The sequence below is a fragment of the Lactuca saligna genome, chromosome 9, assembly GCF_052625555.1.
Source record: "Lactuca saligna cultivar CGN05327 chromosome 9, ASM5262555v1, whole genome shotgun sequence".
Classification (NCBI taxonomy): domain Eukaryota; kingdom Viridiplantae; phylum Streptophyta; class Magnoliopsida; order Asterales; family Asteraceae; genus Lactuca; species Lactuca saligna.
The window spans coordinates 2678115-2750039 of NC_136425.1; the positions used below are offsets into that span (position 1 = coordinate 2678115).

Below are 71925 nucleotides of genomic sequence, written 5' to 3' on the forward strand. Positions count from 1 at the left end.
ACCCTCGCGAATGGCTCGCGAAACTTCCTCAACTATCCAATTATGCAATGGTTTCTCTTGGAAATAGAATGCCCCACACACCCCTGCCACCTGATAGCAGAAACTAGAAATGGGATCTCACTCCCTGATGGATCCCTGAACTCCATAAGATTCGGGACCTAGACGAGCCCCAATCTGTCCTGAAACTAACCCGGCCCTAAAGGCCTCAACATGACTGTCCATGAGCTCCACAATAGCCTCTCTAACTGAACCGAAAATCACTGGAGTCTGATCGGTGATGTTGCGCATAATCTCTGCGGAAATGAAATCCCTCATCTGATCATCAAGCTGCCCGGCTCTAAAGCCCGAGCCAGACCCCTCCCCTGCACCTGGACTGCCAACTGATATCTCGCGCAACGTCACCATGTTGAAAATATAACAATCCCTGATCAATTACATACTACTGCTGAGGGATCTCTCACATACTCTACTAGTTCCTTGGTTTCGCCTCGGCCCCTCTTGAATCGAGTACGGATCCTCTGCTTTCAGTAGTATGGGCCCCTACTACCTTCCACATCTATCCGTACTTTCCTCAATAGTTACCTCAACTCCACCAAGTCCCCTTTACTCTTCTACTGATCTCTACTACTCTCATCCTAGGCTTTCCCTAGGGAACCTCTGACTCTTCCCAAACAGTCCTTAGCTGCTGAAGGCCTCCTTGTAATGCCAATTAGTCACCACCTGAATACCATCACATGTGATGAGGCTCGGATAATCCTTCGAGTAAAAGTCTCGTCCCTACAACGGTTGGACTCAGACAAGAGCTGCGCAGTAGGGCCAAATCTAGCACTCTTAGATTATCCAACCCTAATCACATGTGATGTGACGTATTCACCTAATGGCTAACTCCCATCACTCAGAGTCCCACGAAGCACAAAGCAAGCAGCATTCGGATAAAGGAAACATACTTAGGCAAAACAATTCTCATACAAGAAACTGCACTAGCATACAATGCTAAGCTCGTGCTATCAGGCATAACCTACACAGGCTATCCTACTACTGTCTACTCAATACTAGCATGCAATTCTTATCAGCTGAAACACATAAAACAGGCACATAAGGCATCATCCTAGATCCTTAGTCTTATTCTAGCATGCTGTTCTACTGAAGCTGAAACTGAAACTGAAACTGATAATGATGATCATAACATAACTTGTATGGGTAAATTGGGAGTACTTACTTGAGCTCGGTTGATTGCATGCACCACACCCTTTTCTCGTTTTCAAAACTCTTTTCTTTCTAAGTTCTTTTTCCAAAACCCTTTTTCAAAAATGTTTTCCTTTTGAAAATCCTTTATCGTGTCCTTAGTTTGAGTTCAAATACACTCGAATGCATATCTGAATCCCTCAAACCAAGGCTCTGATACCAACTTGTAACGACCCAAAAATCACGACCAAAAATTTCTTTAAAAGCATTACTAGAATCATATTTATAAAAACTGTTTCATAAGTCATAACATAAATTCTCGAGTATTAATTCAAAACATAATATCATTATCAGAGTCGAACATTCCCAGGCTAACTGACTACGGTGTGTGCACTGCAATCTCCCCGAGCTCCTCTTTTGAAAACTGGGTACCTGAAACAAAAACTGAAAACCGTAAGCACGAAGCTTAGTGAGCTCCCCCAATCTAACACATACCATACAAAAACATATAAAGCACATATTGGGCCTTGCCCACTGCATCGGACCAATGTCCGGACTAACTGGGGCCTTGCCCCTACATCGGACCGAAGTCCGGAAACTGACTGGGACCTTGTCCCCTGCATCGGACCGAAGGTCCCATTATAGGGTTCGATCATACCAGCACTAATGCACCGGATCCCATCAGAACTCCGCAGTTAAGCGTGCTTGGGCGGGAGTAGTACCGGGATGGGTGATCCCCTGGGAAGTCCTCGTGCCGAGTGGCCCAAATCGGACAATATTGTGATACGTGCCAGAGGGGGGTGTTACAAATGGTATCAGAGCTAGGGCACGGGTCGATGTGTTCGACGGGGACGTCGAACCCTATAATGGGGGGTGAAAGTGGGTTAGATCTGATCCCACATCGGCTGGGAAGGAGAACTAAGCATTCCTTATAAAGGGTGTGGATACCTTCCCTATCACAACGCGTTTTAAAGCCGTGAGGGCAGCAGATCCCATAAGAACTCTGCAGTTAAGCGTGCTCGGGCGGGAGTAGTACCGGGATGGGTGACCCCCTGGGAAGTCCTCGTGCCGAGTGGCCCAAATCGGACAATATTGTGATACGTGCCAGAGGGGGTGTTACAGTGTGACAAAATCAAACCCAAACCGTCGGTTTCTATTACGGTTTCGGTTTTTCGGTTTCGATTTTATCGGTTTTTGTTGGTTTTTCGGTTTTCGAGTTCGGTTTTGCTCACCCCTATTAAAAACTATTAATTTTTAAATAAGCTTGATACAAAAATCTAAATTTGTTAAACATGATACTATTTTAGTATCAATATAATTGATAGCATAATATTTATAAAAAAAAAATGTATAAAATATAGACTATTATCATACAAATAGTGAAATAAAATAAATAATTTCAAAGTTGAAGCAACAGATTCTATTAGTGGAACTTCACTATATTTGATATTCAAAAAAGCGAGAATTCAGAAAATTATCAAAAACAATAGGTGGTTTGAAGAAAATAACTAAGAAAAAACGCAGTTCAGAAAATGATCAAAGGATCCGCAGAGCACCATCTGCGGATTTGCTACACCTCTGCGGAATGTAGTTTTTTTTTTTTTTTTTTTATAAATTTTTGAGCAAAGGATCCGCAGATCACCCTCTGCGGATCTATTAAGCCCTCTATGGATTTGCTACACCTCTGAGGAATGTAGTTTTTTAAATTTTTTTAATTTTTTTTTAATATTTTTGCGTTAATTTTAGTTTATTAATATTATTATTTATTTTAAATACATTAATACATTATGTTATTTTTATGTAAAAAATTTGACAAAAAAATGTTTTTTTTTTCTGTTTTTTTTTTTTTTGCGTTAATTTTAGTTTATTTATATTAATTTTTCTTTTAAATACCCTAATACAAACAAAATACATATAAATAACGTAATACAAACCGATGCATATAAATAACCTAATTAAAATTATACAAATATTCCATGTTTTTTATAAGTTAGAAAACATACCTTAAAAAATATAAACATACAACCCTCATAATAAACACAAACTTTAATGTATCCGCTGAGGGTGGATTCCCAAAAAGTTCTGCGGACTGATATCAAACATAAGTTTATTATTTTTAACCTTTTTTTGTCAAATTATTTACACAATCATATAAGGTATTAGTGTATTAAAAAAAATTAATATTAATAAACGAAAATGAACGCAAAAAAAAAAAAAAAAAAAAAAAAAAAAAAAAAAAAAAAAAAAAAAAAAAACGAAAAAACGAAAAATAAAATCAAAAAACAGCAATTCCGCAGAGCATTTAATGGTTCCTCAGAGGGTGTGCACTGATCTGTAGAGGTGTACACTGATCCGCTGATAACGGTTCTGTGGATTCCCAAACAGTTATGTGGACTGATATCGAACATAAGTTCATTATTTTTAACATTTTTTTTGTCAAATTATTTATATAATCACATAAGGTATTAGTGCATTTAAAAAAAAATATTAATAAACGAAAATGAACGAAAAAAAACAAAAAAAAAAACGAAAAATAATAAACATAAATATGTCACTAAAGACTTTTAGTGGCACTTTTTTATTGTGCCACTGCAGCCTAATTGAGTTTTAGTGGCACTTTTCGATTATGCCTCTAAAACACTTATAGGTTTTAGTGGCATTATTTTTATGCCACTATTTAACTGTAAAAATAAATATTATTATTTATGATTTTAGTGACATTTTTTAACACATAAAAACTATATTAATAAATTAGATCAAATTTTTTTTTTAAATGGTATATAAAATAATATTAGAACAATTAAGATAATAAACAAAAACAAAATATCATTACATCCATTCAAACTTGTCTAAAAACAATATTTTTAATATATTTAAAACACAGTTGTCTTCAAAAAAGTATAATATTTCTAAATTATGTACAAGTACTCTAAACATATACTATTAAACTAAATACTTGTTGGGGAAAAACATGAAACTTGATTGACTTCAAACTTTGTATAATTGCTACTCTCGCACATCCGATGTAAAAGTAAACATTTAGTGGTTCTTGACTCATTAAGATGCAAAGGATATCAGTCCAACATTTATTGTTTAGCAAATCACAAACATTTCTTGATCAACAAATTAGCAACGCTTGCATTATGAGCTGCACCATGTTGAACAAATGAGTACTCGATGTTTTTTGTTCATCAAACCAATGAATATGGTATATAAAGAGAGAAAATTCAAAAAATACTAGTCAACAAGGCATTATGTTGTCATATGTCATGTTCAGTGTGAAAAATAGGGCCTTAATATTCATGCATAATTACCTCAACTACCCATATAATGCCATTGAGTTATATCAATTTATCTGTCATAAGCATCAATTATAATGGGTAAAATATACAAGAAAATTTCTTCATGAAAAGAACCCAAAAAATATATATGAATAACATACCTCAAGAGGATAAAGTGGCCTAGAAAGAATAACATACCTCAAGAGAATAACAACTGGTGTTACTTTTTCAAGGGTCATAGATGGGTCTCATGAAACATTAACTGTACAAGAAATTTCATATAATAAGTACGATAAAAAAAATGATTTCTTAAAGAAAAATAGGATGGACATGGATTATTTGAACCTGATGAGTAACTTGAAAAGGGATAATATAATGGCATTAATAAACTTATCAGCCCTAATGATGAATCTTATCTAGATCTTTAAATTGACCAATTTGAATACCAATATATAATTAATTGTTTCACATTAACCAACTTGACCAATTTCAAATACCAACCAAATTGAACTAATAGATGCATAAAAGTGAATATCAATGTACATTTAAATATTAGAATTAGCCAAAATAAAGAATCTTATTTGCATATGAATAACAATAAGGATAAACAACAAAAAGTTAATCTAACGTATCAAGTAAGTGAAAAGTTGTTATAGAGCTAAATCTACCTTTGAATTAGTGTATAAAATCATAATTAGTTTATAAAATCTAAACCAAAACTATTTTAGAAAATCAGAAGGCCTATGGCTTAGCGGGTGTTTGGCTTAGCTTTTTAGGAGCCAAAAGTCCTTGGAAAAGTTGTAAAAAGTCAAGTTTTCCAGACTTTTCCAAAAAATTGATTTTCCTTCTATCAAAAATCCAAAAGTGGTTTTTAAAAGTTCTTTGTCAAACATTTTTTGCTTTATATCTTTTTCTAAAAGACCTTTTGACATCTCAAAAGCTAAGCCAAACACCCCCTTAAATAGTCAAGTCAGAGAATTTGATTTTGATATATACCGAAAGTATGAAGGGAAAAGACAAAGCGGAAATTGGGAAAGTTAAATCTACCTTTGAATTGCAATGAAATCTCCACCCCTTGAATATTTGACTGGGAAAGGGCTTGAAGAACAACGTGAATAAAGTGTAATCATGATTACTGGCGCACTCTCGTTGCCAAAAAACTAAAATTACGATGCCCATTCGTCTTCTCCTCCTTCATACACACTAAGATTTTTGTTTGTCACATTCAATCTCATGCTCCAGCTACATATGATGATAAAAATTGAACATATTGACCTGATATTTTACTTGTACCTATTAAACCTAGACTTACACTTGTTGGAACTTTGACTACAAAATTACAATGTGGGACTTATCCCACATTGGTGGAAGAGAAAACCTTCTTCCACGTTATATGTCTTGTCTCACTCATTTATTCAAATGGATGAAGTAATGGGTTGAGCAAATTGGGTTTTGGTTGTATTGGAGCCCTAGTCAAATTAGGCTTGGATTATTGAATATTAATGGTCAAAGATATAGGATCTTGGGCATTGGAGCTCTTCTTGACTAAATAATATTTTTTATATATATAATCCGAATTTAATTAGTAATTAATTAATTTTTATTTATTAACTATAAAATAAATTCTGTAAGATAAAAGATTAACTGTACTAATAGTATAATAATATATCGAGTGGTTCACCAAAATTCAAGTAACTATTTAGTTTTGGTTGAAATGGCTTTACATTATTTTATCATCTAAAATAGATTTTAATGTTAGGTTGGAGATGTCTAAGTTGGGTAGTTAGACTTGGGGATAATCATAAAATAGGTATTTTGGATTTGAGTGATGGATGATGTTATTTATTTATTTATTTTTCTCATATCAACTAAACACTTTTCAAAAATTATCTTTACCTTTTAAATCTAAAATGTTTATTTTCACTTTTTTTTTCTCAAAATAAATAGCACTGTTTGTGCATTTGCATTGTAATTTACTATGTTTTTTTTCTGTTACTTTTTGTTGGATTTTAATAAAACCAAACACTATCTCAAAATTACAGACTTATTTTTTGGATTTATGACGTGTTCTTGAAATTTCGAAGTGAAACGCTTAGTTCGAAATTCGATTTTTTTTTTTTTTTCCTTTTTTGTTAGAAAAAATATGTATGATGTAATAAATTCTAGTCTAAAATGGACTTATTTCAAAAATGATAATTATTGCTAATAGCTTAAAAGTTGGTTATAAAGATATAACATTTCGGATTTTGTAATTATTCCTTAAATAGCTAACATTTTTGCTAATAGCTTAAAAGTTTGTTATAAAGATATAATCTCACATTTCAGATTTGTAATTATTCCTTAAATAGTTAAATCTCAAATCATATCTCAGTCAATATCTCTTTGAAAGATTATAAAGCAAATGTATATAGAAGAGTACAATCACATATCATGCTAAAAAGTATTAAATGTGCTTATATAACCATGTTATATGTAAGTACATAATATAACACATTCAAAATGCATCTCTACATAAACTTTGACCAAAACCCTACTAGATCTCTTCCTCCCTACCAACCCCCAAAAAGATGACTAGGGACCAAAAATGTTAGGTAATGACCCTGATGAACAATAGCCTCCGCAAATTGACTAAATTGCCCTTTTCATTACATTGTTTTCATCTTAATATTATATTGCCACCTAACTCCTCCTCCCTCCCTCCTTCCTCTCTCGTACCGAACACACTGAAAAGTAAAAACATAGCAGACTTCAGACAAGAGAAGCCTTTGAAGTTTGAAGAATCCTTCAAAACAAAGCTTTCGTCATCTGCATCCTCAACGTCCCTCTTCATCGTTTTTCAGTCAATCGAAAATGGATCCTAAACTTCAAGATTCAGAGAACCCAGATGCACAAACACCGTCAGACCATCAATCTCACCTCCCCATTCTTCCTTTCACATCCATCACACTTTCTCTCCCTAAACTCCTTCCCACCCACTTCGTCTCTCCACCCAAAAATCTCAAAATCCCTGCCACCGTCAAAATTCCTACTCAAATCTCTTCCCTTTTCAACCTTTCTCTTACCTCTACTCCCCTCCCCCCTACCAAATCCATATTGAAATCAACCGTCTCTGCAAACCCTCTTCAAAACCCGTTAGCTTTAAACCCACGCCGCCCCTCTGACCCATCGAACGCCGCTGGTCTCTGCCGTGCCTCCATTGTCTGGTTCCGTAACGATCTCCGTGTTCATGATAATGAATCTTTGACTTCCGCCAACAATGAATCCATTTCCGTTCTACCAGTTTACTGTTTTGATCCTAGAGATTTCGGGAAATCCTCATCTGGGTTCGATAAAACCGGACCCCATCGTGCATCTTTCTTGATCGAATCAGTTTCTGATTTAAGAAAGAATCTTCAGGCAAGAGGGTCGGATCTTATAGTCCGAATTGGAAAGCCCGAAACTATTTTAGCGGAATTGGTGAAGGAAATTGGGGCAGAGGCAGTGTATGCCCATAGGGAAGTGTCTAATGATGACGTTAAAGGTGAATCAAAGATTGAGACTGCATTGAAAGATGAAGGGGTGGAGATTAAGTACTTTTGGGGAAGCACATTGTATCATATCGAAGATTTACCATTTAAATTGGAAGAAATGCCAACAAATTATGGTGGATTTAGGGATAAAGTGAAGGGTATAAAGGTAAGGAAGACCATTGAGGCTGTTGATCAACTGAAAGGATTGCCATCTGGTGGTGATGTGGAGGCTGGTGAGATTCCATCTCTGGTTGATTTGGGTATGAATCCTACCGCTACTATGAGTCAGGTATGAACAATTTAAAACTTGATACTGTATTTGTTAAAAATTGAAAAGATGTGATAATATGATCGACTGTTGTTGTTAGGTGAAACCTGTTGTAAATGCTCCTGTTGTTGGAGGTGAGACTGAAGCAATGAAGAGGCTTAAACAGTTTGCAGCGGAATGTGAAGCACAGCCTCCAAAAGAAACAAAAGATGGAAGTAATGATAGCAGCAGCAGCAGCATATATGGTGCAAATTTCTCCTGCAAAATCTCCCCATGGCTTGCAATGGGATGTGTTTCTCCTCGTTCCATGTTTGATGAGTTGAACAAGTCTGCCTCCAGTTCCAGGTATGTCACTATACTTTGCATCTTGTTGCTGTTTTTTAACCTGCATTACTAACAGAAAACAAGTTCAATTTACAAGGGTTTCTTCTGGCTCAAATGGTGATGGTGGGATGAATTGGTTGATGTATGAGCTCCTATGGAGGGACTTTTTCAGGTTTGTCAAATCAATTCTCGGGTTTGTTTGGCTTTCTAATTCTAGAGCTGGCAAAATGTTTTAAATGTCATATGATTCGTTGAATCAAATGTTTTAGAAGGATTTGAATACACTTACTTAGAACTCATATGATATGTTGGAGATGACATATATAATAAGTTAAGTATATAACCTAAATCGACCCGACCCGAACCGTTTAGGTTTATATACGTTTGTTGGTTTTTGTTTGGTCATATATAATAAGTTTGAGTAACGCTAACACACTTTTTTTTTTTTTTTGGTTTTTGTTGGAACTGCAGATTCATTACCAGGAAATACAGTTCGTCGAAACAACAGAAAATTGCTCCAGTGACAGTCACTGTGTAGCTTACATGGTGGAGGGTGTCATTACATGTACGATTTTTTTTTTTGTTTGGTCATTGAACTCCTAAAATTTTGGGTTATTTGATCAAAAGATAAACAGTCAGTAGTACATTTTATGTATCTTTAATATTTTTGGTTTTGCCTTGAAAATGAAAGGACGGTATATCACCAAACTATTCTGTTCCCCAAAACCATTGATTGAAAAATTATTATGTGTCCTCATATTCTCATTTGGTTGATTTGTATGCACCTATAGTTTTTTTTTTTAAACGTCTAGAGTCTAGAGTCTAGACACACTTTTATAATCTCCTTCTAAATTACAGCAATGTCCCTCAACCCAAGCACTTGGATTGAAGGAACACCTTGGGGCAATAAGTTTGATATAGGTGAAATCAGTAAGCTCGATTTGATCATTCTAAGAAATACTGCTAAATGATCAAAAAAAATTCGTCATGTCTTGTCAAACATAGGTAGAACTGATTAAATAACACCCAAGGTTTTTGTATATCCCTACTCCGGTTTCGGTTTTGATGTAAATGGTTAATAAAAAAATATAGATTGAAACTTTGGTAAAACAAATATACGAAAATGTGTTGTAAACCAAATGGGAGTTAATATGTTTAATAATCTATTTATGATACAATGGTTATAGAGGTCAACCAAATAGTAACCACCGTTTAATTTTTACTTCTCAACTTGCTTTTGCTAGTGCCCCTTTTCACTCATCAACAATTACAATTCTATGCTTCTTCATCCACCTAATGACGTAATGTAGATATCCAGACAGACATGCAAGCGACTAAAGTCTTTAGGCCTTTGGCAGCATTGCATGCATACCTAACAGATGTAATTGCATACATCATTTTTACCGAGAGTCTAAGTCTACCTCTGAAGGGGGATAGATTGTCTTCACTGGGGGATTTGTAATATGTCATCATTTTCTTCTTTAGAAGTCTCAGAGTGATCATTCTCCATTGGCCAACGACTTCTATAGAGCTTAAGAAAACTGGTGGTCATCAAACTAAAGTCATTCACTATATTAGCATTAATTAACACACTTGAGCGACTACTCATGTCCATGGATTAATGTTGAACCATTTGTGAATAAAGGTAATGTTGAACAATTTGTTCATAAAAGAACCACTTAAATTTTTTTTAAAAAGCTCAGTGACTTTCCACAGCTTAAAAAAAGTTTGGTGATTGAATATGGAAAAAAATATATATATATATATACAAAATCAAAATGTCATGATTGGCTTTTCAATAGTAGATTTGAGGGCGGATATATAGACTCTTTCTAGTCGAAAAACAATCAACACTGATAAAATAACACAAAATCAGATTAACACAGCAAGAGTAATTAGCAAAAGCACATTGAATGGAGCCACACTTGTCGTGCAAATTAATATTTCAAAATCCAAAGAAAATAGAAACTGAGATGATAATAATAAGTCTACGAAGCCAAAACCAAAATCCATAGCAATAAAAACAAAAAACAAAATAATCTCTCAGTCTTCCTCCTCACCCTCGTTCTCAGCAATGTTGAAGTATCTTAGCTCATATACGTTACGATCCTTGTTGGAGGCAATCACACGTAGCCAGTCCCTCACATTGTGCTTTTTCAAGTATTTCTTTGTCAAATATTTCAGGTACCTGAACATTCATAAAATAAAGCAACTTCATCACAAATCAAAAACTTTTATATTCTCAACTATGAAAGAAGAAGCATTTTCAACCAAAATTATAATCTTTAATTCTTAGCAATAATGTCATTATTGTCTTCTTTAGATCATTAACTTAACATGTAAAAGAGGAAATGGCCAATTCTAACAAACATCGGTTCATGGGATGAGGGAGAAATTATATTCATCCACAACATCATAGGTCCACTCAATATGGAATATATGTGTAGGTACTTAGTATCCTATTACAAATATCTCACATTTGATATGCTGTTATAGTTGCAACATCTGGTTTCATTAAAAGCAATAAATGATTACAAGAAAATACAACTAGCATGAGTGGTTATATAACATTCAATGAGGAAAACTGGAAAAGAGACTGCAGCAACAAGAAAAAACACATAACCAATTGAAATAATGAAATATGAGACTCGAATATTATTATAATCCTCTACAAAATTATGTTAGTAGGAGCAGCAAGAGAGACATTATCATGTGCCATCATAAAATTAGACAACTAAACACCAACAAGATTGTGATAACGTGGCTAGAAACTCAAATCAACCGAACAATGAGTAAACTATGGAAATAACTGAACCAGTTTAAGGAACGCTGAGTACCTTTTGGAGAAGTTGCTGTCTGATGTGACGGAGATCTTGTTCTTCTCACGAGAAATCGTAACGGAATCGCCGAGATTACCAGCTTTACCACCGACTTTGATTCTCTCTTGAAGAAACTTCTCGAGTGATGCTATCTCCATGATCTTATCCTCGACAGGCTTCCCACAATCAATCACAAAAGTCGCTGACTTCTTCTTTCCCCCCTTTGCTCCGGCACCTCCTGCTCGACTCATCTTCGCTTCTTTTTCTAAATCTCCCTCTACAAACAACAACAATAAAATCAACAAATCGCAAGCTTGAATAACAATTCAGATGTCTGAAAAGGATCACATACAGAGAAGGATAGAAGATTGGCTGTGCGTGCTTCGAAGACGGCGAGCTGCAACCTATGAATGTGAAGATTGGTGCTATAAGGCGACGGGAAGCTCTTTAGGGTTTTGGGTATTATGTGAGTTGGATCGTTCATGGGTTTTGTATTGGGCCGAACTTACTGAGAATACAGCCCGCTAGAAATAGACCACAAGCCAATTAGGAAATTGTTGAAAGAATACACAAGTGTATTCATGTGTATAAATATCTTAGTCCATTAATTCAAATATGTGATTTTAAGATATGAATATATCATTATGCCTAGGAATGTAATTAATAATATGGTAAGAAAACTAACATACGTATTAATAAATCGTTTTGAGTTGATCGCGTTTAAAATATAATCTTACATATAAAAAGGGGATAATTTCACTATAGCACAATAAACCTTTGTGATTTATCCGACTTGATCAATTATGTTTTTTTCTTGCTCATAAGGTCATCTAACTTTTACTGTACATGTCAATTAGGTCGTTATCGTTAGTTTTTAATCATTCCTCTATTAACTAGTTATCTAAATTACACGAATGGCCCATATGGTTTAAATTTCTTTCGTAATTTGTCGTTATCAGTCATGTTTTAAATCACACGACTAAAACTACCACAATCCTGAAACTTTAGGGACCAAAGTGTAACATTGTTATTATTCTCCCCATTAAATCTTGTTGAAACACAAAGCTTACTATTGGATTTCATAAGCACCAAACCAAATAATAGGTAAATTTTTCTTGGATGTTAGCTCATACCATTGGATTTCATAACCTAAAATCCTTTACTATTCATGTGACTTCGAAGCCCATATATTTCTTTAACTCATTTAATTTGATTTTCATATCAAGTCAAGCATCGGAGTTGATTTTGGCGATGTTTGGGTTAGGAATCGAAAGGTCACTACAGTTTCAATATGAAGTTGAGTCATTCGATCTGATTTTGACTAGCATTGTTTTTTACATCTTGATGCCATGGATCCGTTAATGGAAATCGAATTTGTTCTTAAAGTTCAATTAAGAGTCAAACATAGAAAGTCAAAATTGATGATTTTAAAAGTCTTTGATAATCGATGGTTGAAAGCGAACATGGAATATATATTTGGAGTTGAAATCGACTTCGAATGTCGATATGTTGATATCAATTTGATTTTGGATCCAATTGTTTTGATTTCGTGAGTGAACAACGTACAACGATTATTTTGACTTCGAAGGCTCGATTTGTGAAAAGCGAAAGCTTAGAGTCGATAGCTAAAGTTTGAAGTTGATTTTGATTTGTGAAATTTGAATCCTTGTGTTATGTATGTTATTTGATTGATTGGAGTTCGAATTGGTTTTCATTCCCAATATGGGTTTCGTTTTGGGATCACGGTCAAGCATCTTGGGGTTAGATAACCCGATTTATTGTGTTGTATTCGTTATATGGTGTTGAAAGTCAATTGTATTGTGTTCAAAGGATAATGGAAATCGAAGGATTGAAGATGATAGTTTATTTGATTATCGACTTGGTTGTATTTGAAAAGTCAACGAATTAAAGTCAAAATTAAAGCTTCGACTCTGAGAAGTGAACTGGGATCGAAATTGGATGAATGTAAATGTTTCAATTGATTAGATCGTGTGCTTGTAATATACTTTTGGAGTCGAAATCTACTTCAATTTTTGATGAATGATTGGCGAGTTCGACTGTTGTTGCTTACGAAATCCAATGGTAAGCTTCGTGTTTCAACCAGATTCAAAGGTAATGACAATGTTACACTTTGGTCCCTAGAGCTTCAGGATTGTGATAGATTTAGTCGAGTGATTTAAAAAATGGCTGATAACGACTAATTACGAAAGAAATTTAAAACATAGGGGCCATTTGTGTAATTTAGATAACTAGTTAACAGAGGAATGATTAAAAACTAACGATAATAACCTAATTGACATGTACACTAAAAATTAGATGGCCTTATGAGCAAGAAAAAAACATAATTGGTCAAGTTGGACAAATCACAAAAGTTCATTGTGCTACAGTGACATTATCCCTATAAAACCCAGGATTTTAAATTTACAAGAGTTTTAGCATATCTTTAAATCCAGGAAAAACCATTCACCAGACTAAACCAATAACCAAAGTTAAAAAAATCATACTAATAATCATCATAAGTTTTGACAAAACCAAGAATTTCATTCTCTTCTTCACAAGTGTAATTGGTTCCAACCACAAACAACAGATCCAAATCCACATTCCACAACATGTTTGTGCAACAACAGATGAATGTTTTATCAATGATTAAAACATATTTATATGAATATAAAAGATAATTCAAATACTCGATAATGAAGAAAGATATATGTGTCACTTGGGATTTCTTAGTACGATGATGACTGAATCCCCTCTAAGAAACATCTTTTCAAAAACACCTTATCAAAATACAAACTACACAACAACAACCTTGTTTGTTTTTTTATTATTTTACTTATTTAAAAAAACAATACAAAACATCAGTCCACATCTCTCTAACATTTTCTAGCACCATGTTACAACGTCGATCAAAGGCACTCATTTGTATATAACAAAATATCAATCTCACAAAACTATTATATATATATATATATATATATATATATATATATATATATATATATATATATATATATATATATGTATGTGTATATATATTAGTCGTTTACCCGTACAAAGCGACGAGTGCAAATAGTTTTTTCAGAAATTAAATTCTAAATGCGATTATGCAAATAGTTTACTTCACCAAATAAATTGTGTGTGTTAAGAACTCGATTCAAAACAATCTTAAAACTATAATACTCAACGCACCCTTGTAATGTGGCAGATAGTGGAACCGAAGAAGGGGGGGGGGGGGGGGGGGGAAGAAGGGGAATATAAAATAGCTACATTTCAACGATAAATTTCCTTGCATCATTTATTTGTATTTTAGAGGTATGTTCCTTTTATGATTAAGTTTTCTCATCTAACTCAAACTTAACATCTGATATATATATATATATATATATATATATATATATATATATATATATATATATATATATATATATATATATATATATATATATATGCTTAGATTATTTTATTCTAACTAATTATTATATGGATATCGTATGCTATGATAATTACCACAAGAACCCCCCAAGACTTCCATACAAGTGTCATAGTGACATATTATCCAATCAACTATCTATCCATATATATATATATATATATATATATATATATATATATATATATATATATATATATATATATATATCATAAAATGGGCCGAACTTGGTGCCTTGGACTCATTGGTATGGTGAGAAGACTCACCTCTCAAGAATGTCGTACTGATAAGATAGAATCAGATAAGTGCCAATGCGTAGCTCCAACTCAACTGCCTATACCCATCATGTAATTAACTTGTCAAAATCCCAAAATACCTATAATACCCTCCAAGTCAAACTTAGTCAACTCTGGTCAAAGTCCAAGTCAACAGTTAAGGTCAACAATCCATGTTGACCCTAACGCATCGAGTTCTGTGACAATTGTCAATCTTGAGTCAAGTCAAGTCATCAAGTCAAACCGGTCAACTCGATTAAACCTTGTGTATTAGGGTATGTGTTATGTACATACTGTATAACTTGCTATATTAACGGGAAAACATCACTTGGGAAAAGTCTTGTGTTAAAATTTCCTGAGCCTTAGTGCTAATCAATGAACTAAACTGATAAAAACCATGTTGCATACTCATCGGGAGTGTGTAGGGTCGTTAATCATGACTTAACGGGGCTCAAAAACCTTGCATTGTGGGGCTAAACACTCACAATTGTCACACATGGAACCTCTCTCAATCGTTTTCACTCTATCTCTCTCTATGACAAATCTCTCCAAGTATGTGAAATCTCTCCCAAATCTCTCTCTGTATGAGAAATCTCTCCAAAAATGTCAAATCTCTCCCAAATCTCTCCAAGTATGTGCAACCTCTCTCAAATATCTCTCTGTATGAGAAATCTCTCCAAGAATGTCAAATCTCTCCCAAATCTCTCCAAGTATGTGCAACCTCTCTCAAATATCTCTCTGTATGAGAAATCTCTCCAAGAATGTCAAATCTCTCCAAGTATGTGAAACCTCTCTCAAATATCTCTCTGTATGAGAAATCTCTCTCAAAAAGTTCCCGTAATTTTTTAGAATCATTCGGGTCATTCCAAACCTTAACCGGGTCAAAAACGGCTTAAAACGGGGTAAAAACGAGAAAAATGGACCTTAGGAACCGAAACCCTTCTCAAGGAGCCGAAGCTCCTTAAGGCCGAGACCTAGGAACCGAACCGAACCTATGTTGGCTGAACCCGGAGGACCGAACCCTGTAGCAGAGACCGAGTCTCGGTCTCTGTCGCCACCTCTCTGTCGCTTCTCTGCTTCTGTTCACCTTCCGCCTCTCTGCTCTCTCTTCTCTTCTCTCGGTCTCTGCTCCTTCTCTCCTCTCTGTCTCTTCGCGCCTCTCTGCTCTTTCTTCTCTTCTCTCGGTCTCTGCTCCTTCTCTCCTCTCTGTCTCTTCGCGCCTCTCTGTTCTCTTCTCCCCTCTTGGTTCCTGCCCTCTCTCTTCTTCCCTCTCAGTTCCTGCCCTCTCTCCTCTCGGTTTCAGCATCAGAAGGCCGAACCTCGGCCAAATTTCGGAAAATTTGTCACTTTTAGCCCCTTTTTTATATTTTTAACATTTTAAGCCCGTTTTTCGTGATTTTAAAGCGGGATTTTCTCCAGAAATTATATTTTAACATAATAAACCCTAAATATTCATAATTTAAACATATTTTGATAAAAATCATTATCTAAATAATAAAGATCTAATGGGGGATTTATTTAAGGTGGAGTGTTGACTTTGCCTTAACTTATGTCACAAGCAACCACCTCACACCCACTCTATGACTAGCCATACCTCCCCACCTTACCTAGGTCACTTCAATGTCCCTTACACTCAAATTACACTCATTCCCACGTTTTTAGAGCTAGAACAAACATCCTCTCTCCTCATTTTCTCTCATTTGCTCTCATTTCACTAAGTATCAAACACCACTTTTTCTCTCAAACTTTTTCTACACAAATTTCGAGATTCAAGGCTGATTTTCAAGTGTTCTTCCACTCTCAGTAAGTAAAATTCATCCTCTTTATGATTATTTCACTTCATTCTACTCAAATCATGGATTGCTTACACAAACTCCATAACTATGATGTTAGATTCTCGAAAATCTTCAAGGCATCTCCAAGTGTTCTTGAGTTAAACACTTCCATTCTTCAACAATCATCTACTGAAATCACTTAAGGTGAGTTCATACCCCTACATTTTCATGTTTTCTCAAGTTTTCAGGGGGGGGGGGGGGAATACAAGTTAAAACACCAAGAACATAACTAAAATTTTCTAACAGCCTTCATCAGAAAAGTTCAACTCCATTCACGGACTGTTTTGGGCATCTTAAACATTTTTGTTTTCAAAACTGTACAAGGTGAAAATATTTCAAGTTCTTAGCTTTAAAATGACTACTTTCACATCTCCATACGATTTTTATACAATTTATGGTGATTTTTACAAAACTGCCTATCATTTCAAACAACAATCCGGACCAGTCTGTGATTATGGACTTTTTCACCCAAGCTGGAGGTCATTAAAAATCGTGATAAAAATTATGAGTAAACTAGACACATTTTTTGAACTCTCAGAATTTATGGATCTAGTTTTCGACTTCGTATGATTTTTCTATGATTTTTCCAAAACAGTGCAGAATGGCTAAAGTTAGCCAACAGCATGTAAATATCATAACACTTTGTATTATGTTGAGCAAAGTGTATAATCATAAGTTCTAATTATTGAATGTGTTTCTTTGTTAGTTTATCATCATGAACTGATGTGACATACCCAAAATCTCGGCCCGAAAAGACCGATTTCATTTATGCTTTTTAAAATATTTTTCAGAGTAAATCCTTTTAATTTTAAAAGAGATGCGGAATTTGTTCCCAAAAACAAAACATGATAAAATATATATTTATCAAAACATTTCATAAAGAAATATGATTTCATTTCATAATCAAAAGTCGGGATGTCATGTTCCGATACAGATCATAAAGCATAAACGATAGCATTACAAGTCATTCAATAAATATATACATATACAGACTTGTAAACAAAACAACTTGATGTTCGCCCATCTTAAGCTCTTGCGCCACTTCCTGTAATAAAAATAAAACTGAGTGGGTCAGGCTTGGGAGCCTGGTGAGCATATAGGGTTTTCAACCCACAATAAATAATTAAATTAATTATTATCAACCAACAATAACCCAGTTACCCATTCCCGTTATTCTCACTTTATGTCCCTAAAATAACTAACACAAAGGACCTAGTCTAAGAATATTTCATCGGGGCGACTACACATGCTTTGGGGGTTCCTCAGCAATATAAGTCAAATAAGGCAACCATGGGGGGGATGGAATACAGCGAATGAACACCCAAGTTCATTAACACCTACAGGTTATGAGGCTGCTAGCGTTCCACTGGACTGTCTAGAAAAGTCCGTGGTCGTCATCTAAATTCCGCTAGATGACCGGATCAAAACAACATAAAGGCCTCTCATCTGTTTATTACACACCAACTATCTACCCATATTCTACCCAACATATTAGTAGATAAAATATACATTTTTATACGTAGTTTCAAAACCTGTATAGCATGCTCAATCAAAACATTTTTCACATAACAGATGAGGCACACACACATAACACGTATTTCATAGAGAAATAATCAGATCTATAAGATAGAAGAGAGTGAGTATACATTCACATATATAACAACAAAATATATACACATAGCACGTATTTTATATAAAATACTTCATAATATTGTGTTGGAATGAAAGTAACTACACACTCACTTGATCAGAAGATGATCGGGCAGCACTACGGCTTGCAGAAGAGGTCTTTCTCCGTAGATCTGGAAGATCTTCACAAAACCGGGCTCCTCGCGGGCAACGTTTCGACTCGGGAATAACGCTCTTCGGGATTCTCGGGGCTTCGGATCTTGCTTCAGGGCTCGGGAATATTATCGGGGCTTTGGGGTATAAACGGCACGCAAAACGAGGCAAAACTTAGAGAGAGAGAAGAGTTTGAACAAGAGAAAATGGCTGAATTCGAGTTCTATTTATAGGCTGCTGGGTCTGGGATTATGCGGGGCGTACTCGGGTTACACGGGGCGTACTTTGACGTCACTGCGTGCGTCGACTGGTGGCACTCGAGTATTGGTCAGACAAGTTGCATCCGACTGAGTACGCGGGGCGTAATTGACTTGTCAATTTTCTAAATTGCGTAACTTTCGCATACGAGCTCCGTTTTCGACGTTCTTTATATCCACGCGAAGGTCAGACCATATTCTACAACTTTCATTTAGACTCCGTCGGCTAATTTTGACTTTTATTTTTATTATTTATTTTTCGAAGACCGGGACAGAAAAACTTCGTTATAAATTCATAACTTCTTCGTCTGACGTCCGTTCTTGCCTAACTTGTCATCGTTTTTCTACTAACAACGAGATCTTCGATTCTCATTTAGATTGTTTCGGCTAAAAACCACTCGATCTCAAATCGAGTATTCGGGCTGCATACTGCCACGTCGAAACTTCAGAAAATCATAACTTCCTCATACGAAGTCAGATTTGGGCGTTCCTTTTATGCACGCTCTCAGTTTAACAAAATCTACGACTTTCGTTTAGATCGCTAAGGCTAAATATCGCTCTATCTTAAATTCATATTTTACGTTGCTCGACGTCGTACCGGTTCTGTCTCGAAACTTCGATAGGTCATAACTTCTTCATTATAACTCAGATTTTGGCATTCCTTATATCTCCGGAATCCTTGTTTCAACCACTACAACTTTATGCAAAGATGTCGGGCTTATCTCACACTTTAATTTTGACGCTTATTTTATTTTTAATTCATTAAATTATAATAATCAAGAAAATAAACACATAAATCACATAATTCACATAATTCACAAATAATAAATTTTTATTATTTCAAATTTAGTTACAAAGGTTAACCTAGACTATTACATTGCTAAAAATGGCAAGCCCAGAAACACGGGCGTTACAATTCTCTCCACCTTAGAATGATTCCGTCCCCGGAATCACACATCAACAAACAAATGCGGATAGCGACTCCTCATGTCACTCTCCGTCTCCCAGGTGAGATTTGGCCCATTCGTGTGTTTCCATCGGACAAGCACTAACTCCACCATCTTACGTCGCAATTTCTTAGTCTTTCGGTCAACAATTGCCTCTGGTTCTTCAATCAACCTTTTGGTCTCATCGATTCTCAACTCCGAAAGTGGAATCACGGGAACTTCCCCCGTGAACTTTCGTAAATAACACACATGAAAAGTGTTATGAAGTCCACTCAGTTCTTCTGGTAGTTCGAGCTTGTAAGCTTGGTTCCCAATCCTCTGAAGAACTTTAAACGGTCCAATAAACCTTGGACTCAATTTTCCCCTTTTTCCAAATCTTATAAGTCCCTTCCACGGCGAGACTTTAAGCAAAACCGAATCTCCAACTTCAAAAGTCATCGGTCTTCGCTTTTTGTCAGCATAGCTCTTTTGACGATCCTAAGCTGCCAACATTCTTTCCCTAATTATTTTCAACTTTTCAGCAGTCTGATGAACCATCTCCGGTCCCATAAACTGCTTTTCCCCAGCCTCAAGCCAACAAGACGGCGTACGACACTTTTGTCCATACAAAGCTTGGTAAGGTGCCATCTTAATGCTCGAGTGAAAACTATTGTTATAGGAAAATTCTACCAACGGTAAATGTTCATCCCAATTACCTAGGAATTTCAAGGTACATGCTCTCAGCATATCTTCAAGTGTTTGTATCGTTCGTTCGCTCTGACCATCAGTCTGCAGATGGTAGGTTGTACTTAAACACAACTTGGTACCCAATTCCTCTTGTAGACTTTTCCAAAATCTTGAGGTGAAACGACTATCACGATCCGACACAATTGTTAGCGGAACACTGTGAAGTCTCACAATTTCCTTCACGTAAGAATTCGCAAGCTTTTCCATAGACCATTTCTCATTGGCTGCTATGAAATGAGCACTCTTAGTGAATCGATCAACGACCACCCAAATCATGTCGTGACCATTCTTTGTTCTGGGCAGTTTAGTGACAAAATCCATAGTAATGTCTTCCCACTTACCCATACGCACATGCAATGGTTCTAAACTCCCATACGGTTTCTGATGTTGTGTCTTGACTCTCACACAAGTCACACACTCGGCCACATACTTTGTAACATCAAGCTTCATCGTCGGCCACCAGTAGTAGGGTTTCAGGTCCCTATACATTTTAGTGCTACCGGGATGAATCGAATACATGGTCTTGTGAGCTTTTTCCATCAGAAGATCTCTAATTCTTCCTGACTTAGGTACCCAAATACGATATTGGAATACCTTCAGTCCATGACCGTTTGTACCAAACACCAACGTTTTACCCAAACGTTCCTCCTTTCGGTCATTTTTCTCAGAAGCTTCCTCTTGAGCTTTCTTTATACTTTCCACAATGGTCGAGACAACTTCAATTCTCAACGCTCTTGGCCTTTTCCTTTCAAGATTGACTTTCCGACTGAGAGCATCAGCAACAACATTAGCCTTACCGGGGTGGTAAAGTATCTCGCAGTCGTAGTCCTTGAGTAATTCCAGCCAGCGTCGTTGCCTCATATTCAATTCCTTCTGATTAAAGAGATATTGGAGACTCTTATGATCAGTGAAAAGTTTGCACTTAGTGCCATAGAGGTAATGCCTCCATATCTTCAGAGCGAAAACTACCGCTGCCAACTCCAAATCATGAGTCGGGTAGTTCTTTTCATGATCTTTCAGTTGTCGAGACGCATATGCTATCACCTTTTCTCTTTGGGTTAAAACACAACCCAATCCAACCCCAGACGCATCGCTATAAACAGCGAAGTTTTCAACTCCATCGGGCAGAGAAAGTATCGGTGCCTCGCATAGTTTCTTCTTTAGCTTCTCGAATGCTTCTTTATGCTTCTCACTCCAAGCATAAGCAGCTCCTTTGTGGGTCAAAGCTGTCAATGGAGTAGCAATCAAAGAAAAGCCTTGGATAAACCTTCGGTAATATCCGGCTAATCCTAAAAAGCTTCGGATCTCCGTGGGACTTTTCGGTTGTTCCCACTTCATTACAGCTTCAATCTTTGCTGGATCAACCATTATTCCTTCCTGGTTGACCACGTGACCCAAGAATTGGACTTCACGAATCCAAAAATCACATTTGGAGAACTTAGCATACAACTTCTCCTTCTTCAAAACTTCTAACACTTCTCGCAAGTGTCTGCCATGCTCCTCCTGGCTTTTTGAGTAAATCAGAATGTCGTCTATGAACACTATCACGGATTTATCAAGGAACAGATTACAAACCCTATTCATTAAATCCATGAATGCTGTCGGAGCATTGGTTAGTCCAAACGACATAACCAAGAACTCGTAGTGTCCATATCTAGTTCTGAACGCAGTCTTCTCTATATCCTACTCTCTTACTTTCAACTGATGATATCCTGACCTAAGATCGATCTTCGAGAAATAGCTCGAACCTTGCAATTGATCAAATAGGTCATCAATCCTTGGCAACGGATATCTATTCTTTATTGTTGCCTTGTTCAGCTCTCTGTAATCAATGCACATTCTCATACTTCCATCTTTCTTCTTCACGAATTACACCGGAGCTCCCCAAGGCGATGAACTAGGTCTAATGAAACCTTTGTCCAACAACTCTTGAAGTTGCATCATCAGCTCCTTCATCTCCGTTGGTGCTAATCGATAAGGTGCTTTTGCTATTGGCGTGGTTCCTGGTAGCAAGTCTATTCTGAACTCTACTTGTCTATCAGGTGGTAATCCAGGAAGATCTTCGGGAAATACTTCCGGATAATCACACACCACAGGAATACTCTGCATCACCTTCTTCTCCTTCTTAGCATCAATTACGAATGCTAAATATGATGTACATCCCTTGGTCAAACACTTTTTGGCTTTCATTAGGGAAATGATTCCAGAATTCACTCGGCGTTTGTCCCCATACACCATAAACGATTCCTTCCCATGCGGGTTTACTTTAACAATCTTCTTCTTGCATAAAATTTCGGCATCATTGGCGCTGAGCCAATCCATTCCCAACACGATGTCGAAACCATTAAGTTCGATAGGCAATAATTCCTCGCAGAACTTATTCCCATTCAAGTCAATTAAGATGTTTTTCATACGATGGCTAACAGGTACAAACTTGCCACTAGCAACTTCGACTAATAAAGCATCATCTAGTCTATCAACAGGCAAAGCTAGTTTTCTACCAAATTCATGCGATATAAAGGAGTAGTTGGCTCCAGAATCAAATAAAATTTGGGCAGGAAAATTGTTAACGAGAAAAGTACCTGAAGCGACATCAGCTTCATCCTTAGTAGCTTACAGTGTCATCTGGAATGCTCTCGCCTTCGGCTTTGGTGGAATGTTGGGCTTAGCTGCCTCCTTCTTCTTCGGACAGTCTTTCAAAATGTGCCCCTCTTCATTACAACCAAAACACATCCTTTTGTTGTTCGGACATTCATTGGCAAAATGTCCAACCTTTCCACACTTGTAGCAAGTTACATCCTCGCTACATTTCCCGAAGTGCTTTTTCTTACACTTTTCACACCACTTCGCTTCTCCCCCTTTTCCTCCACCAAACTTTTTCGAATCAGATTTCGAAAATTTACTTTTCTTACCGGAACCAGATGTTCCCTCAAACTTCCTCTTCTCACCAACCTCAACCTTGTTGGTGGTTCTCCCCTTTATCATGTTCTCAACAGACTTGGCAGCCCAGATAGCTGCCTCTAAAGTATGTGCCTGACGTACTGGCACCTCATACTCCCATGGGAGTCCCTTCGCATACCGGTCCACCTTCGTCAGCTCGTCTGGAACGATACGCAAGGCAAACTCCATCTTATCAGTGAAGTTATTGGTGTATTCATCAACTGACATACTGCCCTTAGTCAATGTTAGGAACTTGTTCTCCAACTCCAACAGATTTTGAGCCGAGCAGAACTTGCGCTTAAACTGCACCAAGAACTCTGCCCATGACAATTGCAGTGGCTCATTAGGGCTCAAAGTCTTCCCTAGAGTGTTCCACCAACGAACGGCTCCACCTCGGAATTGACGCACGGCATAGATGGTTTGCAACTTACCTCTACAGCCACACGTCATGAAGGCTAGCTCCATTTCGGAGATCCAATCCATAACCCCAATCGGATCCTCCTTTCCATTGAAGGTCGATGGTTTGCAAGTCAAAAAGTCCTTGTACTTGCATCCCATTCCATCATTCCTTCCATCACGATTATCTTGCCTAACTATCGGTGGGTTGGCTTGACCAACTGATCTACTGAAGTTTCCACCTTCCGAGTGCCCTTCATTTAATTCAGGCTCTTCCACACGAATCGACATTTCTTCACGATTTTGTTGAAGCAACCGTCTAGTTTCCTCCATCTGACGATCCAACATCGTCTGAATCATCAATTGCACACCAGCCATGGTTATTGGCTCGGGTGCTGCTGCTACAACAGGTCTTTGTTCAATCACTGGTGGTTGATTCCTGTTTTCATCAGCATTTCCAACTCCACTTCTTGTTCTCACCATTTTTGATCTACACACCGAATAAGGTGAAATTAGATCCTTATTCACGATAGATATTCAAATCATCCTTATCACTCCGAAACGTTTACATGCTAGTTCTAATATTGTAGACGTACGCTTAGAATCCTACACACATAAAGTTTCTAGATTCGGTCGGCAACAGACCAGAGATCCGAACAAATAATATCATATATGGCAACACACAACATTTAGCACATAAAGCATTTTAGGCAACATTCCTAAAATAAACTAGTGCTCGTGTCTAAAACATAACAGACACACATCTCAAAATTCCACTTAGCATTCTAAGTTTAAGTCTAGAAATCCTAAAAATTCCTAGTTCGCTTAAACTAATGCTCTGATACCAACTGTGACATCCCCAAAATCTCGGCCCAAAAAGACCGATTTCATTTATGCTTTTTAAAATAATTTTCAGAGTAAATCCTTTTAATTTTAAAAGAGATGCGGAATTTGTTCCCAAAAACAAAACATGATAAAATAGATATTTATCAAAACATTTCATAAAGAAATATGATTTCATTTCATAATCAAAAGTCGGGATGTCATGTTCCGATACAGATCATAAAGCATAAACGATAGCATTACAAGTCATTCAATAAATATATACATATACAGACTTGTAAACAAAACAACTTGATGTTCGCCCATCTTAAGCTCTTGCGCCACTTCCTGTAATAAAAATAAAACTGAGTGGGTCTGGCTTGGGAGCCTGGTGAGCATATAGGGTTTTCAACCCACAATAAATAATTAAATTAATTATTATCAACCAACAATAACCCAGTTACCCATTCCCGTTATTCTCACTTTATGTCCCTAAAATAACTAACACAAGGGACCTAGTCTAAGAATATTTCATCGGGGCGACTACACATGCTTTGGGGGTTCCTCAGCAATATAAGTCAAATAAGGCAACCATGGGGGGATGGAATACAGCGAATGAACACCCAAGTTCATTAACACCTACAGGTTATGAGGTTGCTAGCGTTCCACTGGACTGTCTAGAAAAGTCTGTGGTCGTCATCTAAATTCCGCTAGATGACCGGATCAAAACAACATCGAGGCCTCTCATCTGTTTATTACACACCAACTATCTACCCATATTCTACCCAACATATTAGTAGATAAAATATACATTTTTATACGTAGTTTCAAAACCTGTATAGCATGCTCAATCAAAACATTTTTCACATAACAGATGAGGCACACACACATAACACGTATTTCATAGAGAAATAATCAGATCTATAAGATAGAAGAGAGTGAGTATACATTCACATATATAACAACAAAATATATACACATAGCACGTATTTTATATAAAATACTTCATAATATTGTGTTGGAATGAAAGTAACTACACACTCACTTGATCAGAAGATGATCGGGCAGCACTACGGCTTGCAGAAGAGGTCTTTCTCCGTAGATCTGGAAGATCTTCACAAAACCGGGCTCCTCGCGGGCAGCGTTTCGGCTCGGGAATAACGCTCTTCAGGATTCTCGGGGCTTCGGATCTTGCTTCGGGGTTCGGGAATATTACCGGGGCTTTGGGGTATAAAAGGCACGCAAAACGAGGCAAAACTTAGAGAGAGAGAAGAGTTTGAACAAGAGAAAATGGCTGAATTCGAGTTCTATTTATAGGCTGCTGGGTCTGGGATTACGCGGGGAGTAATCTCAAATTACGCGGGGCGTACTCGGGTTACGCGAGGCGTACTTTGATGTCACTGCGTGCGTCGACTGGTGGCACTCGAGTATTGGTCAGACAAGTTGCATCTGACTGAGTACGCGGGGCGTACTCAAATTACGCGGGGCGTAATTGACTTGTCAATTTTCTAAATTGCGTAACTTTCGCATACGAGCTCCGTTTTCGACGTTCTTTATATCCACGCGAAGGTCAGACCATATTCTACAACTTTCATTTAGACTCCGTCGGCTAATTTTGACTTTTATTTTTATTATTTATTTTTAGAAGGCCGGGACAGAAAAACTTCGTTATAAATTCATAACTTCTTCGTCTGACGTCCGTTCTTGCCTAACTTGTCATCGTTTTGCTACTAACAACGAGATCTTCGATTCTCATTTAGATTGTTTCGGCTAAAAACCACTCGATCTCAAATCGAGTATTCGGGCTGCATACTGCCACGTCGAAACTTCAGAAAATCATAACTTCCTCATACGAAGTCAGATTTGGGCGTTTCTTTTATGCACGCTCTCGGTTTAACGAAATCTACGACTTTCGTTTAGATCGCTAAGGCTAAATATCGCTCTATCTTAAATTCATATTTTACGTCGCTCGGCGTCGTACCGGTTCTGTCTCGAAACTTCGACAGGTCATAACTTCTTCGTTATAACTCGGATTTTGGCATTCCTTATATCTTCGGAATCCTTGTTTCAACCACTACAACTTTATGCAAACATATCGGGCTTATCTCACACTTTAATTTTGATGCTTATTTTATTTTTAATTCATTAAATTATAATAATCAAGAAAATAAACACATAAATCACATAATTCACATAATTCACAAATAATACATTTTTATTATTTCAAATTTAGTTACAAAGGTTAACCTAGACTATTACATTGCTAAAAATGGCAAGCCCAGAAACACGGACGTTACAACTGAAACTATGTCATTCATAATAAATATTATTCATTCATTTTAGAACACGTATATTAAACTTTAAAAAGTATAGTTTAATAAATTCATAACACTAATACATTTCCATAAAAGAGTTCTTACATATTACAAACGTTTTAGATAAACTATAATAGGTATAGTTTATGATATATTGTATAACACACTCGTAATAAAAGAGTACATTCATATAGAAAAGGTTTACACTTACACACATTATACGTAAACTTGTTACCCTAAATTGTGAGACATTCTCTCTTTCCGTACGTCCGAGTGCGGAATATAATTCCTGGTAGTTATAATCAGAGTCTCCCGGAAGGAGAACGTGATACTTGTATATAGATCTATGTTGGGTTTGACACCCCACACCTTGCTGCTAGCTACAGTGGGACCTGCAGGTCTACGGGTGACAAATGTCATTTCATTTTCGCGACGCCTGAGAAACGTCGTGGCAGGTTCACATAGTCATAGTATGATTATAGCGACTCACATAGGGAGATAACAATTCATAAAGTTTACGGGATTTCATAAAACCTAAGTAGGTTTTAGGTTGATTTAAATTCACTTTTCATATCAATTGAAACTCATGACATTTCTACTAAGTAACAATGATTTCTTATACACTTTGGTCTTTGGTCATAAGGCTACATTATACGGATTTTAAGGAAAATATCGGATTTTTCTTAAACAAACGCGACATTTACATGAGAAAGACTTCTACTAAGTTTTATAACAAAAACTTATGAACTCACCAACCTTTGTGTTGACACTTTTCAAACAACTTGTATTCTCAGGAAATCACTAAACAGGAAATCAAGTGCTTTTGAGGATGGGACGTTAAGGCGTCAAACTTTCCATATTTTGTCAACATATTGTAATTGATTTTGAAACATGTAATTCATACAAGTGATGTAACTTTTTCAATTATATATATGTTGGTTGTGTTTGCTTAAATTACTATTGAATTTGTGGTTATGATACTATACATGAAGTCCTCCACCCCCGGACGTTTCCGCCATCCTTGGTTTGGGGGTGTGACAAGTTCCTTAATGTCCAAAAGATCGAAACTCATGTAGACTGAAAACTCTAATCCTTCACCGAAATCACTCAGAATCTCGAAAACGGGTAAACCCTACCCGACTTGTCGAGTTGGCTAAGAAAATCGTCGAGTCCCTTCAGTCCTTCTTGTGTTCAAACGTTTTTAAGCTACCCCAAAGCTCCAAATTGCAGATCTAGCCTTCTAGGGCATGGTTTCCACGTAAAGTTGCAAACTTTACGTGCATGCGAGATCTTAAATGCTAAAACCAAGCTAAGGGAGAGGTTTAAGCCAAAGAGAAGGGCCAAAGTTTGATAAATTCAGTAACTTTATAACTCTAAGGACTTAGTGGAGTCCAGATCATGCCCAATACCCGAAATGATCCACAAATATACTAAAAATGGCCTTAAACCCAAGAATAAGGTGATCTAACACTAGAATGATCAATGTAATGACTTGTTACCTTCAAATGGAAGCCAAAATGATGTAGATATTGGATCTACAAGCTCCTTCCCGTTCCAAGCTTCTCAACCTTCAAACTTCTTCAACAGATGCACCAAAAACACTTTCTTAGCCTCATAATCACAAAGAGGTAGCAAACAACAGCTAGGGTTTCCTTCTCTGGGTAATGAGGTGATAAAGGAGGCTAAAGGATGAGGATTAAGTCCTTTATATATGGTGCACACCCAAAAAATTAAGGTTTTCCTTTACAACATCTACTCGTCGAGTTGAGGCCTTCCGACTCGTCGAGTTGGATCTAAATCCCGCGTCCTCAAAAATTATATCTACTCGACGAGTTGGAGCTCCCCAACTCGTCGAGTCCTAGCACAAAACCCTAAAACTTAGAGAATTAAATGATACCAGGAACATGCGTTACAGAACATAAATGCATATCTCCTAACATTCTATCATGCAATCCTTAGCATATCCTTAACCCTAATATAACATGTGATTCTCATATCATAACATAAAACATATAACATGTATCGGTATTTTCGGGAAGATTTACTTGAGCTTGGCTGATTGCATGCCTCACATCCCTTTTTTTTATTATTAAAATACCTTAATTAAAATATTTCGTTTTATGGAAAAATCTACCAAACGCGCGATTTGAGTTCAGGCACACCTAAGCCTTAAACCAATGCTCTAATACCAACTTGTAACATCCAAAAATTTCAGATAAAAATTTCACATTTAAATCATTTAAAACATCCAATATTCATATTAAAATAACCAAAAGTGTATCATAGTGAATAGTAATAATATCATAGTACAAAACCCAAAATCACATAGTGCTGAAAACATGGGTGGATGCGGTGTGATCAAGGTGGGCCCTTCCCTTTTCAACTAAAAGTGCCTGAAACATAAACTAAAAACTGTAAGCACAAGCCTTAGTGAGTCCCCCAAATACCCCATACCATACATACATAACAGTCAAACATATCTAGGTGTATTTCAACCCCTTCAGTCTCTTTCAACCGGTATTTGGTGTATTTTAACCCCTTCGGTCTCTTTCATCCGGTACTGGGTATTTTTCAACCCCTTTGGTCTCTTTCAACCGGTACTTGGTCTATTTCACCCCCTTCAGTCTCTTTCAACCGACACTGGTATATTTTGAACCCATTCGGTCTCTTTCAACCGATATTAGGTATATTTCAACCCTTTCGGTCTCTTTCAATCGGTATCGGGTCTATTTCATCCCTACAGCTAGCATGCAATCAATAAACTAAAAGTCACAAAGCCATCAAGCATATACAGGCATAATAGGTGATTGTCACAAAGACAAACATCATTCTACAAACATAATCTAGTGGGCTGACATTGGTATCTTCGACCCACTGATATAGTGGAGGAAACTCACATCTCGATCGATAATAAACTACTGTTTCTCTCATGGTCAGCTACACCGATGCTACACCACACCTAGATGATCATATAAGGAAAACATTTAATTTACCCTTCAAATCCTAGAGTTGACCAAAAGTCAACTCTAATCAAAATTCAATGCCTAAGGCCAACGGTCAACATTCCCTTCAGCTCACCCTCACGTCGTGCCCTGTTCTCTAGTTACATCGTGAGAATAAAGTCAACCCAGTCACACTCAGCGAGTCGACTCAGTCACAACTCATCCAGATTGGGACATTCTTATTTCTCAAGTTCTGAGATTCCCATATCTCACGTCGTGAGATCTATTCTGAACTTTGAGCATTAAGCTCTTAATCCTTTAAGACATTCTTTGAGACCTTCCAGAGGACCTTTCTTGACCATAAGGACTATAAAATCATAGCTTTTCAGTCATACATATCCAATGCATGACTTAGATACTAACTAGGTCAAAAGAAAGGTAATAAGATCAAAACTCATGCTTGGAGTCCAAAACCAACACCAAAACTCAGATCCAAGGCCTTATATACAAAAGACGTCTCAATGATCCATAAAGTTCCCAACTTTGTGGATCTCATGCATGTTACACAACCCAACAATGCAAATAAATGCTCCAAAACCTAGATCTAACATGCAAGAGGCAAAAAGGTAAGAGCTTTATGACTTATAGAGGTCCAAAAGCTCAGCAAACCAAAAGGTAGAATCTATACGTCTTAAATGAAGCACCAAAAGAGTTCTATTCCACTTCAATGGACCAAAATCACCAAATAAGCTCTTCAAGATCACCAACAATGGCCAAAAGTCTCAAGGATGTTGAATCTAGGGTTTTCAGGAGGCTAGGGAGTGAGAGAGGGTGAGGATGGGCAACCCTATCTCTCACATCCCATTAAATACTCGAAAATTAGGGTTTTGGGTCATCAAGTATGGCTCATGTCATGAGGCCTCATGCTCATACCGTGAGGTTCAAGAACGTGTGTCAAATGGTCAATCGTGTCGTGACCATTATTGCTCACGTCGTGAGCCTCCTCCAAAATGCAAGAATAAATTAAGTACCTCAAGGATTCAGATGCTACATTTATAGACATGTATGTTCAATGCATGTCTTAAACCCATATTAGGTCAAAATGAGGGTTTTATGACCTAATCTCATAAATGGATCAAAAACCCAACCAAACTCCAGATCCATGGCACATAATATACCAAATGTCCCAAAGATTCATAAACTTGCAAACTTTATGAGATCTTATCATCTCAATAAACAAGAACAAGAAGTTAATGGGACAAAACTCAAGTTGCAAACTTTATGAGATCTCATCGAGTCTTGGACACTTATAAAGGTCCAAAAGAGTGCTACGGTGAAGAATGGAGACTTGCTTGCTTGATCTTTGCTTTTTTCTTCTTCCTTCTTCCTTATTTAGCTTCGAGGAACACCAAAACTAGCTCAATAATGGAGGAAAGTGATTAGGGTTTTCTTTGGGGCTTGAGGGGACTAATGGCTAAGGATGAGCAAACCCTATCCTCCTCATTCCTTTAAATAGGGAGTAAACCCGGAAAAATAAGGTCTGCATGTCAGTCGCCACCACGTCATGGTGACTTGAATTAATGCAACCCTTCTCGCCTTGCCACGTTGTGGTGGTGCCTCCACCACGTCGTGGCAATCCCCAAAATGACAATTTAATTATGAACGATGTATCTCAAGATTCGAGCATTACAATGTGATTATATAGAAAACGCTAAAAATGTATTAAAAAGAAAACAAGAAGGCTTTGAAGTTTCTTGAAGTTTGAAATCTTGTGAAAGATAGCAAAAAAATGACAAAATAACAAAGCATCTAACGAACATATCGACAGTGGTCCAAAACATTCAAGAACATCATAATCCGACCACACTACATCCGTTGTTCGTGTTGGTTTCGACCTCAACAATGATGAACCCGTTCAAGTTTCACCACCTCCTTACCAATGGGAATGGGCAAAACAAAAAAGCAAAGGCAAAGGCAAATTTTCAAATTTGAATGAGCTGAAAGAAATGATGGCTAATATGAAGGGTATAAAAGATAAAATGAACAAAATTTTACAACTTGTTTTCGACAAAGAGCTTCGGAAACAAAGAGATAGTAACATGAAAATATTAACTTGTTTTTACAACTTGTTTTTAAGCAATGCAATGTTTTTTAATTTTTAAGTACTGAAATATTATGTTTTTATTAAGATTAAAGTTTGTATTTAAATTAAATTGTTAAAACAAACACCACTCCTTATACGTAGGAAGAAACCGCACTTTTATTGTAAAAAATGATATGATGCTATGTAGCCGTGAAGTGAAGGAAATACGGTTTTTGTGGTAGTGTAAGGAGTGCAGTTTCTATAGCACCACTCCACACCTCCGGGCTAAGAAAACACAATAAGAGATTTCATATCAAAGTTAAATTGTAAACAATACATTTTTATGTAAGAAAATATATCACATAATATAAATGAAGGTGTGATACAAGTCGAAGGTGTCCCTGTTCTCTACATGAAATATTAGTAAATGAAAAAACCATAACACAAAAATTAAAATACACTGAAATCTGAAGAATACAAATATTGGGCACTCACGAGAGCTCGTTCCTCACCTATCCTACTGTTGTGACTTGTGAGTGAACCAATTGAAGTTTGTCTCTCTTTCTCTCTCTGTCTATACCTTTACTTAAGCCTTAAGCCTTAAGCCTTAAGCAGTACCAGCATGATCGTCCTTATTATGGTCACCAAATATCCGCTGCCTAAAATCGGACACCATCATCGGCAACCCTTTCCGAAGTGCCACTTTTGGCTCCCATCCCAGAAGATCTTTCGCCTTGGTGATGTCTGGTTTCCTCTTGTGTGGGTCGTCCTCTGTGTTCGGCCTGAACTCTATTTTTGCTTCAGGGTCGATCGTCTCCTGGACCACCTGCCATGTCATCCCATATTTATCAACATCAACACCTAGCTCATCTGTTGGTTAGGACTTTACATTATCTAAATAAGAATGAACTCATTTTTATTTTTATTTTTATTTTTATTTTTATTTTTTCGGCGTATGTGTATTACCTGAGCAAGTTCAAGCATGGTGAATTCACCGGGATTTCCAAGATTAAAGGGGCCTACATGCTCACCTTCCATCAAACGCATTAGACCCTCCACCTAAAAACAATGAATTAATGAGACCCAGAATTAGAGAAAAAGATATCCGACACTAACTGGATCTGCAAGTACAATAATTCATTCACATATACGACTCCATGGCAATGGTACAAGGCCACCACACCTTGGACAACAGCCCACATGCCACCTTGCACTTGCAGACGCTTCAAAACATACGTACGTACAAAAACCAAAAGGTGATTTTTTTTAACTACTTGTCTTTTAACTGGTAGGGGGTCCAGCTACCGACACAAGGGGAAAAGGGTAATTTTACAGTAAATCTGTCTTTATTGGTGATCAAGCTTTTTATGTAATAATTTCATAAACATACTACTAACCAAATCGGAAACGAATTGGAAACTTCTTGTTTGCTTTCCATCGCCATAAACAGTCATCGGTTCTTTCCTAAGTGCCTGCGTCAAGTCAAGTGTTACTATGTATATAATATATAAATCAAATCAGGTCCGAATTATAAATGATAACTCACCTGAGCAACGAAGTTACTGACAACTCGGCCATCGTCAATGCACATTCGAGGACCATAAGTGTTGAATATTCTGGCAATCCTAACCTATATATATATATATGTAAATGCATAACATACTGATATAGATAGAGAGTTCTGCGAAGAAAAGAAATGAAATATAACCTAAATAAAATAAAAAAACAAACCTCCACGCCAGCACCTCTGTGATAATCCATGGTCAGTGTTTCGGCAGTACGCTTTCCCTCATCATAGCAGCTTCTGACACCTGTTAATGATTGTTACACACATGGTTAGATCTTAGTCCATTTTCGCCTAATATATATAATCCACTTTCGTCCAGATTTCCTCCTTCAATCTCCATAAAAATTCACCAAATTAAACACACACGCAACAATTTCAACCAACATTGATGAAGAGCCCCGTAAGTAATCCACGAATTACTCCGGAAAAACAGAGAAAGACTCACCGATTGGATTGACGTTGCCCCAGTAGGTTTCCACTTGAGGATGTTGCAGAGGATCGCCGTACACCTCACTGGTGCTCGTTAGCAAGAACCGTGCACCGACTCTCTTCGCCAGTCCAAGCATATTCAATGTTCCCACTACATTCGTCTTGTGAGAACCAAAATCAAAATCAAGGATTCACAAATACATAATCTGGATTTATATGCTCGAAATCAACAATAAAAATAGACCGATTAAAACTAGTTAAGGAAGGATATGATCGTTTTCACGGGATTGTATTTGTAATGAACAGGGGAAGCAGGGCAAGCAAGGTGATAGATCTGGTCGACTTCTAGTAGTAACGGCTCTACAACGTCGTGTCGGATGAGCTCAAACCTAGGGTTTCCAAAATGATGCATGACGTTCTCTTTATTTCCAGTGAAGAAATTATCAACGACTATTACACTATCTCCTCGTTCAATCAATCGGTCAACGAGATGACTTCCGACGAATCCTGCACCGCCAGTCACCACAATCCTTAACCCCTTCCGTTTCAAACCCAAAGGGATCTTCCCACCTGAATTAAACCGATAAGTTGGTCGAACAGGGTTCATTAACTGAGCGGATCCGGAAACTGCGTAGGAGGTGTAGGCGGAGATGGTGGGGGAAGAGAAGGTGGTGGATGACGGGATAAGGGCGAAGAAGAAGGTAGATATGGCAATGCCGATGAGCACGAAGACGAGACGTTGTTCACGAAGCATGTAACGAATCGGCGGAATCACGGCGGACCATGGTTTGTTAGGCTTTGGAGAGTATAGATCTGAAGTGGGTTGGGGTTCGTGGCCTCTGTAAATCAGTTCAGATCCCATTTTTCTTCTTGTGTTTGTGAAATTTAGATCGATGAAGGCTGTGATGGTGGGAGAGAAGTGGTGGAGTATATATAGACCAAAAGTGTCAGACGGTGGTGGCTTCAACTCTCCGGCACGTGGAATTTTTCTCACGCTCCTCTACGGTCTGCGGCGCGTGTTTTTGAAGGAAGTAGAGAGGTGTTTATATACTACGCTACCTTGTCAATTACGAGAATGTCCTTTCACAAGGTGGGTCAAAGGAAAAAAGTGGTTGGTTAAAAAGATATACCAATTTTCTATTTGTTTGCATAGCTTTTTGAAAAATTTCAAAGTAAAATGTAAATAGTTTATTATAGTTTGACTTTTAATAAAAGTATTTATAAGATGTTTAAAGGGTGTCAATTTAGCAATACCCCAAGTAAAAAACGGTAAATTTGCATCAATCTTATATTAAAAATAATTTTTAATACTATTATTATTTTGAAAGATTATAATTTGGAGTTGCGCTTATACAAATTAGGTAATTATATATATATATATATATATATATATATATATATATATATATATATATATATATATATATATATATATATATATGGTTAGGTTATTTTGTTTTTACTAACTATTGTGTGCCAGAATGCACAGATCTGGACCATTGGATGGAATATAATCAAAGGTCATGATCTGAGGGTCTATGATAGTAGAATAGGATAACATGTACCATATAATCACACAAATTTGAACATAAGGGCATTCTTGTCAATTAACCTATATTAAAAAAGGAAATTTTCGTATTTTTGGGGATAATTAATTCCTTTATTTTTAAAAATCTAAATATTTTAAATTAATTTAAAATTAAAAATCCGATTTTTATTCTGTCAGAATGATAGAATTTTAACCATAAAGTAGTAAACATATTTTTCTATTTTATTCTGTCAGAATGACAGAATGTCAACCATAAACTACTAAATATATTCTGAAAGAATACACAAAATCGATTCTTGAACTAATAATATACCAAATAATTACATTGTACGATTGTGATTCATTGAATTATAACAAACATTCTGAAAGAATAACAAGTATAATTCTTAAAAAATAACAACATTCTAGATGTCTTGTGTATGTTTGACCTTTAAGTCAATTCAAAATATGCTAGCATTCTATGAGATTGATATTTTGTGACATTGACATTCTGTCAGAATTGGATTGCATGAGAATGATTTTATACAAGGAGTCTTTCCCATCAGGTCTTCAAGCCATTCTTCCAAGCCATTTCGATCACAAATTCATTACCAAATACTTTGTAGTGATACACTTCTAACAACTGCACATTAAACATATAATTAATTAACTGCAAATTCTATCAGAATAAAGCAATAATATTCTTCTATAATAAACTATTCTTTCAGAATGGAAATATTATAAAATGGTAAACAAAGTCAAAGCTATGATCAGCCCATATGTCTGTTTGCTTCAACATCATAAACATAAGGAAAAGTCAGTTTACTTCAACATCAAATCTATGATCAGGATAGATATTTGCTTCAACATCATAAACATAGATTGAATCATCTATACTTCAAGCTACAAGTTCTTTGCCATCAAAGAATGGTGTCTCTAAATTTCTGAAAAAAATAAAAAATTACAAAAACCCAGCTCAAAAAACTTAATCAAATATCAATAAAGTTCATATAAACTTACCAGCATCTCCTCATTAACCGGTGTTCCATTACTAACCATGAATACAATCTGAGACTGTCATATTTCTCTTTGGCATTTCATCAAACACTTTAAGGACACTCCCTAAATCACCAAATTTTCTATGAATCATGAATGAAAAAAATACCAATTCAGAACCAGCAACATCAAATAAGTTACACAGGAGGGTATACCTCCTGTGTTCGGTTTCCATACGATTGAACAAAAAAAAAAGAAGCATAAATGGTTATGTGGCTTCGGTTTTGATTGAACTGATAATATTTGAGAAATATATTTACATACCTATGACTGGTGAGTATAAATCATTGTATTCTAGTATCGGTCCATGGATTTGGAACGAGAGAGATAAAGATAACGCCTGTAAAATAAGATCGAATAAAGCCCGAATCTTGTTGAAGGTCCTTGCAGGCGGTGGTGCAAATAGGTACATGGAAGAAGCAGGGTGCGAGACAAGAGGATACATCAATTGTAGAAGAAGAAGCATAATCGGCGATGGTGAGCCGATGATGAATGTGTTCATCCCCAAACATAACTAGGTCAAATATATTAACTTTATTTCCTTAATTGAATGAATTCAATTAAATCATTTCCTTAATTATAAGTACCAAAAGTCTAAAATACCCTTTAATGATTTAATTAATTCTTTATTATTTCTTGAATTGTCATTGGTGCATTTAGGCACACAATAGTTGCTAAAAACATTTGAACCTAACTCTCTCTCTCTCTCTCTCTCTCTCTATATATATATATATATATATATATATATATATATATATATATATATATATATATATATATATTATGTGTGAAACCCGTGTATTATACGGGTTGATTTAAAAAAAAAACATTAAATTAAAATATAAACAAAAAATATTTTTTAATATATAATTTTAAAATAAGAAATAAAAAGCATATTTATTGCAATTTTATATCACATATATGATATTTAATACTTTACATATATAAATATAACTTTAATTTTAAAAATTACAACAAATCAAAAACTGACAAATGGATAATATTTATTTCAAAAATACTATAAAATGATAAGTGTCAAAACTCATGAAAAATTGACATGTGTAAAAAAAACCTTCATTTATTAAGAAGGATATATATATATATATATATATATATATATATATATATATATATATATATATATATATATATCAAATAACAATTTCATACTATATTAAAATATGAGAAATTAAATATCCTTCTATATTTTATTCCTACTTATCTTCCTACCCTATCAAATGTTGACATGTGTTATATATTTAATGATATATTTAATGAAATTGATAATATTTTAGTCCACTTGTCACCATTTACCAAAGGGCTTCCAGCCCAGCGGTCGAGGGTTCAAGTCACGTCGTGGACATAGGTGGAATTAGGTGTTAGTTTAGGTGTAGATTATATATTTGTATTTGCCGGTTAAAAAAAAACATTTAATGTGGGTAGGAGGATAGTAGGAATAAAATATAGAAGGATATTTAATTTCTCTTAAAATATTTATCTTAAATACTATCATTATATAGAACATACTATAAAAAAGACATTTATAATGTTGAAACTCAAATTTTAATTAGTTGCAATATTGTAAAACTCAGTCAACTCTAGCTAAATACTCGACAAGTTACTCAGATCTGGCCTCCAATCGAGACAAGTTTGGCCAACTCGGCTAAAAGACTCAGACATTAATCAAACTCGATTTAAATCAGTCTAACTTATACTGATTCAACTCAATATACCGAACAACATAAGTGTTTTTACTAAAACCCATTTTAAACCAGAAAAAATATTACCCATAACAATTTTCGAAAAGCATAAACTTATATGGACACTGGACACTTGAGAACAAATACAATCTCATCAAAAAATATGCTTAGCATCCTACAAAGACCGGTAAAAGGAATTTATCATGACTTTGTGAATTTGAAAAGTATAAACTTATATATATATATATATATATATATATATATATATATATATATATATATATATATATATATATATATATATATATATATATATATAGAGAGAGAGAGAGAGAGAGAAAGAGAGAGAGAGATCATCTTGTTTTTTCTCACCATGGATGTGGGATGAAAAAAATTTAATCGAACTTCATTCTTGATTTTTTTTTCAATAATTCAATTGGTTTTAATATAACTATTAGGTAAATAAAAAAATAAATAAATGTTGTTCTAAAAAGTTATTATTCAATAATTCCATTTTTTTTAATAATCATGTCAAATCTCAAAATTATAAATCTAGTAAAGCTACGTAATTCAGTAAGTTCATTTATATGCTCTTTTTATGATTCAAAGATTCAAAAGTTTATTATAAAATGAATTCGTTTATAAAGTATTATCGAATATTTATTTATAAAGCATAAAGAGCGGTAACTTCATTATAATTTTTATATAAATAAAAGAAATAATAATATGTCTTGGGGAAGACGGTGATAACCTCTATGCTTAAAGATGGAAAACAGATTATTCTTTTAGGTTTTGCATAGCTTCCCTGGCACCCAACTTTTTTTGGGTTCCGAAAAAAACTTTTTAAGTTTGTTTTCGGTGTCTATAACAAATTATTTATTTATTGATGGGTGAATGAGGATGATTGAACATGTTAGAATTTCTTTGGGATAAACGAGTAGTTTAAACATTTCGTTTAAACATTTCTTGTAGTTCCTCATATGGAAAGTAGAAAGCCCATAATAGAAACCCATGAGGCAAGACAACCTAAAAGTATCATAAAAACCTAAAGAAAAGAGGTCTTAATTGTCACTCGACTAAAAAGTTGTAACTTGAAACTAGGCTTGAGCTTGATCGAAACCTTAAATGTAGTTGTAACTTGAAACTAGGCTTGAGCTCTATTGAAACCTTAAATGTAGTTGTAGCTTGAAACTAGGCTTGAGCTCTATCAAAACCTTAAATGTAGTTGTAACTTGAAACTAGGCTTGAGCTCGATCGAAACCTTAAATATAGTTGTAACTTAAAACTAGGTTTGAGCTCGATTGAAGCCTTAAATGTCATGCTCGAGCTTCAGCTCAATAAAATAATCTAGACTTTCAAGCTTAGCTTGACTCGACTCAAATAACTATTAAAAAATAAAATCACATTTAATTGCAATGAAATTCAAGTCACTCTATAACATGTAATATAAATAAAACAAAAAGTAAAAATGTAACTATAACCATGTTTGATTAAACTCACAAGTTTGCAAGACGGATATTCAAATATTCGAGCTCAACATGATAATATATACATGAATAACTCGAATTCAAGTTCTACTGAACTTGATTGGAGTCAATTTCGTTGGCTCGACTCACTTGTCATAGCTTTGATGCTTAAGATAAGAAAAATAGAAATAAGTAAATAACCCTACATGTTTTGAGTTATTTCATCGCCATCCCTTTCCTAAAAAGAGAACCAACAGATCTATAAGCAAAAAGGAAATTTGAACATTCACTTTCACTTTATTGACATTTCCCTACCTAACCCATTACTTTCTAGTTTCTATGGTCTAACACTAGCATGATTTTGCTCATTTCACAAAGCAACAGATCAAGACACTTTTGAACTTAAACCCATGACATGTGTTGGTTATTGTCGGGCCTTTTTTTTTTTTTTTTTTTTTTTTTTTTGAATTGTTTGTTGTCTTTGTGATTTATGCCTGTTATGAGTCATGGTGGTTGTATCATACAAAGATGTTATTACATATAAAAATATATACAGCAAAAGACACAAAATATTGATACCACGATATATAAAGGGAACAAAGCTGAAGGCATTTACACCATTGTTTCATTCATTTTACCATGACTTTGAAATCTTCTCCGTATATTTCAATCATGGTAATCGACAATTTATTTGCTTATGCTAAAGATGGTAAAGACAAGAGAAGGGTAAGTTTGGGTAAAGGGCATAATGGTGAAATAGGTGTTCTCTGTCGTAATTCCTATGGCCCAGTGGAAGCAAGTTTAGCAACAAGAGCAAGAGCATTACTAGTAAAATAAGTGACTCTTTTGACTCTACTTCCCAACAACTTAATTTGTTTCCCTTTTTGCCCTTCAAACCCATCTAAACAGGTTTCTTCATCAGTAAGTGCACTACTAACCCAAGTAGTGACATCCTCCATCTGTGTCTCAAATGTTACAGCACTTATTTGTCTAAGCACCCCTAATGATTTGTGAAGGTTATCCAATGTGTCTTGAAACACATCCACACAATCAAAAACCGCAACCCGATTTCTTCCCTTGAAGCGATTCTTCTTCTTTAGTCCTAATAAATACCGAGTCGTGTTCTTCGTTTCACCTATGGTGACCGAGACACCCGCCCGGGCCCACTTACTCGGGTCCCGTTTTGCAATGTTTGAATACGAAGCAAGAGAGTGGATACAAAGATCCTGATATGTTGTAACATTACAAGCATCTACAACATAACCACTATCTCCAGACGCCCATGAGTACCATGGGGCTATTAGCCATGATAGTAGTAGCAACATGGATGTTACTAAAATAGCCATTGAAGAGATTGAAAAAGCTTGGAACTATTTAAAGGTTTTAAAGGGTATTCCTATTCTTAGTTCAAAAGATGGAACAATGGAAACATAATATATATAAAAGAGAAAAAGGTTTTTTGGTGAGGTGGAAAGTAGTGTTAAGAAACTCCTTTTTTGTGTTTGTTAGCTATAAAAACAAGAAGAGGATGAGGGCAATAAAGAGTGGTAAGTTGAAAGAGATGGGGTTTAGGGAATCATGTGAAATGAGGTGGACATGTCATGAATTTTGAAAGAAGATGAAGTGTTAGGATTCTTCTATGATATTCCTTTCCCCTGTGATCAGTGAAGAACATAAAGTTAGCACTTAGCACACCATCAAAATCGATACAGTAGATCTTTTCACAAGAAAGCAGATATAAAGCATTAAATGAGGATCGAATCCAAAGAGTGCAGATTGGAAAAGTAGAGAGAAGGTAAGAAGTTTATACTTTATATGATGAGAAAATCTCATAATTATGATGAATTACATAATCAAGAATATATATGAGCTCTCAGTATAATTAGGGAAAATAGATCAACAATTAATCGCTAGCTTTTCTAGTTCTTCATCAGACAGAATTTTTAAGAATTTCTTCAGAAGGGACTTCGAGTGTTGCTCCTGCATGATCCTTGCTTGGCTTCACTTCTGCAGTTATAAATAAATAACGAAATTATTTATCAAGTCAAAGTGGATTAGTTGATACCCATAACTATAATAATCTCATACCAGGGGTTCCTCTAAGCTACTTAAATGCTAAAAAGAAGCTGAACTTGTAAATCTTGAATAATTTTTCAAGTCATATTTATAGGATGAAATTACTTTCAAGTAGCTAATATGCAACTTTTATAATCATCACACTTAATGCATGGTTTCATAACCATCGTCGTTGCAAAACTCATAAAAAGAACATTTCTTCAACAATAAAATTATATAATTTTCCCTTTCTTTTTCCAAAATTGATTTTGCAAATCACAGTTAATCCACATGATTACAAAAATAAACTGTAATAAATTAAGTAAAGGAACAACAATGGTTCCCAGGTACAGAAGGGCTGTCTCCAAAACAAAATTAAAAAGGGGAAGACACCAATCTACTTGCTCATTGCAGCAGAATCGGTATCACTAAAATCTTGAAACCCTAATTCAACTAAACCTGTATTACTGGTTTTGAATAGTGGCTTATGAACATGGACTAAGATGCTTAAAATTCTATAGCTTCCTTCTGTAATTGTTTTTACAGGAGTTGGTAGGGTAACACTTGAAGGATCCATTTCAAAGAAAATGAGATTCTATGCGGATATCACAGGTTAAACCTAGAAAACCAGAATTTTCGAATTGCAATTGGATCATGAACTCACTGCTTAATTAAATTATTCTTATCCATTTCACATAACTAATTATATGATGTACTATTATTTACGGCAAATATTATAATGTAGCAATCACGGAAATAATCAGGAAAACCTATCAGAAAGAGCTCTTAACATTGCAATCTAAGATCGTAATCATATCACGTCTACATCAATCATCGAGCTTCTAGTAAAGCGAACACATGAATAGCAACTAAAAGCATAAACTAGATAATGTGGAAAACGGTAATTCATTGTATATTCACACGGAAGAATGTGACGAAAAAAATAGTGTAATGATACCGTAGCCGCCTCGGGAATTGAGTTTGGCCTGAACAATCATGTTAGATATGAAATCAGAGGCTTCGCGTGCCTCGTCGAGGAGTTTCCGAATCTCCGGTTCGGCGGTCAAGTGACGGTTCTCCTCAAATTTCTTCCTCACCTCGGCCGCCGACCCCTCGAGCATCACGGTGTCTCCGGCGAATGATTTCCGAGTCGCTCTCAGCAGCCCTCTGTAAGCTGTCAAGGCTTCCGCTGTTAATCCCCTTGATGCCATTTTTGCTCTCTATTGAGTTGTTATTCTGCTGTAGATCACGACGCCGACCAGCGGACTCGAAGAATACATGAAGCGACGACGACGATTAGCTTTTGGCAATTATCTTACAAACCCTACCCTCGTATTCAATCATATTTACAATTCAGACCTTTTAGGTTCTCATAATTGAAACTGTCTCCTTAAAATAGGAAAATAATAAAGAGAAAACTAAGAAAAATCTAATATATTTTTATTAAATCTTTAAAAAAAAACATTATATTATTTTTTATACGTTAAAACATTTGTATTTTTTAAAATATAAGGTTTCAAGTTCGGTAATACTTAAATAGCCAAAAATACTAGGTAATTGATTCTCAAATGTTTGATGATAACAATCCAACATATTGAAAATTTTCAAAAAATATAATGCTTTTGATGAACTAAAAAAAATATTATAATGGTTTATTTAATGCTTAGATGAAAATAGATTGAGTTTATTTAAGATCCAAAAGACTTAAATAATTTTTTTTTTAAATATAAAGGTTTTAGTGGACTAAAAATTAATATAGTGATTTTTTTAAGAATTAGATGAAAATATATTGGGTTTTTATGAAGTTTTCCCAATAAATAAATAAAAACAGCGAGTTTTATATTTTTTTTTTACGAAAATCTCCAGAAAAGTCCTAAAATTTTAGTCCAATTTATGAAAAAATCCCAAACTAAATTTTATTTACAGAAAAGCACAGAATACCGGTTAAAACTTCGAAAAAACCCTTTTCGGTCGGTTTCGCTGATTTTGCTGGAATTATGTCATTTTTCGTTAGTTTACTCAAAATTTTGGGATTTTTCCAAAAATTACATAATAACCAAAATATTGAGACTTTTTTGAAAATTACCATGAAATTAATGGATATTATTATTAACAAATCATTTATAAATATAAAAAATATTTTTATTATAAAAAAGAAAATACATTTGTTGCTAATTTCTAGGAATAAATTGGTGGTCTAAGTACTCTATTGCTTCCTACGTTCTTTCTATGCATTGTTGTGGGTATGATGGTGAAATGAACTTAGTTAGCATTCCTCTAATGTTGGTGTTCCTCTTATGTTGTTTAACCTACCTAGAAACAAACGGTTATACCTTACATGTTAACAACCATCAGCTAATACACATCTATAAAATATGAAAAGTGAACCGTGAATGATAATTAATATGGAAACAACTGAAGGGTTGTTATCTATTTAAATAGTCATTCAAAGTTTACTTTTCACTCTCGATAGATGTGTGTAATTTTATAGTTGTTATCATATAATGTTTGGAGGTTAGGTGGTAGTTAGGTTAAAAAATATAATGAAAGATCTATATATTTGTGTAATGATATTTTCTAATAACATGTGATTATATAGCATCATGTCTAATAGAAAGTAAACACTTATTGATTGTGTATTAATAAATATTATCAACTCTTGTATTGGTCACACCTAGCAGAGTATTTCTCACTATGGCACCCACAACGATACATAGGAAGAACATCGAGACTTTGAAGTGGTCAACAAACAATCGAGAAGTACATAGTCAACCATTATATTCATAGAAATTAGCAACAAATGTATTTCCTTTGTTAAAAAAAAAAAAAAATGTTTATAAATGACTTGTTAATAATAATATTCATTAATTCAATAGTAATTTTCAAAAAAGTCTCAATATTTTGGTTATCGAGTAATTTTCAGAAAAGTCATAATATTTTGAGCAAACTAACGAAAAGAGATAGAATACCGGTTAAATCTACGAAACCGACCAGAAAGGGTTTTTCAAAGTTTTAACCGGTATTCTGTGTTTTTTTGTAAACAAAAATTAGTTCAGGTCTTTTTCATAAATTAAACTAAAATTTTAGGACTTTTTTGGATATTTCCTTTTTTTTTTTTTTACTTTTTTTACTTTTTTTTTTTTACTTTTTTTACTTGCATAGTTGATGCACAATATTTACAAATTACATGCTTATCTTTTTATCACTGACATCATATATCATTATTCTGGTTCACTATAAATTTAATGTGATAATAAGTTTTAAAAAAAAAAATTAAAACAAAAAAATTGCCAACATTCAACCAATGTTGTCATGATCGATTATGCAAGACATTTTCCACTTTGCAATATAATTTACAACATAGTGATCATGAGACTAACAAAACAAAATAGTTATGTTTAAAATATAAAAAGTCCGTCTACATCTATCTGCTCGCAGATTATAAAAAATTAAAATGACCGCTCGCAGAAAATAAAAAATTAAAATGACAAGATAGAAAACAACAGTAAATTAGACTTTAAAGTTTTTAGGAACCAAAATTTGCAGTGGCACCATGGCCTAAAGCAAAAACTATACGGTATTACATACTTCATAGTTTAAAGTGGATTAAGTAAAAACACACACACACACACAGCAATCAAGTGTAGGACTTACAATTGCAGAAAAACAAAAAGAAAAAGAAAAAACAAAAAAACAGCCGATTTCAAGATTAATGAACAAAGGTGCGAGGCCATATGGAGCTTCGTATGATCTGCAATGTTTGATTCCAAACTGAAGGGACAAATTTTTAAAGCTCGATTTCAAGGCACATGAACAAACATTTTAGGCTCTACGTTGGACTTTTGAACTGATATAAGGTCGATTTCCTAAGGTTCAAAAAGATGTTTAAAGTTTACACTTTTAGCCGCTTAAATACAAAATTAAAGAGAGGAGGTAAGAGGTGCGAGTATATTTATAATCTTATGATTCTACATGAGACACTATAATATACTTGTTTTAATTCACTTTATAGATATCTTTATTTACACGTGAATTAACCAATCATTTATTTGTAGTGACACGGTATAAGTAACATCCACATTCCACAGAATGAAAATCTAAAATTCTATAAATGAACGGGGCTCAAGTATTTTTACTCTCATAAAAACAACAAAATCATGAAATTAATTAGCTGAATATACAAGTAAATAGAAACAGAATCATAAAAAGTCCCTCCTTTACAAAATCACCAAGCTTAAGTTTTTATTCTCAATCTTCTTCTATTGTGTCATCAATAAGGTTACATTACATACACAAAAATGGACTAAAGTGGAAGATATCAGGAAATCCTTCCCCATCATAATAAGAGTTAAATTAGGCATCAATAATAATAGTCAGTCACCTGTTCCTGTTTTGTGGCGATTTATACTAATCCTCTTAATATAAAAGCTCGTGTCTTCAAGCAGCATCAACCATTCTAAGCTCATGTTTCTTGCGTCGACACCTGTGATGAGCTTTTTGCAATGTATTCTCACCAATTATCTCCATACTTTGTGCATCTGATGCAAAAAATATAAGACATTACAAGACCATCAGGAACTAGTGTCAAAAATATTTCTGCATTTGCAGCATAAAAAAAAAAAAAAAAAAAAAAAAGAGCAAATGTATGATTGATGATAGTGTCGAGTATCTTTATGATGTTAAAAAATATCAGCTTATGACACTTTCATTATATTTAAACAAATGAGTCACCAATAAAAAGGTATGCTGGCCTAATATGTTAAACATTATGGACTAAGCATGTGGTTTGTGACATTGAATAGGCCCCTGTTGATTTTCAAATGATATACAAGGAAAAAGATACCATATGCTACTGCTAATACGCTAAATCCGTTCACGAATGGTGAATGGTCATTCATGTGGATAAAGTTCATATCTTGAGAGTTAAATCTGCAGATGAAATAGAGATGGCCCTTTAAATTGTTGGTACTGGATAACCACGGCTGGCTGATGAGATGAGTCTATTCTTTTGTTTCTCATCATAATGACATGTTTTTGGTCTCAATAGGTTCACGCTGAATATTGAAACAAAGGTCAAGGACTCAGGATTGTATATAAGTAAACAAAGGACCTTAACATCACATGCATCCTGAACACGGATTGTGCTAACAACAACTGTAAAGATAGGAAATGAACAATGTACCTCCAAATCTATTGCCCCAGAACAACAACCTTGGATCATCCTCTTCTTCGTCCAACTCATCACCATATCCGAACTCAGCATCCCCTCTATAACCAGGTTCACTCCCGTACCCTGATTCATTACCCTGATTATCCAAATTCCCATGATGATGATGTAACCCCATATAACTGTTTGATATCTCTCTATCTCCACCACCACTACTCTCTCTGCGCAAATTCCTAGCAGTTGCCTCACTTGCATCCGAAGTCCAATTCACATCCCCTCCGCCTCCACCATTCACAAACAACTCCCCACTGGAATCCGTCCCGGCATTATTCGCCATCATAAAATCTGAACAGGTACCATACGCATTCGAAGCACCAACTGAACAACACCTCCGCCGTGTCCCACTCCTATCACTACTCCTACCAGAAACAGACCTTGATCCACGTCTTCGCCTCTTCTTAGCCATCCAATGGATCCTCTCGCGCTTCGATTTCACAGACGATCGGGAACCATCGTCATCAAATAATGACAACTTAGACATATCGAGGTTTTCAATAGCGAACGAGGTTGCCCGATCGGAGAGGCAAGGCCGCTTGTGAGGTTTAGCAGAAGATGTCGGGTTATTATTGTTGATGTTATCGGATTTTTCTAGGGTTTTGTTGAGTGTGGTGGGGAGATGAAAAGGTCTCCAGCTATGAAGCTGGAACGTGCAGGTATCTATGGCATGACGCGAACTTCCTATAGTTCTTGGTGACATTGACGTAGACGACAATGGTTGTAGATCAAAATTAGGGTTTGGGAATCGGGGAATTCAACGGTGAAATGGTGAGAGGAACACAAGTAGGATTTCTCTCACCTTCCGGATAAAATGAGCAAGCCCCTCAACCAGACGCACACATAATGTGAGTCGATAAACAAGCCCCTCAACTTTGAAACACTGTGTTGAAATGCTCCAAAAGTTTACAACAATGAGCTAAAAAGGCTTTTATTTGCAAGAATAAAAGGGTTGTTTACTTTTTAGGTAACCTTAATGAATGTCTTTAAATGAAAACATCATGTTTACGAATGGTTGTTATTTACCTTGAATGAATATGTTTTTAAACAAAAAACATGTTGTTTGATCAGGTCTATGAATGATTGTGATATCACATGAAATTTGAAATTCTAAACTATTTTATAATGAATGAAATGATCATATTTGTTAAAATATCTTAACAAAATTGTGTATAAGAATTACAAATATTCATATAAATTTTACATTAAACATAAATCCTTTAAAATCCATGGAAATTTCTACTAAATTTTTGCAAGAAACATAGAAATATTAGTATCGACTGAGATAATCTTATCATCACAACAAAAATATCTTTCATAGTATATTAGCTAGAGAAGATATTGTACATATTCTATACCGAAAATGTAACACTCCAAATCAAGTAATTACTGTTAGTACCCTTGAAATAAAAAAAATGCATAATGGTCCATTAGTACGCGTACGCGGAGCGTACACGACAGAAGAGCAAAACCCTTGGAAAAAAAAAAAAAAAAAAAAAAAAAAAAAAAAACAACATAAGGATGAATGATCGCGGAGGGTGGTCGCGTACGCGACAGGAGATAAAACTCTAATTCTCGGACTTAAGACTTATTTAAAACATCCTTAAGCCTCTTGGACCAAATCCTAACCAACCTGTAGAGTCTCATTTCGTCCATTTACCTCTATTTCCCTATGAGAGTGTGATTTTTGAGCATAGAAGTGTGTCGGTGGCCATTTCGGAGCTTATTCAAGAAGAAGTTAGTAAGCAAGCTTGGGGTGGCATTGGGCTTCAAGATCATGCAGCTAGTTCACCTTGAGGAGCTTCTGGATGTATAAAGTCTTAATATTGCCATCTTATTCATTAGATTTAGTAGGGTTTGCTTTATTGTCCCATTTATGTTCATGGATCATCTCTTGGGAGTTTGAGCAACTCCAAAGCTTAGGAAGAGTAGATCTGAGGTCCCTTAGTTCATTCATACCATAAAAATTGTAACGTCCGTAGATCATGGTTAGTCAAATAGAGACGATAAACATCAAAAATAACTTTTTGATGGAAGATTATTTATAAGGATCAATCTTAACTAAGTTGTAGTATATGTCACAAGGTTTTCGTGCATATAAAGAACGTCGAAATCCGAGTTATATCGAAGAAGTTATGACATGTCGAAGTTTCGCGACAGAACCGACACGACACAGCGCGACGTAAATAGTGAATTTACGTTAGAGTGATATTTGGCCTTATAAATCTAAATGAAAGTCTTAGAATACGTTAAACCGACAGCGTGCATAAAAAGAACGCCCAAATTTGACTTCGTATGAGGAATTTATGATTTTTCTAAGTTTCAACTTAGCGGTATGCAGCCCGAATACTCGATTTGAGATCGAGAGTTTTTAGCCGAAACAATCTAAATGAGAATCGAAGATCTCGTCAATGGTAGTGCAACGATAAAAAGATAGACGAAAACGGAGTTCAGATGAAGGAGTTATGAATTTTGAACGGAGTTTTCGTGTCCTGGCCTACTAAAAATAATATATTAAAATGAAAGTCAAAATTAGCCGATGAAGTCTAAATGAAAGTTGTAGATCTTGTTTTTACCTACACGTGGATACAAAGAACGTCGAAAACGAAGCTCGTATGCGAATGATATGAATTTCTGAAGTTCGGGGCACGAATTTCCACCCATGTCAGAGCTCACGAGGTGAGCAGATGATGGACGTCTTCCAGGGCAAGTGGCCATGACGAACGCAATGACGTATCGAGCTCACGAGGTGAATATTAGAAACTCACGAGGTGAGCAAGCTCACGATGTGAGAATTAAAAACTCACGAGGTGAGTTTAGCATTTTTTCACTATAAATAGAATTCAAGGGTCAGCCGATTTAGGTTGCTCATCTCTTACTCTCCCACTCTCGATACTCTCTCTAAGCCCTATTTTAACCCCCCGTAGCCCCGGTATCATTCCCGAGACCCGAAGCTAGTCCCGAAGCCCGAAGATCCCGAGAAGAAAGATTCCCGAGCCGAAGCTCTGCCCGCGTGAAGCCCGGTTTTGGAGGAAACATCCCGGTTTCATCGCAAAAGATTATTTTAAGAGACGAGGCGTTGCCTAATCATCTTCTGATCAAGTGAGTGTGTGGTTAATTTCTTCTAACTCATAAATATGAAGTATTTGTTATAAAATACGTTTTATGTGTTTATATATTATTGTTTATTTTAGATGAATGTGGAATTGATGTTTTATATAGTTTTTAAATGAGTTAAACTATATATATTTTATATCTACAAATATGTTGGGTAGAACATGGGTAGATAAGATAGTTGGTGTGTGATAAAAGGATGAGTTGGATAATGAAATCAAGAGGTTAGTTTTAGATCCATGAGTATGGATCAGATCAAGAGGCTAGTTTTAGATCCGTGAGTATGGATTAGACCAAGAGGTTAGTTTTAGATCCGGAAGTATGGATCAGATAAAGAGATAAAACTTGTTATTAGTCCGAGAGTACGGATTAAGACTAAGTTAATTGTACCTAGTCCGGGAGTATGGATTGGGCACATTTATTGATCCGGGGGTATGGATCAGATCAGGATTAAGGTATAGTTAATTGTCCCTATTCTGAGAGTATGGATTGTGTACAATTATTGATCCGGGAGTATGGATAAGATCAGGAGGTTAGTTAGAGATTCGTGAGTATGGATCAAGTAGTTTTAGATCCGTGAGTATGGATCAGGGGAAAAGGTTAGTTTTAGATCCGTGAGTATGGATCAGGTGAAAAGGTTAGTTTTAGATCTGTAAGTATGGATCAGGTGAAGAGGATAGTTTTAGATCCGTGAGTAGGGATCGGGTAAAGATGAAAATTTTAGATACGAGAGTTTAGATCGTGTCGTTGTCGATGGGGTGGGATAAGAGTTGCCTTTATATGGTGAAATTGTACAAGTTTGAATGTTCTATATTTATAAATATATGATATAACATTGTGGGATGAAAACCTTATATGCTCACCAAGATCCCAAGCCTGACCCACTCAGTTTCCTTTGTATCACAGGTATCGATACGAAGATATATTTCACGGAGAGATTAAAGGAGATGTAAAATCTTTAGTGTAAATAATGTAAGTTTTGTTTATGCTTATGTGTCTGTATCGGAACATGACATCCCGAGATTTTGTTATATAATGAAAATACATTTCTTTAAAGAAATGCCTTGATAAATCTTTAACATATTTTGGGAACAAATTCCACAACCGTTTTCTTTAAAAGATTACTCTGATTTTATAAACAAGCATAAACAAATCGGTCTTTTCTGGCCAAGAAATCGGGGATGTCAAAAAAATGCAGTCTTGATGAGTGTTTTGACCTCATGCATGAGTTAATACCCTTGGAAAGGTCTTAATGTGTTATAAGGGGTTGTTGGGAACATATGGAGCATGCAAGGGCATAAAGTTGCCAACCTTATGCCTTACAACGTCTTAATGAACTCATATCTGCTTGACGTTAATATCTCAGCATTAAGAGCTTAATGGTCATTTATGCATGTCTGACTTGTACGTCGCGCGTAGCAACATGTATGCAACGCGTACTGATTAAGGCAATAATACGTTGAGCATACTAGAGTGGTACGTTGGGCATACGCACCCCAGTTGGTTTTGGGCTTCGTGTAGACTTGTAAGCCCTTTGGGCCTTAATCAGTTTTGGGCCTGGTCATATTTTCGGGTTAATGGCCCGATTAATCTGTTTTGGGCCATGTTTGTTTTGGTTGGGCCTTATTGGGCTATGTGGCCCATTAATAGCTTTGGACATGGACTTTGAGCCCATTAGCAAAGGAAAGATTATTGGGCCATTATGAAAGGACTTGGGCTTAGGTAGTTGGTCTCTTTAATTAGATTGTATTTAATCCTAATTTTGGGTTAATGGCATTATTGTTCAGCACGGGTGGTTTCGAACCGTTAAGCGAGCAACTTTCTAGTTCAGCTGACTAAGGTGAGTCTCCTCACAATACCAATGGGTCAAATATACCAAGGACGGCCCATTATTTGTTAGGTGGTATGCTAGTTGATTATGTGGTATGTGGTATGCTAGTTGTATTTGTGATACTTGCATGAAAGACCTCGGGGTGGGGGGTTCCTGAGGCACTTAAGTGTAAGACCTTGGAGGGTTTCCATGTCATCCTAAGTAAAGACCTCGGGAACCCCCCCCCCCCACCCTACGAGGCACTTGGGTGTAAGACCTTTGAGGGTTTCCATGTCATCCTAATTAAAGACCTCGGGGGTTCCCAAGGCACTAGGGTGTAAGACTTTGGAGGGTTTCCATGACATCCTTAGTTGAGACCTCAGGGGGTTCCCGGGGCATTAGGCTAAGACTATACGGGGGTTCCTATGGCACCATGAGTAAGACACTGGAGGGTTTCCATGGCATCCTTATATGTTTGTATGCATGGCCTATGTAGCTTATATGGCCGATATGTTTTATGTGATTATGTAGATTGTGAGGGGTATGTTATGGGGAACTCACTAAGCGTTAGCTTATAGTTTGTTGGTTGTTTCAGGTACTTCAGAATCTAAGGGAAAGAGCCCGGCATGATGGCGTGAGATGCACTCTTTGGCGTTTTGTTAGGGGACACTCTGATTTTATGAATAATTTATCTAATGTTATGGATTTTAAAAACAATTATGATTGGAGTTTTATAATTTATGGAAATGAATTCGTTATTTAAAAATGAAAAATTTTATTGAAAATTTGGGTTGTTACAAGTTGGTATTAGATCCTTGGTTTGAAGGATACGGGCATACTCTCGGGTGTGTCAGAACTCAAAGAGAGTAAATGGTAAAATTATTTTTCAAAATCAAAGTTAAAAACTTCTTAAACCTGATTTCTTGTAAGGAAAAGAGAGAGTGTAATGTGTGTACTCGGCCAAGCTCAACTAAGTGTTTTCCCCAATATATTAGCCATGCTATATTGATATTTGGAATGTGATAATTGTATGGATCTGTCTATATTTGAAATGAATTCGTTATTTAAAAAATGAAAATTTTCATGTTCCTTGTTTGGTTGTGGTCCTAGGGTAGAGTCTTTTATTCGACAATCTATTTGATCATGTTCTGTGTATAATTTGCATGCATAAGGCAGCCTGTTATGATTGATTTGAGTTCTGGTTTGATGGGATTGAGCATATCTTATGATAGCCTAGGATTTTAGTTATGCGGTAGTCTGTGAGATATGTTTTGTTCCGGGACGAGTTAGAGTTATTGGGTAGAGCCTTGGGGAAGGTACTGGTAGGTGTGGAAGGTAGTACTGGGCCCGTACTACTGGAAGCACAGGACTTGTACCCGAACTAATGTTAGATCTGGAAGCTCTAAGGAGACCGGCATGGAAGGATCCCCTTTTGAATATCTTGATCATTATGTCTTATGGTATTTCAAATCATAATGGTGGTGATGCGACATGGAGAAGGGGGATCAGAATCAGGATCCGGATCCGGATCTGGGTCGGGTTATGCTATGGAGCCCATTGACGAGAGGCTCCGCGAGCTTATCGCAGTTGAGGTTACATTCTTGACGCTACCCCAGTGATTTTCGAGACCGTCAAGGAGGGGATGATGGAGATCATGGAGGATCGGCTCAGGTATTTCCGAGCTGAGATTGTTACGGGCCAAATCACGGCCCGAACTCCCTTATTCCTGGAGTTTAAGGCATGCGGGGCGCCTGAGTTATTTGGGGTCAGGGACCCCATCGTCAGTTGACATTGGTTGGCAGACATGGAGAACACCCAACACACGAGCTATTACCCCGAAGCGGAAAAAGTGGGGTTTGCTTCATGTATTTTGAGGGACCGAGACAGGGACTGGTGGGAGGAGGTGACCCACCATGTGGAATCAGTTGGAGTGGTTGAGATATCATGGGAGGAGTTTGTCAGACGTTTTAACTTGCAGTTTGCACCATCCATTGAGGTGCAATGGGTAGTGAGGGAGTTTCAGGAACTATAGTAGACCACCGAAACCGTGGCCGAGATCACCGCCAAGTTTCGGGAACGAGCACTATTTGATCATGTTCTGTGTATAATTTGCTTGCATAAGGCAACCTGTTATGATTGATTTGAGTTACAGTTTGATGGGATTGATCAAATCTTAGGATAGCCTGGGATTTTAGTTATGTGGTAGTCTGTGAGATATGTTTTGTTATGGGACGAGTTAGAGTTATTAGGTAAAGCCTTGGGGAAGGTACATGTAGATGTGGAAGGTAGTATTAGACCCGTACTACAGAAATCACAAGACCTGTATCCAAACTAATGTTGGATCTGGAAGCTCTAAGGAGACCGACATGGAAGGATCCCCTTTTGAGTATCTTGATCATTATGTATTATGGTATTTCAGATTAGAATGGTGGTGACCGACATGGAGAAGGGGGATCAGGACCAGGATCCGGATCGGGTTATGCTATGGAGCCCATTGACGAGAGGTTGCGCGAGCTTATCGCAGCCGAAGTTACAAGGGGAATTCTTGACGCTAACCCAGTGATTTTCGGGACCGTCAAGGAAGGGATGATGGAGATCATGGAGGATCCGCTCAAGTCTTTCTGATCTGAGATTGTTACAGGCCAAATCAGGGTCGAAACTCCGTCGTTACTGGAGTTCAAGGTGTGCGGGACGCCTGAGTTCTTTGGGTTCAGGGACCCCATCGTCAGTTGACGCTGGGTGGAAGACATGGAGAATAACCAGCGCACGAGCTCTTACCCCGAGGCGACAAAAGTGGGGTTTGCTTCATGTATTTTGAGGGACCAAGCCAAGGACTAGTGGGAGGAGGTGACCCACCAGTTGGGATTAGCTGGAGTGGCTGAGATGTCATAGGAGGAGTTTGTCAGGCGTTTTAACTTGGAGTTTGCACCATCCATTGAGGTGCAATGGGTAGTGAGGGAGTTTCAGGAGCTACAGTAGACCACCGAGACTGTGGCAGAGATCACCGCAAAGTTTCGGGAACGAGCACTATTGATGCCGCATATGTTGTGGATGAGGATATAAGGAGGACGAGGTATCATTCCATGCTGAGGGATGATATCCGGGAATTCGTGAGCTTCTCATGGTGCAAAACCTTAAATGAGATGGTGGAGAAGGCCCGAGTGTAACGACCCGTTCCCGGTATGTTGATTTATTGGTAATTATAGTGAGTTTTCTAGAGGGACTCGGCGAGTTCTAGCCTGACTTGCCGAGTCGGGTCGCGTCTGAGGGCACGCGTGAGCCGGGGACTCGACGAGTCCATATCCCTGACTCGGCGAGTCCATCTGTCTGGGTGAAACCCTAAAATCCCCGGGTTGCCCACTATTTATACCACCTTATAGCCCCCATTCTCGCCTCCCTCACCCTGTGAACGCAGTGATAGAGCCCCAAACCTCCATTTAAGAGCTTATATGTGTTTTGGTGCCATTTTGTGAAGGTGTGAAGAAGGAGAAGAAGGAAGAAGCAAGGAGAAGGGTTGTAGTGCAAAGATCCAAGGCCAAATCAGAGTTTATTGAGGTATTTGCGGAGTTCCATCTCATATTATGCTTTAAACTTCCATTAGGGCTCTCCTAAGAGATAGTTGGTGCTTGTTTCAAGCCTTTCACTTGCATGAACGTCTTATTAAGTCGATATATCTATGGATCTGATTGTTGGGGTGTTGTAGAGCCCAGATCTACTGTCTTTTTGGAGTTATATTGCATGATAACCATAGATCTATCCATTTTATGCATCTTTTAGCCTTATTTCCCTTATTCATGAGGTTGTGCACGTAAAGTTGGAAACTTTACGTGGTAAAACAGCTTATTGGACTCAGATCTATCAATTGTATGCATTGGATTCAAACAAAATCAAGTAAAAATCAGTTGCATGGCGGCGACTCGGCGAGTCGGAAGAACGACTCGACGAGTCGGGTTGCGAGTCCCGAGTCCTTAAGTTTTATCAGTGTCGAGTGGACGAGGTGAGTCAGGAAGTGGACTCAGCGAGTTGAGAGTGGACTCAGTGATGGAGGGACTCGACGAGTTTGTTCATACAACTCGGCGAGTCCAGGGCAATCTTCTTGGGATCAAGAACAACTCGTCGAGTCTGTTCATACGACTCGGCGAGTCGGATGAAGATTGTCTGAGTTCTTGGATCAAGAGGGTACTCGTCGAGTCGATGCCAGACTCGACGAGTAGCAGTGAGTAGAAGTGAAAAGTGAGAGTAGGACTCGGCGAGTTGGGTGGCCAACTCGGCGAGTCAGCCCAAAAGAGAGTTGACTTTGACCAAGGGTAAAAGAGTCATTTTACCCCAAGCGCAGTGTTTAGTATTTGATTGAGTGTGTTTATGGACTTGTAGCCGAGGAGATTCAGGAGCAGCCGCCGTTAGCTTTCCGAGCCACACACTTAGCAGCCAGCTTACGAGGTGAGTTTCCTTCCAGTAGGAACGGGTCTAAGGCCACAATGCCGGCCCGTTCAGTTAGCAGTAGTTTCCGGATTTAGGTCCGATGCAGCAGTTAGTATGTTCGATGCCTTCGTGGTTCGAACAGGATTTGTGTGCTATGTTTTATGTGTTAAGTATTATGTGTTCCGGGCCACGGGCCGATGTAGCATGTCGTATATGTGTTATGCTAGTTGATGTGTTATGCTATGCCATGTTCAGTCAGTTCCGGACTTCGGTCTGATGCAGTTAGTTCCGGACTTCGGTCCGATGCAGGGGACAAGGTCCCAGTCAGTTCCGGACTTCGGTCCGATGCAGTTCGTTCCGGACTTCGGTCCGATGCAGGGGACAAGGTCCCAGTCAGTTCCGGACTTCGGTCCGATGCAGTTAGTTCCGGACTTCGGTCCGATGCAGGGGACAAGGTCCCAGCCAGTTCCGGACTTCGGTCCGATGCAGTTTCCGGGCTTCGGCCCGATGCAGTGGGCAAGGCCCAATATGTGTTTATATGTTATTGTATGGTATGTGGTAGTTTGGGGGAGCTCACTAAGCTTCGTGCTTACAGTTTCAGTTTTGGTTTCAGGTACTTCCGCAAGCAAAGGGAAGAGCTCGGGGTGACAGCATCGCACACACCGCAGCATAACTTTTATCCTGGGGATGTCTCTTGATGTTTTGGATTGATGTAGTATGATACAGTTTTCCGCACAATATTTTATTATGTTCTGGGGATACATCGCATGTGTTTATGTTATGATACTTATATTATGGTTTTGATTATATGGAAAAACGAAAATTTTTGGGTCGTGTTTTTGGGTCGTTTCACCGAGAGTGGGAGATGGAGTTAGAGTTCCACACTAAGCGGAAGCCAGAGCAGGCTCAAACAACGGTAGGTTAGGCGAAAAAGCCTAAGACCTCAGATTATTCTGGTAGGGGTCAGCAGGGTCGTGGCCGGTGTGCCAAATGTAAGAGGTCATACATCGGAGTTTGTCGAGTGACGGGAACGGTACGTTATACCTGTGGTCAGCCAGGCCACGTGATCAGTGACTGCCCCAAGAAGGGTTTGATTTGTTTCCACTACAACCAGGCCGATCATAAAAGGGTCGATTGTCCGAGTTTTTCAGGGAGGAGGAGGAGTGGTGGCGGCGCTTGAGCCCTCCACAATGAGGATCACTGATGGCTGCTTTATCAAGGCGGATGGTCTTACGGTGAAAAGCCGTGCATTCCATCTGACTATCGAGGAGGGTTGGACAGCACTAGACGGCGTGGCTGGTACGTAATCTATCTTTCTTGTTGATATTTATTTGTTTTGCTTATATATATGTACGCTTGTATAGGGACCTTTTTGGTTAACGGTTTGTCGGCTCATGTTCTTTTCGATTCAAGAGCTACCTGATCATTCGTATCTCTTGCGCTTAGTAGGAAGTTTGGGGATGCTCCAGGGACTTTGGATTCGCTTCTGGAGGTTGAAATTGCAGATGATCGTATCGTGAGTGTTGCGAGGGTATAATGGGACTGTGTCTTGAATGTGTTTGGGGAGAGGTTCTATGCTTATTTGGTTCCAATACCATTGCGAGGGTTGAATGTGATCGTCGGGATGGACTGGTTAAGGACCAATGGAGCCATGATAGACTGCGAGCGTCAGATGGTAAGAGTTCCAACTCTAAGCGGGGGAGAAATAGTTATTTAGGGAGAGAGGGCCTCGTAGGGGCCAACTCTCTGTTCGGCTGAAAGAGCTAGGAGTCTTCTCCATCAGTGTTGTTCGGGATTTTTGGCATACATCATAGATACGAGGGTTGAGTTGTAACGCCCGTAGATCCGAGCTAGTCAATTTAGAGATGATAAGCATCAAAAATGACTTTTTGGTGGAAGATTATTTAGAAGGATTAATCTTAACTAAGTTATAGTATATGCTACTAGGATTTCGTACATATAAAGAACGCCAAAATCCGAGTTATAACGAATAAGTTATGACTTGTTGAAGTTTCGCGACAGAACCGACACGACACAACGCGATGTAAATAGTGAATTTACGTTCGAGTGATATTTGGTCTTAGCGATCTAAATGAAAGTCGTAGAATACGTTGAACCGAGAGTGTGCATAAAAAGAACGTCTAAATCTGACTTCGTATGAGAAAGTTATGATTTTTCGAAGTTTCAGCATTAACAGTATGCAGCCCGAAGTTCGAATATGAGATCGAGTGATTTCTAGTCGAAATGATCTAAATGAGAATCGAAGATCTCACCGATAGTAGTCCAACGGTAAAAAGACAGACGAAAATGGACGTCAGACGAAGGAGTTATGAATTTCTAACAGAGTTTTCCTATCCCGTCTACTAAAAATAATATAATAAAAATAAAGTCAAAATTAGCCGACAGAGTCTAAACAAGAGTTGTAGAGCATAATCTCACCTACGCGTGGATATAAAGAATGTCGAAATGGATTTCATATGCGAAAGTTATGAATTTCTGAAGTTCGGAGTGCGAAACCCCAAAACTGTCAGAGTTCACGAAGTGAATATAGTGTTCACGCCGTGAACTCAGTATTTATGACTTTTGGAGCCTGCCAGACACAAGTTGCGAGGACGCACCTGATGACTATTGAACTCACGACGTGAATATTTGAGATTCACGATGTGAATCCAGAAAAATGGCCCTGTAAATAGAATTTGAAGGGCAGCCGACTTTAGTTGCTAATTCCTTCACTCTCTCACTCCCGATACCCTCTCTAGCCCTTTTGAAGCACCCCCCCGAAGCCCTAATATCATCCCGAGACCCGAAGCAAGTCCTGAAGCCCGAAGATCCCGAGAAGAAAATAGTTTCCGAGCCGAACCTCTGCCGACGAGAAGCCCGGTGTGCAAAGTGATCCCGGTTTCACCGAAGAAGTACTACTCTTAGAGTTGTAGTGTTGCCCGATCATCTTCTGATCAAGTGAGTGTATAGTCACTTTCATCTTACACATAGATATGAAATATTTTATAAAATACGTGCTATGTGTATATATATTGTTTTTTATATGTGTGAGTGTGTGGTTATTTTCTTCTAACACATAGATATGAAGTATTTGCTATGAAATACATGTTATGTGTTTATATATTGTTGTTTACTTGAGATGGGTGTTGAATGAATGTTTTATACGAGTTTTTAAATAGTTTTAAACTGTATATGTAATTTATATCTACAAATATGTTGGGTAGAACATGGGTAGATGAAATAGTTGGTGTGTGATGAAATAGTGTGATATGAGATAGGTGAGGATATAATGGTTATGATAATTAGGTGATGATAGATAGGTAGTGAATTACGAGTCCAGGCGATGTTGTGGCTGCATATTTATGCGATGATAGTCTAATACTTATTATGAATTACGAGTCCAGGCGATGTTGTGGCTGCGTATTCATGCGATGATAATTACGAGCCCAGGCGATGTTGTGGCCGCGTATTCATGCGATGATAGTCTAACCCTTATTATGAATTACGAGTCCAAGCGATGTTGTGGCTGCGTATTCATGTGATGATAGTTTAACCCTTATTATGAATTACGAGTCTAGGCGATGTTGTGGCTGCGTATTCATGCGATGATAGTCTAACCCTTATTATAAATTACGAGTCCAGGCGATGTTGTGGCTGTGTATTCATGCAATGATAGTCTAACCATTATTATGATTTACGAGTCTAGGTGATGTTGTGGCTGCGTATTCATGCACTGATAGTCTAACTCTTATTATGATTTACGAGTCCAAGCGATGTTGTGGTTGCGTATTCATGCGATGATAGTCTAACCCTTATTATGATTTACGAGTCCAGGCGATGCTGTGGTTGCGTAATCATGCGATGATACCCTAACCCTTACTAGACACATATTGAGGGAGTGATCCCCGAATTAGTATTGTCTATGCGATGTAGGCGATGATCCTTAGAAAAAAACATATAAGGAAATAAGATGTTGTGGCTGCGTATTCATGCGATGATAGTCTAACCCTTATTATGATTTACGAGTTCAGGCGATGTTGTGGTTGCGTAATCATGCGATGATACCCTAACCCTTACTAGACACATATTGAGGGAGTGATCCCCGAATTAGTATTGTCTATGCGATGTAGGCGATGATCCTTAGAAAAAAACATATAAGGAAATAAGATGTAAGGAGATGAGAGGTAAATATGATATATGAGATGACCCATAGGATAATATCTTTAGGGAAGATTAAACGAAGATAATGGGGATGGGTAATTGGGTTGATTGTTTGATGATTAAATATAATAATTATATTATTGTGGGTTGAAAACCCTATATGCTCATCAGGCTCCCAAGCCTGACCCACTCAGTTTTATTTGCATTACATGTAATGGCACAAAGGTATAAGTTGGTGGACTTGATGAGAGACTTTGGATTATAGATCAGTAGTTATAAATAACTGTTGTAATGTCTATTTTATATTGTTTATGCTTTTGGTCTGTATCGGAACATGACATCCCGAGATTTTGTTATATAATGAAACCATATTCTCTTTGAGAAACGTTTTCATAAATTCTTATCATATTTTGTTTTGGGAACAAATACCGCAACAATTTTATTTAAACGATTACTTTGATTATAAAAACAAAGCATAAACAAATCGGTCTTTTCTGGCCATGAAATTGGGGATGTCACATGAGTCTACGATAGATTTGGGCAGTGTACCGATTGTATGAGATTTTTGGGATGTATTTCCAGAGGAGTTGCTAGGGGTGCCTCTGGAGAGGCAGGTAGAATTTTGTATTCACTTGGTGTTAGGTGTTGCTTCGATAACTAAGGCATCGTACCGGATAGCTCCGCCTGAGATGCAGGAGCTGTCTACGCAGCTTCAGGAGCTGCTAGACCGAGGGTTTATCCATTCAAGCATCTCTCTGTGGGGAGCACCAATCCTATTTGTAAATAAGAAGGATAGGTCACACAGGATGTGCATCGATTATCGGGAGTTGAACAAGATAACGGTGTAAGACCGTTATCCGCTTCTGAGGATCGATGATTTGTTCGATCAGCTTCAGGGTGCATCTTGGTTTTCTAGTATTGATATTTAGTCAGGGTTCCATCAGGTGAGGATTAGGGATGAGGATATACCGAAGACAAATTTCAGGACTCAGTATGGTTACTATGAGTTTGTGGTGATGTCATTCGGGCTCACAATGCCCCAGAAGCGTTCATGGACCTCATAAACCGGGTGTGTAGGCCAATGTTGGATCGGTCTGTGATCGTTTTTATTGATGATATCTTGGTCTATTCTAAGACCAAGGAGCAGCACAAGCAGCATTTGAGGGACATATTGGAGACACTGAGGATGGAAAAGCTTTATGCCAAGTTCTCAAAGTGTGATTTATGGTTTCGTGAGGTGCATTTTTTGGGGCACAACATCAACCAAGAAGCTATATTGTTTGATCCAGCCAAGATTGAGGTAGTGATGCAATGGGAAATACTGAAGAATGAATATGAGATCTGTAGCTTATTGGGCCTAGCGGGGTATTACCGAAGATTTATTTAAGATTTCTCCATGACTGTAGTACCCTTGAATCGCTTGACTAAGAAGATTGTGACATTTCGGTGGGGCCCGGATCAGCATTTTACTTTTGAGACCTTGAGATGGAGACTATATGAGGCCCCGATTTTAGCACCACTCGAGGGGCTGGATGATTTGGTGGTGTATTATTATGATGCATCTATCATAGGGTTAGGGGCTGTTTTGATGCAGAGGGGGCATGTGATCGCATACGCCTCGAGGTAGTTGAATCCTGATGAGGCGAACTACCCCACTCACGAACTAGAATTTGGGGCGGTGGTGTTTGCCCTCAAAATATGGAGGCATTACTTGTACGGAGTTCGGTGCACGATTTTTACTAAACAATAGTTTGAAGTATCTAATGGATTAGCATAACCTCAACATGCGGTAGAGGAGGTGGTTGGATATACTGCAGGACTACGATTGCGAGATTTTGTACCACCCCGGGAAGGTTAATATAGTGGCTGATGCTCTTAGCCGTAAGGTGACAAGTGTTGCGATCAGAGATGTTTGTCTGAGGATGACGGAGATTTTGTACCACATTCCTTGAAGTCCTTGAAGGAGAGTGTGCATGTCCCTAACTAGCCAGATGCCATGTCGCTCCTGAACGCCCTGAGGCGATCCTCCATCAGCTCGATAATCCCTTCTTTGATCGACCCAAATATCACCGAGGTCGACTCAAGGATGCCTCTCGTGATCTCAGACGCGATGAACTCGCGTAGTCCCTTGTCAACTGGCTCAGAACCTGAACTCGAACCAGATCTCATCGTTGATCCCGATTCTCCTGCTCTGTGACGCGTAATCACCACCATTGTGAAACAAAATATGTAAGTGTCAGGGTCATACATAATCTCGAGAGGTCTCACACACTGTACAAGTTCCCTGGTTCTATCTTGGCCTTCCTTGACTCAAGTACGAGTCCTCTGCTTTCAGTAGTACGGGCTCGTACTACCTTCCATATCTATCCGTAGTTTCCTCAAGGATTGCTTCGACTTTACCAAGTCCCTTCTACTACTGCCGCACTCTGTGCTAATCAAATCCTAGGCTTACCCAAGGGTAAATCTCCGACTCACTCTCCGCCATCAGCTGCGTAAGAAGTCCATGCTACCTTTACCTAACTAGCTCGCGAATACCATTACATATCGCTAAGATTAGATAATTCTTCGAATGACAGGTCCTACCCTACAATGGTTGGACTCATACAAGAACTGCGAAATAGGGCTAGGCCTAATCTTGTGAAATCATTTAGTCCTCGCAAAATGTAATGTAATGTATTTGTTTACTAGTTAACTAAAGATAGCTAGAACTCCTAATAGCACAAAGCAAGCAACATTCGGACATTGAGTAACCCAAACCAAGCATATCCTATCTAGGCTATCATATAACTGACTAATCAGTACTATCGTGTGGCTCAATAAACACATATAACGAGCATATCAGACATCTCACTAGATCCTTAACCCTAATCTAGCATACAGTTCTTAATTATATCATATCACAACATAAAATGCATGGGTACCTTGGGGAAAACTTACTTAAGCTCGGTTGGTCGCACGCATCACACACCTTGTTCTTTCTCAAAACTCTTTACTTTAACTTTTGAAAAAACTATTTTATTGTGAAAATCTTTCAAACCCTTGATTTGAGTTCAGACACTCCCAGAAGTATGTCTGAATCCCTCAAACCAAGGCTCTGATACCAACTTGTAATATCCCAATTTTCAAGGCCAAAAATTTCATCTTGATAAATAACGATTTAGAAAACATTTATAAGAAAACATCATCGTGTCACATCATATCATAAAATCATAACCACATCTCTCAAAAGCATCTCATGAAATATTAATAATGTCAGAGTACAATCCGAAGAATCTCATAATACAGAAATCCTCTGTGTGTGAATGTGATACGTTGCTACCGTGCCGGCTCCTTCCCCTTCGTTAAAGAGGTACCTAAAAACGAAACTGAAAACTGTAAGCACAAATCTTAGTAAGTTCGCACATCATACAACATACCACATAACTAACACACTATCGGGCAATTCTGGGGTGCCTGACCTATCCTGTATGGAAATTATGGGGTGTCGACCTATCATGTCTGGCATTTCTGGGGTGCCCACCTACCATGTTTGGCATTTCTGGGGTGCCCACCTACCCTTCAGTTTATCTCAACCGGCTACGGGGACTATTCCACCCCTACTACTACTACCATATAATAATATAACATTAACATACTGTCGGACATACCTGGGGTGCCCGACCTACCCTTCGACCCTTACGACCGTAACACGGGGACTATTCCCCCTACTACCTAACATCTTATCATGCTAGTACATAATCATAACAAATAGTACATATCAGATAGTTATCACGAAGTCAATCATCTCTACTATAAATCTTACCAGTGGGCCGGCCTTGGTGCATTAGACCCACTTCTACTGGAAGGTAACTCATCTCAATGACGTGAAGTGTCTGGACTGTCCTTGATGTAGGGATCAATTCCTCTCAACTCCTACACATAACCACTTTCCTTAATTACCATTTCATACTCTTGACCCTTTTAAGGGTCAACTCAGTTCAAAGTCCAAGTCAAGGTCAAAATCCTGGTCAAAGTCAACTTTTGGTCAAAGTAAACATCTGGTTGACTCAACTCGCTGAGTTGGTCCACTAACTTGTCGAGTTCCATAATCCTCAAATTGATGGACTTCGATCCTACTCGTTGAGTCTTTCAAGAACTCGTCGAGCTCTCCTTCATACAAAATCGGGACCTTTTGCTCCTGACTCGTCGAGTTCATCCTTGAACTCATCGAGTCTTACTCTATGCAAGTTGGCACGTTTAGTCCTGGACTCGCCGAGTTCTTCCTTGAACTTGTCGAGTTCTTCTTCATACAGTCGGGACATTGCCTTGAACTCGCCGAATTCATCATCTAACTCGTCGAGTTCTTTGATCTTCAACTCTATATTCACATCCATTTTGTTGAGTCCTCTTATAGGCTCAACCAGATTGCTCCAAAACAGAAAAGTTTGGGGAGCCATGGCACGACTCACCGAGTCCTATGAGCGACTCGTCGAGTCCCCCAAAGTCCAAGTCCATACAATTAATTTCAGTCGATCTTAATGCTTCCAGAACCTGGATCTGACATCCTAAGATCGATATAGCACGTAAAGTTACAAACTTTAGGTGCATGCATGGGTTAACTAGCTTATAAGGACCCAAAATGAAGTATACAAGGTGCATGTGTGACAACCCGAAATTTCTAGTTTACATTCTTCATTTTTATCAAAGTTAGCTTCGTTTTGCTATTTTATAATGAAGTTTTGGGTCTAAACGAGTGCTTAAAGCTTACAATAGTTGAGATATGTGTTGTAGGATGGGTTAGTTTGGGTGTAGCATTGGAAAAACGGGCCAAACACACCAAACCAGGTGTGTGCGGCCGCACACTAGTGTGTGTGGCTAGCCAACCGCACACAGGCCAACCACACACACCTCCAACCGCACACACCCTCCTATATATACTATCCTTGGACATTTTGATCATTTCTTACACTCTTACAAAGCTAGGACTCGAAAATCCTCTCAAGTATCATCCGGAAAGGTAACATCTTTCACCAAGAACACCATGTTTTCTGGCAGCACACGCTTCTAGCAGCACACCTGGCCGCACACACGTGTTGGTAGCACACCTGGCCGCACACATGGCCGCGCACACACATATACTGTGTATTCAGGCCATACACTCTCTTGTATAGCCTTTTAACCCTTCGTACAATCATTTATGGTTGTAACACTTCAATATAAGTGTTTACTAGTCATTAAAGTGGTCCCAATTCAATAGTTAGTTGTTCATAACACTAATTATATTCATATATGTATCAATATGTGTTAAAGAGGATTCGCGTGTGTACTCAAGTCACCACTTGATACTTAGCAACAGATCCAACATTGCCATCAAAACCACTCACTACAGGTGAGTTCATACCCATAAATTAACCTTTGAAATGTTTTAAATGCTTTTATGGGGGGGGGGGATACAAGTTGAACAATTATAGTTATTATATCAATCACATGTGATTAATGACTACCAAGCAAATGGTTTTCTTACTTTCCAAACTATTTATCAAACTGTTTTACCTCAAATTGTCTTACAAACTTTTTTAATTGTCAAATAATTTTACTCAAACTCTTTTAAACTTATATTCTGTGTATTTATATAGATATAGTTATATAAGTAGGATTGAAAGGACTTAGGACTGCTAGTCTACCCTGCTTCCTGTTCTCGTTTGATGTGGTCTTATGGTATCAAGGTTAGTTGTCCGAAGGTCGTTTGAATCCTAGTTATATATTATGTATATGTATATAGATATAAAAGGTTATTTCTTTCATCCAATTCTATCCCCTTGGGTAGCAAGGGCTTACAAACATGTTCATACTTTACTAGTAAGCTACCATAGGGGTAATTTAGGAAGATACTATTACTAGAACAATGAAACATACAATGAGTCAGTTCATACATGAATCAATACATACTATGATGAGAATCAAACATGAAACAGAGTGAGGAGAAACAAACAATAGACACTATGACGAGAAACAAACATACATGCTAGACAGAGAAAGAACACACAATACAGCTAACACACATATACATTAACACAATTATGTGAGCCATTAAAAGGGCATGGCACTACCTACCATGACTGTTTTTGTATCAGAATCTCCTTAATTAGGGAGCATATGAGTTTGTGTATAGATCTATACTGGATTGACTATCCTACACCTTGTTGCTCGCTATAGTGGGACTTGCTAGTCTACGGGTGCCAGACGTCATTCTTATGGCATCTTACATTGTCGTTTTACTATTGAGTCGATAGCAAGATATAGGCCGATAACATGTTGCCATAAAAATTACAACTGCTTAAGGTACTTAGTACAACAGTAGTTATTTAATACAATACTACAGTACTATAATATTTCCCCATTATATTCACTTCGTGATCGTGCACACGATGCACGGTGATGTAAAAACTATATTTTTGGTTAATGATAGTCGGAGTTGGGAAAAGACACACTCTTACATGAGACACACACACACAGATACTAGATGCCTTGGTAGAAGGCTACTTTTAGTAGAAAACATAGGGTTTTCTAGGAGAGTTCAAACAAATACAAACAATACAAAACTTAACAGAACTTATATATTACAAAACATCTTACAAATGATTTCATACAAATTCAGACACTAATATACTTATGATCTCACCAGCTTTAAAGCTGATATTCGCTTTCAAAATAACTTGTATTCTCAGGTCACCAGTAGACAGGTATAGGTGCCGAATTTTGAGAAGAAGGAGCTTGTTCAAGACTTCTCTTTTATTTTGGTGTATATAATTTTTGGTGTCTATATAACGTGATAGAACACACTTGTATGAAATTATACTATTAATGCAATGGATGATGATGTTGCTTGTTTACTACTTTACATTGTTGTGATACTGTACATGATGTCCTCCACCCCAGAACGTTTCCGCCGTTCACCGGTTTTGGGGGTGTGATAGCATGGGACTCCCATGGCCATAAAGTTGGCACCTTTATGCCATGGGAACCCTTAAAGGTTCAAGATCTGAATGTACAACCCTATAGAAGCACACAATCCCGGAAATGGCTTCACTACGACTTAGAAAATGTGAGAAACTAGCCCTAAATAGAGATCTAAGAAATGAATAGTCAAGGTATCAACTTTATACCCTGACTGAGCTGGAAATGTGCCAAAACCTCTGGATCTACTTGCTTTCTCTTGATCTCCCAAGCCTCTTCTTTCTTCTCAAGCTTCAAAGACACACACAAATGGCACAAAAGCTCAAGAACACTTAATAATCAATTAGAGTTTCATGAAGAGAGTTTGAGGGTGATGGAGGATGGAGTGGAGACCCTATTAGTTGTTTCAATAGGGTGCAAACCCTCAAACTTAAGGTTTCATCCAGACATGTCTACTCGTCGAGTAGATTTTTCCACCCGTGTCCCAAAATTTACATCTACCCGACGAGTTGGGGCCTCTCACTCGTCGAGTCCCAAAGTGAAAATGCAAAAACTTATATTTAAAAATACGTACCGGGAATCGGGCGTTACAAAGTGGCCATTAAAAAAAATAGAAGGTGGTTATTAAAATTAAAATACTCGTTTGTATGGGTTAAAGTACTTATTTTTTTTTTTTTACACATATTACCATTAAATGTTATGGTTATATGTATACAAAATAAAAAACATAAATAGCTAAATATATAAAAAAAATAAACATAAATGACTAAATATACACACTATCTAAACTATACTACCAATTTATACTCTTTTTGGTCTCAATATATTTAAAGTGTAACTTTTATTATACTTATATCTTTTATTATACTTATATGAGAGTGTTTGAGACTGCTTTTTAATCTTAAAGTGCTTTTGGAAAAAATCCTTATTGACTTATAGTTTTTTGAAAAACGAGTTTTTAAAAAATGTTTGGATTAACTTTTGTAGTGGAAAAAACTAAAAAAATTAATAAGTTTATTTTAAAAAGTGTTTGACTTAGGGTTAAAATGATAAAAAACCAATAAGCAACCAAAAAACCCACATTTTGTGACTTTTTGAAACTATACTTTTTTGCCTAGTCAAAAAATCATTTGAAAAGCCTTTTGAACAACCCAAACACTTTTTTTTTTTTTTTTTTTTTTTTTTTTTTTTTTTTTTAACTTATTGGTTTTTTAAAATAACAATAAGCTAACAAGTAAACACTCCTAAAGTAAAAGACATACAAACGAGAAAGGAAAATATTAAGAAAAATCTTATTATTTTGAAAAAATTTACAAAAAAATTCAATATATATATATATATATATATATATATATATATATATATATATATATATATATATATATATGGTCTAGTTCTGTGAGGACTCCTTTTAAAATGAAGATTCGTGAGAACACCTTAAAAAATAGAAAAAAAAAATACAAATCATAAAATCGAACATATATCTATGTCCGGGAGAAAAAAATTGGAAAAAAATTGCATAATTAAAATTGATCCATGATTCAATTTTTTTTTATTTTATTTTGCATCATTATGATCAATGATTCAATTTTAATGATTCGTTTTCTTTTTTCAATTTTTTTTTTCTCCTAGACATAAATCTATGCTCGATTTTATGATTTTTATTTTTTAGATTTTTTATTTCAATTTTTTTGAGGCGTTCTCATGAATGCTCATTTTAAAATAAGTCCTCACGTGATGCTGTTTCTATATTTGTAGATATAAGCATGCCACATCAGCTCATTTACAAACCCTTGGAAAAATGTTTTTGTGAAGAAAATAAGGTTAGAATAATCTAACCCAGGACCTACCTCTCTGTATTGAATTTAACCAAACATTAGTTATATATAAAAGTTTCTTATGATTTGATTTTTCCAACTCTGATGGTAGCTCATGTGACCTGTCCATGTCAACATGGACATATAAATTACGTGCTAGTAAAAGAAAAAAGTCATACTTTAAACAAATCAATCTACAACATCAACCTATATTATTAAGTTTACTTTTTAGGTTAATGATGATAATTATTATCATATAGTTATTATATTAACTTTATTTATTAAATCATAATCACAATATAATTATTATTTGACCAACTTTTATTATTAGTTCATTATTACCAAATCAATAAATTATTATTTTATTATTATTATTATTATTAATTACATTTTTATTACTAACTTTATTAATATTAATAATTTTATATTTATTTTTTATTAAGATAAAAAACAACAATAATATAGTTTTTATAATATAATAACAAAAATAAAATTATAAAAAATAAAATTCCAAATAAATTTTCATCAACCTAATATTATTGCCGACGAATGAAAAGCCACTCATTTTTATCATACCCGAGACAAACGGCTACCGATCGAAAACCATAAATGCCATCACTAATTTAGTAATTTCCGATAAACACCCCTAATCCTAGTTAGTTGGAGAATGCAAAACGATTAATCCACGATTAATCTTGATTATATATATAGTTTATGATACAAGGAACAATATATTTTTTGTTCGTTCGTTGATACACCAAGCGAATGAATATAAATGATCATTCTTAACGATCGAAGAAAAAAACCATTGTTTGTGCCTGTTTGCTTAGTTAAAAAAAAATCATGTTTAGAGTCAGTCATTTATCAAATAAAAATCAATGAATTTATTTTTGTCAGACAGTTGATGAATGTTCGGATATATGTTTGGTTTGTTTACCTTTATATTTTAGTTACAACTATATGTTTAAAAATATAAATGTTAAATGACATTAATTAAAATGTAGTTGATATTACAATATATTTTGTTTGTATTTTGTTTTAATGTAATATAAATTAAATAAAAGTCATTGGAAAATACTTTATTATTAAGCTTATAGTAAATAAAATTTATTTAACGACAAGGTTTATCAATAAATATCATAAAATTTAAAGGGTTTAAATTAAGAATTTGATGTATCTAAGGGTTAATTTGTAAATAAATAAGAAAAAAGACAATAAGAAATATTTTGCTTTAATATATTATAAATTAAATAAAAATCTTTGGAAAATACTTTATTATTAAGGTTATATAAATAAAATTAATTTAAATGTTTAAATTAAGAGTTTGATGTACCCGAGGTTTGTTTGTAAATAAATAAAAAAATAAAGTAATAGGAAAAGGTTTAAAAGATGAATGGCTTTTTAACCGCCAAAAAAAGGACGCATGGTTTTTTTTCTTGAAAAAGAAGTGCATTGGTTTCTGTAAAGTGTATATTGATATTAGATGTGAGATCCATGTATTATATAAGTTTATTTTAAAAAAGTAATACGAAATTTTAACAATTTGAGAAGTTTGAATTTATAAAAAAAATAAGAAAAAATTTAATTTATTAAAATTAATGATGCTTTAATACATTGAATACATTACATATATAAATAATTTCTAATAAATATCTTACGGATTAAATATGTAATTTTAATTTAATAAAAGATAATAAAATGAAAAATACAATAAAATCACAAGTGAAAAAATAGAAAATTAAAAAATTCTAGAAAATGCGATGTATCTAAATGAAGGAGAAGAATATATGTGACAAAAAAACCTTCATTTATTAAGGAGGACTCGATGTGAGACCCGTATACTATACGGTTTATTAAAAATAAAAACTTGATATCAATAATTAAACATTAAATATTTTATAAAATAATATTTTTATATAACATAATGAAATCTTTTAGAACATTTATAAAAGAAATCAAATATTCTTTAAAACATTTATAAGATTTTATTATCAAATTAATAGAATTATTCTTTTTCTTTATAAACCCATTATAATTTTATCAATTTTTATTTAAAAAAAATAAAAATTATCAAAAAATGACAAATGAAAATAATAAAAATAAATTACAAATAGTATTTCCTTTCCAAATCTGAACGAATAATTTTAAGGATAATACAAAAAGGCCTTTTCTCCCTTCCCTCCCTTTCTAGAACACTGTTTGACCGATCGTCGTTGTATCTGCGAGAATAGTCGATTCATAGCAGAAGCCATGTCGATTTCTGTCCATCTTCTTGTTCTTTCTCTTCTTCTGGTGATCGGAAGCTATGATGATGATGTACAGTTCTTCGTATACGGCGTGGTTGATGAATATCGAAGAGATGATTTTCCGGCTGAATTCGTTTTTGGTTCCGGCACTTCCGCTTATCAGGTATGTGCTCCTAATTTCTTTGTTGAAGTGTCTGTCTGTAGAGCCGAATTGGAGCTAACTATGTGTGATAAGGTTGAAGGAGCAGTGCTGGAAGACGG

General features: G+C 36.5%; 7 protein-coding genes and 1 non-coding gene across 13 annotated transcripts in view; 3 read left to right on the top strand and 5 right to left on the bottom strand.

Moving 5' to 3' along the window:
- The first annotated feature begins 1829 nt into the window (after positions 1–1829).
- LOC145018943 (5S ribosomal RNA) lies at positions 1830–1948 on the top strand. Its single transcript, XR_013667278.1, has one exon. It is a non-coding gene; the product is annotated as a 5S ribosomal RNA (ribosomal RNA).
- Positions 1949–7176: 5228 nt separating this feature from the next.
- LOC145015452 (blue-light photoreceptor PHR2-like) lies at positions 7177–9332 on the top strand. Its single transcript, XM_078973927.1, has 4 exons — positions 7177–8264; positions 8344–8588; positions 8665–8739; positions 9039–9332. The coding sequence occupies exons 1-4, from the start codon at positions 7317–7319 to the stop codon at positions 9103–9105; spliced, it is 1335 nt and encodes a 444-aa protein (XP_078830053.1). The 5' UTR covers positions 7177–7316; the 3' UTR covers positions 9106–9332.
- Positions 9333–10462: 1130 nt separating this feature from the next.
- Positions 10463–11863, bottom strand: LOC145017675 (large ribosomal subunit protein eL22z-like). Its single transcript, XM_078975666.1, has 3 exons — positions 11739–11863; positions 11405–11663; positions 10463–10755 (listed from the first exon to the last, which is right to left on the bottom strand). Exons 2-3 carry the CDS (start codon positions 11635–11637, stop codon positions 10611–10613), a joined length of 378 nt encoding a protein of 125 aa, XP_078831792.1. The 5' UTR covers positions 11638–11663; positions 11739–11863; the 3' UTR covers positions 10463–10610.
- Positions 11864–32556: 20693 nt separating this feature from the next.
- On the bottom strand, positions 32557–35167 carry LOC145014730 (UDP-glucuronic acid decarboxylase 2-like). Of its 2 annotated transcripts, none has more exons than XM_078973159.1 (7): positions 34399–35167; positions 34149–34291; positions 33868–33947; positions 33683–33766; positions 33534–33608; positions 33103–33195; positions 32557–32962 (listed from the first exon to the last, which is right to left on the bottom strand). In XM_078973159.1, exons 1-7 carry the CDS (start codon positions 34992–34994, stop codon positions 32744–32746), a joined length of 1290 nt encoding a protein of 429 aa, XP_078829285.1. In that variant the 5' UTR covers positions 34995–35167; the 3' UTR covers positions 32557–32743. The 2 variants fall into 2 exon arrangements, with proteins under 2 accessions (XP_078829285.1, XP_078829284.1); XM_078973158.1 differs by having other exon boundaries at positions 34149–34295; positions 34403–35166.
- Positions 35168–40433: 5266 nt separating this feature from the next.
- On the bottom strand, positions 40434–41301 carry LOC145014524 (Plant invertase/pectin methylesterase inhibitor superfamily protein). Its single transcript, XM_078972909.1, has one exon. The coding sequence runs from the start codon at positions 41226–41228 to the stop codon at positions 40662–40664; it is 567 nt and encodes a 188-aa protein (XP_078829035.1). The 5' UTR covers positions 41229–41301; the 3' UTR covers positions 40434–40661.
- Positions 41302–41667: 366 nt separating this feature from the next.
- On the bottom strand, positions 41668–43240 carry LOC145014525 (complex 1 family protein / LVR family protein). The gene is made up of 2 exons (XM_078972910.1): positions 42896–43240; positions 41668–41889 (listed from the first exon to the last, which is right to left on the bottom strand). The coding sequence occupies exons 1-2, from the start codon at positions 43146–43148 to the stop codon at positions 41813–41815; spliced, it is 330 nt and encodes a 109-aa protein (XP_078829036.1). The 5' UTR covers positions 43149–43240; the 3' UTR covers positions 41668–41812.
- Positions 43241–46092: 2852 nt separating this feature from the next.
- Positions 46093–47989, bottom strand: LOC145014523 (LYR motif protein). Its single transcript, XM_078972908.1, has 2 exons — positions 47120–47989; positions 46093–46475 (listed from the first exon to the last, which is right to left on the bottom strand). Exons 1-2 carry the CDS (start codon positions 47859–47861, stop codon positions 46375–46377), a joined length of 843 nt encoding a protein of 280 aa, XP_078829034.1. The 5' UTR covers positions 47862–47989; the 3' UTR covers positions 46093–46374.
- A 23575-nt stretch (positions 47990–71564) lies between these two features.
- Positions 71565–71925, top strand: part of LOC145014757 (beta-glucosidase 11-like) — a 3722-nt gene continuing 3361 nt past the window's right edge. For 2 of the 5 annotated variants that reach the window (XM_078973196.1, XM_078973197.1), the window contains exons 1-2: positions 71565–71827; positions 71900–71925. The exon at positions 71900–71925 is cut by the window's right edge and continues 38 nt beyond it. In XM_078973196.1, the coding sequence (XP_078829322.1) occupies positions 71669–71827; positions 71900–71925 (185 nt within the window). In that variant the 5' untranslated portion in view covers positions 71565–71668. The remainder of the gene's footprint in view (positions 71828–71899) is intronic. The other 3 variants (XM_078973200.1, XM_078973199.1, XM_078973198.1) reach the window with 3 other exon arrangements.

Excerpts from the sequence above, each read along its gene's own strand:
- LOC145015452 (XM_078973927.1), top strand. The coding sequence starts at position 7,317 with ATGGATCCTAAACTTCAAGATTCAGAGAACCCAGATGCACAAACACCG. Across the intron at positions 8,265-8,343 it reads CTACCGCTACTATGAGTCAG|GTGAAACCTGTTGTAAATGC; the intron begins GTATGAACAATT and ends TGTTGTTGTTAG. Across the intron at positions 8,740-9,038 it reads CTATGGAGGGACTTTTTCAG|ATTCATTACCAGGAAATACA; the intron begins GTTTGTCAAATC and ends TTGGAACTGCAG.
- LOC145017675 (XM_078975666.1), bottom strand. The coding sequence starts at position 11,637 with ATGAGTCGAGCAGGAGGTGCCGGAGCAAAGGGGGGAAAGAAGAAGTCA. Across the intron at positions 10,756-11,404 it reads GACAGCAACTTCTCCAAAAG|GTACCTGAAATATTTGACAA; the intron begins GTACTCAGCGTT and ends ATGAATGTTCAG.
- LOC145014730 (XM_078973159.1), bottom strand. The coding sequence starts at position 34,994 with ATGGGATCTGAACTGATTTACAGAGGCCACGAACCCCAACCCACTTCA. Across the intron at positions 33,767-33,867 it reads ACAGAGGTGCTGGCGTGGAG|GTTAGGATTGCCAGAATATT; the intron begins GTTTGTTTTTTT and ends ATATATATATAG. Across the intron at positions 33,609-33,682 it reads TCAGTAACTTCGTTGCTCAG|GCACTTAGGAAAGAACCGAT; the intron begins GTGAGTTATCAT and ends GACTTGACGCAG.
- LOC145014524 (XM_078972909.1), bottom strand. The coding sequence starts at position 41,228 with ATGGCTATTTTAGTAACATCCATGTTGCTACTACTATCATGGCTAATA.
- LOC145014525 (XM_078972910.1), bottom strand. The coding sequence starts at position 43,148 with ATGGCATCAAGGGGATTAACAGCGGAAGCCTTGACAGCTTACAGAGGG. Across the intron at positions 41,890-42,895 it reads CAATTCCCGAGGCGGCTACG|AAGTGAAGCCAAGCAAGGAT; the intron begins GTATCATTACAC and ends TTATAACTGCAG.
- LOC145014523 (XM_078972908.1), bottom strand. The coding sequence starts at position 47,861 with ATGTCACCAAGAACTATAGGAAGTTCGCGTCATGCCATAGATACCTGC. Across the intron at positions 46,476-47,119 it reads CTGGGGCAATAGATTTGGAG|ATGCACAAAGTATGGAGATA; the intron begins GTACATTGTTCA and ends TTTTTGCATCAG.